Below are 71,006 nucleotides of genomic sequence, written 5' to 3'. Positions count from 1 at the left end.
GAGCATCTGGAGGATATGGCCAACCTATGTGTGGGTCACCTAGTCGTTTTAGTCAATCTGAGACTGTATCATTGAATGGTCAGCCCAGAGTTAGGTCATCTGGTGTGTTGGGTCAGTCTAGGGTTGAATCAATGAATGGTCAGCTTGGGGTGGGACTGTCTGATGGCTCTGTTCAATCTAGGGCAAGGTCATCAGGAGGAAATGTTCAACTTGGAGAAGGGACATCTGATCGTGAAATGCATTTTGGGGCTGGATCATCTATAAATTGTGGTCAGTTTGGGGCTGGGATATCTGTTGGCTATGGTCAGTCTGGAGCTAAGTCACATGACAGTCATGGTCAGTCTGAAGCTCGGTCAATCTGGAGGTTATGGTCATTTTGGGGCTGGAGTATCTTTTAGCTATGGCCACTCAGGAGCTAGGCCACCTAATGATTATGACAAGTCTGGGGCTGGGTTCTACGTAGGTCATGGCCAGCCTAGGCATGGCATCCCTGGCCCCTCTGGTCCACCTGGGGAAACACCATCTGGAGATCTTGGCCACATGGGATCCCCAGTGGATGATAAGCCTCCCCAACACAGGAGTCCAGTCAATGGCAACACACTGCCTCCCCTGGTTCATGATGGTCAAGGAGGGGGTATAGGAGCAGGAGCTGGAAACACAGTGAGTCAGCAATTGCCAACAACTGTCCTCAACAAAGACCTCCTGGCTCAGGAAGGGCTGCTTGGAGCCATCATTCTCAACAACTAGAATCTGGTTAGGGAGAGAGAGATACTACCTAAGATCCTCCTGGGCAGCAGGACCTTACCTATTGGAAAAGATCACCTGCCGGAGGCAGCAGGGTCTCTGGCTCTGGAAGGACTGCTCTGCAAGGGTTCTCTGGGGGACCTCTGTGGCCACAGGAGTCTTGTTGGCATCAACAGTGTTCTGAAGAGCACTCCTTTCGGGAAACTCAACAGCTGGTAAGTTTAAGTCCTTCATCAATAAAATAGTTTCCCAATGCATTGATCAACAAGGGTTCTAGGTGCTCATTATGTGTTGTGTTGGAGTCTGACTCACCTAATTGGAAGGCAGACAGTAAGAAGGCAGCGTCAGACGCCGCCTCCTCCTGCAAACTCTCAGCCCACTGCCCAGCATCCCCTCATTATGGCTTCACCCCTTGGATTTATGAAGGTTTGTCTAAGCTTCCATTAAATTACAAATAGCACTGAAAAGGGGTACAGCAGAAGCTCTTCCCAGCTAGTACTTTAGTTATTATTTAATACCCCAGTGGTTAAAAACAGCATCTTTGTATGCTAACACCGTAATTTCCAATGGATGTTTTGAATTTGACATCTTAATTTTCCTTTAACATCTTAATTAACTACAAAAGTGTTAGTTATCAGCTAATGCTTTTCTTGTCAGGATTTGGAAATGGGATTTAGAATGGAAATCTAGGTCAAGGATAGGAAGGCTCAAGATAGAAGAAAAGCCATGTTGAAGTTTGAGTAGTAAGTCGAGAAGACTGGGAAGTTCTGCTTTTCCACTTCACCTTGCTCTTCCCATTCTTCAGGCTCAAAATCACCAACTTTGATATCATCCAGGTGGCATGGAAGAAGGTCTATCCTTTACCCAACCTCCAACTAGAATTTCAGACCAGGTTGACTATCAAACTCCCAGGGTGAGTAACTTATTCATGGCAAGAGAAGCCAGGTGGAAGAGAATTCTTGGAGATAGTAGGCAGTTTTTTTAAATGTTTAATTTTTGTGGAAACATAATAGGCATATATACTTATGGGTTACATGAGATACTTTGATATGGGCATGCAATATGTAATAATCACATCATGGTAAATGGGGTATCTATCCCCTCACACATTTATCCTTGCTGTTATGAACAATCCAATTATACTCTTTTAGTTTTTTAAAGTACAATTAAATTGTTATTGACTATAATCACCCTGTTGTGCTATCAAATACTGGGTCATATTCATTCTTTCTAATGATTTTTGTACCCATTAATCATCCCCTCCCCACTCCTATCACCTCACTACCCTTCCCAGCCTCTGGTAACCACCCTCCTATCACCATGAGTTCAACTGGTTTAATTTTTAGCTGCACAAATAAGTGAGAACATGCAAAGTGTCTTTCTGTGCCTGGCTTATTATACTTAACATAATGATCTCCAGTTCCACCCAGGTTGTTGCAAATAACAGGATCTCATTATTTTTATGGCTGAATACTACTCCATTGTGTATATGTACCACATTTTCTTTATCCATTTGCCTGTTGATGGACACTTAAGTTGCTTTCGAATCTTGGCTATTGTGAATAGTGCTGCAACAAACATGGGAGTGCAGATATCCCTTCAATATACTGATTTCCTTTTTAGGAGTGTATATACTCAGAAGTGGGATTACTGGATCATAAGGTGGCTCTATTTTTAGTTTTCTGAGGACCCTCCAAACTGTGCTACATAGTGGTTGTACTAATTTATATTCCCACCAACAGTGTACAAGGGTTCCCTTTTCTCCACATCCTCGCCAGTATTTATTATTTCCTGTCTTGGATAAAAGCCATTCTAACTGGGGTGAGATGATATCTCATCGCAGTTTTGATCTGCATGTCTCCAATGATCCATGATATCAAGCACCTTTTCATATGCCTGTTTGGCATTTGTATGTTTTCTTTACAGAAATGTCTATTCAGATCTTTTGCTCATTTTCAAATTAGATTATTAGATGTTTTCCTATAGAGTTGTTTGAGCTCCTTATATATTCTTGTTATTACTCCCTTGTCAGATGGGTAGTTTGCAAATATTTTCTCCCATTCTGTGGGTTGTCTCTTCACTTTGTTGGTTGTTTCCTTTGTTGTGCAGAAGCTTTTAAACTTGATGTGATCTCATTTGTCCACTTTTGCTTTGGTTGCCTGTGCTTGTCAGGTATTACTCAAGAAAGTTTTGCCCAGACCAATGTCCTGGAGTTTCCCCAATGTTTCCTTTTAGTACTTTTATAGTTTGAAGTTTTATATTTGTCTTTAATCCATTTTTATTTGAGTTTCATAAATGGTGACAGATAGGGGCCTAGTTTCATTCTTCTGCATATGGATATCCAATTTTCCCAGCACCATTTATTGAAGAGACTGTCTTTTTCCCAGTATATGTTGTTGGCACCTTTGTTAAAAATTAGTTCAGTGTATGGATTTGTTTCTGAGTTCTCGATTCTATTCCATAGATCTATGTATCTGTTTTTATGCCGGTACCATGCTGTTTTGGTTATTGTAGTTTGCAGCATAATTTGAAGTCAGGTAATGGGATTCTTCCAGTTTTGTTCCTTTTACTGTGGATAGCTTTGGCTATGCTGGGTCTTTTGTGGTTCCAGATGAATTTCATAATTATTTTTCTATTTCTTTGAACCATGTTATTTGTATTTTGATAGGGATTGCATACAATCTGTAGATTGCTTTGGGTAGTATGGACATTTTAACAACATTGAGTCTTCCAATCCATGGACATGAAATATCTTTCAATTTTTTGGTGGCTTTTTAAATTTCTTTTGTCAGTGTTTTATAGTTTTCATTGTAGAAATCTTTCACTTCTTTGGTTAATTCCTAGGTATTTAATTTTATCTGTGGCTATTGTAAGTGGATTACTTTATTTTAATTTCTTTTTCATATTAACTGTTGGCATAAAGAAATATTACTGATTATTGTATGTTGATTTTGCATCCTGCAACTTTACTGAATTTGTTTATCGGTTCTAATAGTTTTGTGGTGGAGTCTTTAGGTTTTTCCAAATATAAGATCGTATCATCTGCAAGAAAGGACAATTTGACTTTTTCTTTCCAACTTGGATGCCCTTTATTTCTTTCTCTTGTCTGATATCTCTAGCTAGGACCTCAGTACTACGTTGAATAACAGTGGTGAAAGTGGGCATCTTTGGCTTATTGCAGATCTTAAAGGAAAAGTTTTCAGTTTTTCCCCATTCAGTATTATACCAACTGAGGATCTGTACATATGGCTTTTATCTTGCTGAGGTATGTTCCTTCTATACCCAGTTTTTTTTTTTTTTTAGGGTTTTTATCGTGAAGGAATATTGAATTCTATCAAATGCTTTTTCGGCATCATTTGAAATTATCATATAGTTTTTATCCTTCATTCTATTGATATGATGTATAATACTGATTGATTTGCATATGTTAAACTATCCTTGCATCCCTGGGATAAATCCCACTTGGTCATGATGAATGATCTTTTTGGTTTGCTAGTATTTTGTTGAGGATTTTTACATCAATATTTATCAGAGATATAGAGATATTGGCCTGTAGTTTTCTTTTTTTGATGTGTCTTTGTCTGGTTTTGGTATCAGAATAATACTGACCTCATAAGAATGACTTTGAAATATTCCCTCCTGCTCTATTTTTTGAAATAGTTTCAGTAAAATTGGTATTAGTTCTTCTTTAAATGTTTGGTAGCATTCAGCAGTGACGCCACTGGGTCTTAGGCTTTCTTTTACTGGCGATATTTTATTATGGCTTCAATCTCGTTACTTGTTATTGGTCTGTTTAGGTTTTGGATTTCTTCATGGTTCAATCTTGGTAGGTTGTGTGTATCCAGGAATGTATCCGTTTCCTCTAGGCTTTCCAGTGTATTGGTGTATAGTTGCTCATAGTAGCCAGTGATGATCCTTTGAATTTCTGAAGTATCAGTTGTAATATCTCATTTTTCATCTCTGATTTTATTTATTTGAGTCTTCTGTCTTTTTTCTTAGTTAGTCTGGTTAAAGTTTTGTTCATTTGATTTATCTTTTCAGAAAATCAACTTTTGTTTCATTGAACTTTTGTATTGTTTTCTTCATTTCAATTTCATTTATTTATGGTCTAATCTTTACTATTTCTTTTTTTCTGTTAACTTTCGGTTTGGTTTGCTCTTGCTTTTCTAGTTCTTTAAGATCCATCATTAGGTTATTTATTTGAAGTTTTTCTTCTTTTTTTGATGTAGGCACTTACAGCTATAAATTTTCCTCTTAGTACAACTTTCACTGTGTTCCATAGGTTTTAGTATGTGGTGTTTCTATTATCATTTGTTTCAATAAATTTCTCAGTTTCCTTCTTAATTTATTCATTGACCCACTGGTTACTCAGGAGCATATTGTTTAATTTCCATGTGTTTTTACAGTTTGCAAAATTCCTCATTATTGATTTCTCATTTATTTCATTGTAGTCAGAGAAGATGCTTGATATTATTTCAATTTTTGAAAATGTTTTAAGACTTGTTTTGTGACCTAACATATGGTCTACCCTTGAGAATGAGCTGTGTGTTGAGTAGAAGAATGTGTATTATTCAGCTGTTGGATGAAATTTCTATAAATATCAATTAAGTCCATTTGTTCTATAGTGCAGATTAAGTTCCATGTTTCTTTGTTGCATTTCTATCTGGAAGATCAGTCCAATGCCAAAAGAGGAGTGTTAAAGTCAATCTCTCAGCTTTATATATCTGGGTGCTCAAGTGCTCAGCAAACTTAGAACTCTACCTGGTGTTCCATTCTACTGCAGCTGAGCTTGCCCTCAAACCACGAGGCACAGCCCTTATGTTCTTACCTGCCCCTTCCACAGGCAGAGGAGCCTCTCTGGTGGCCACTACCACCACCAGCCACGTGAAAGCACACGCCTTCCCTTATAGTGCCCCGCATACAGTGAGTGTTGTGTGCTACCTTTTCTGTGCTCACAGCAAGAGATCCTGGACAGGATCTCTGTCAAATCACTTCCCATGCCATGTTGTAATTGTCTGCATATTGCCTGTGTGAGCTCTACAGGAGCAGAGACTGCCTTAGACTTATGCCTTAGACTTATGCCTTAGCCCATGGGAGTTCTGCCAGGCCACCATCCATGTTCACTTAAAGCCCAAGGGCACTCGAGTCAGCTTGTGGAGAATGCTGCCATGCCTGGGACTCATCCTTCAGGGCAATGGCCTCCCGTCTGGCCCAGTGCAGGTCCACAAATGTCTAAGAGCCCAGGTCTGGATTTGGGGACCCCAAGAGCCTATGTGGTGCTCTACCCCTCTGTAGCCGGGCTGGTACCTAAGGTGCAAGACGAAGTTCCCTTTATGTTTCCCTCTGCTTTTTTCAAGCAGAAGGAGTCTTTCACCATTGCCACTATAGCTGGGAGTGTACTGGGTCTCACCTGAAGCCAGCACATCTCAGAGTCTCACCCAAGGCCCTGACGTAGCACCTGGATATCACTGCTGGTTATTCAGGGCCTAAGGGCTGTTTATTCAGCAGGCGATGAATCCTCCCAGGACTGGCTCCTTCCCTTCAAAGTAGTGACTTCCCTTCTGGCCCAAGGTGTGTCTAGAAACGTGGTCCGGGAGCTAGGGCCTGAAATGCCAGCCTCACGACTCTGCCTGGTGCCCCATCCTATTGTGGCTGAGCTGATATCCAAGATGCAAGACAAAGTCTTCTTTACTTTTCAGAAGGCAGTTTTTTAACAACTGACAAAATGGCCTTTGGTTATTCTTAGCATTTGCTGACAATTCTTGGCAATATCTGCCTAAACAGCTTCTTAGAGATGGCTGTTAACAGAAAGTTAGGTGTGAGATTAATTTTTTTCTTTTTCTGCTATTTCTTTATGTCTTATTGTAACAAACTTGGGGAGAAAAATAAAATATGGCAGAAAAAAAATCCCTAATCTGGACAGGCACGGTGGCTTACGCCTGTAATCCCAGCACTTTGGGAGGCCAAAGCACGTGAATCACCTGAGGTCAGGAGTTTGAGACCAGTCTGGCCAATATGGTGAAACCCCCCCTCTACTAAAAATACAAAAAATTAGCCAGGCATGGTGGTGGGCACCTGTAATCCCAGCTACATGGGAGGCTGAGGCAGGAGAATTGCTTGAACCCAGGAGGCGATGGTTGCAGTGAGCCAAGATCGCACCATTGCCCTACAGCCTGAGCGACAGAGCGAGACTCTGTCTCAAACAAACAAACAAACAAAAAAAATCACTAATCTTGCAGCTTGGAGACAATGACTATTAACAGTTTCATTTGCTTCTTTCCAGACCTTTTCCAGCACTATTTTGAATGTCAATAAATATTCCATACATAGATGCACCACGATATATTTTTAACCATTCTATTGTTAGATACTTGGGTTGTTTTCAATTTTCACGCTTATAAATAACTTTGTGATTAATATCTTGAGGAATAAACCTTTGTTCATATCTCTGTTTACTTACTAATTCTCAGAAGGGTAATTTATAGCTTTTGATAAGGTTGAGAGTTTTGCTTTCCTGTCCTTTTTATGAGTCCCTGATGCTGGGCAAGGGGGAGAGAAAGGGACATTTCATGAGGGACAACTATATACCAAGTAGTTTACACCTGTGGAAGACGAAGATTTGCATTGTGTTACAAAGGAATCTGATAGAATCATTTAATCTCATCTGATAAATTTATTCTTCAAAGAGAAAGGCATACAGATATTTTCTTATCAAGAGAATTCAGCATCTGTTTACTGGTTACAATTTGATCAATGAGATTTCCACCAGCAAGTTCATTATGACAAGGTTGGTAAACAACCAGCTTCTTCTGGCAAACATGGGTTTACAACTTAAACGAACAATCGCAATTCCCTACAACAGCCTGTCTAATAAATGCAGTGTCTCCATCACAAATATGTTTGGATTAAGGGTATAGGTTGCAATGCTTGCAAAGTAACTTAAGAATTTTTTTTTTTTTTTTTTTTTGAAAAAGAGCACTGTGTCCCACTGACCAGGTTTGGATTCCTCCAGGAGCAGACACTGAAACAAGGGTTTGAATGCAAGCAGTTTATTTGGGAGGTCGTCCCAGGAAGCACAAGTAGGAGAGTGAGGATTAAATGAGACAGGGAAGAGGAAGCAGCTCATATGGTGTGATATCAAGCCAGTTACCATTATGACCACTGGAGCTTGGTCTCCTTGGGGAAGCCTGGTTCAGTGCATAGAACATGCCTCAGAATTACCCCTCCCAAGGGCAAGGGAGCTGGGGTATTTTTACACCAATTCCCATCAGTCTTTGGTTGAGGGCTGCTCCTGGGAACATTGATTCCATGGTACTTCCAGCCTATGCACAGGCAAGAAAAGCAGGTTTTGGAGGCTCCAATAGACAGATGCAAGTGGAAGCTGGACTCAAGTGGCAAAGGAAGGGAGTATGGGGAGGTATGAACAATGTTTTCCTGACCTTCTTAGCAACCCAGACAGAAATTCAATTTTATGATGACAAGCTAGAGAATAAATATAAATTTCACCTAAATCATTTACCCCACCTGAATAAAGCATTTATCCCACCTGAATAAAGTAAGAGAATCGTTGGTTCTCTTACACTATTATGTGAATCTCCAACTTACTCCCTTATCTTTTTTTTTTTTTTTTTTTTGAGACAGAGTCTCGCTCTGTCACCCAGGCTGGAGTGCAGTGGCGCAATCTCGGCTCACTGCAAGCTCCGCCTCCCGGGTTCACGCCATTCTCCTGCCTCAGCCTCTCCGAGTAGCTGGGACTACAGGCGCCCGCCACCACGCCCGGCTAATTTTTTGTATTTTTAGTAGAGACGGGGTTTCACCGTGGTCTCGATCTCCTGACCTCGTGATCCGCCCGCCTCGGCCTCCCAAAGTGCTGGGATTACAAGCGTGAGCCACCACGCCTGGCCTCCCCTTATCTTTTAACTAAAGGTAATAATTAGCTCTTAGGATGCACTCACAAAAGCATTTTGTCAAAAGTCTTTTTCTTAAAAGTTTCTCATTAAAATGCCATCACATCTACTGATTTGTGCTTCTGTTCTTTAAATTTGTTGAACATTGAATTAATGCATTTGAGGCTTATAAGAATATCCTATAATTGGCTGGGCACCATGGCTCACGCCTGTAATCCCAACACTTTGGGAGGCTAAAAAGGGCAGATCACTTGAGGTCAGGAGTTCAAGACCAGCCTGGCCAACATGGTCAAACCCTGTCTCTACTAAAAATATAAAAATGAGCCTGGCGTAATTGAAATGAGCTGCCTGTAATTCCAGCTACTTAGGATGGTGAGGCAGAAGAATCACTTGAACTCAGGAGGCGAAGATTACAGCGAGCTGAGATCATGCCACTGCACTCCAGCCTGGGTGATAGAACGAGACCCCCACTCAAGAAAAGAGAGAGAGAATGCTATGATAATTAAATATTTGAGGCTTATAATTTTGTCCCACACATGGCCATGCTATGAGATGTAGACTATAATTCCTTCCATTTTTGAGATGCGAAAAAAGGCTCAGAGAGGTGGAGTGACTTGCCCAAGGACACTATATAAGTGTTAGCTGTTATCATTGCTATATAGTTCATTGCTGAGTGGAGCTCAAACTGATTAAAACATTGGTTCTCAACTCAAGGCAAGTTTGCATGCCAAAGGACGTTGGCAGCATCTGGAGACATTTTTGGTTGTCACAACTAGGGGAGTGCTCCTGGCATCTAGTGGGTAGAAGCCAGGGATGCTGGTAAACATCCTACAGGGCACGGGACAGCCACCCATTACAGAGAATGATCTGGTCCAAAATGTCAATAGTGCCAACACTGAGAAACCCTGAATGAAATGGTTGATGTTGATGGTGGTAATGTGATGATATTTCTATCATGCAGAAAATGACAGAGCTTAGACTGGATTAGATTGATTTAGCCCCTTGATGGGGACCTCGAGGCCCATGGAGGGATGGGATTTATCTAGGGTCACACAGCCAGGTGGAGGCAGCTGGGCTGGAAGGGTGGCCCAAGGCGCCTCTCACCGAGATCTCTGCTCCTCTGTATTTCAGCAGTGCCCAGTGGTCCAGTTCTGGTTCTACATTATCAATCAACAGTTGAACGTTCTGAAAAGTGAGTTATGCCAATGGCTTGAGACCAAATCTGTTTAGACCATTGCATACCCCCTTCCCCCACTCCTGCTTTCTCCCCTTCATGGCTGCCAGAGAGATTTTTCTGGATCACACCTCTGATCAAAATCTTCTGCAGATGACCAGGAGCATCAAGGGCACACCCTCAAGGCTGGCAGTTGAGATAGATCTCTCTTGCAACTGCTCCCTCCAGCCTTAGTCTTGTCTTTCCTCTTGCTGCTCCAGCTGGTTGGCCTCAGCCACCCCCATACATGCCAGCCCCTTTTGAGACACAATGGCTTTGCTCTTGGAGAGTTTCTACACCCTCTTTCTGTGCCTGGAAAACTCTTTTACCACTTCAAGGTGTGACTCCAATGATTTGTCCTTCCAAAGCCTTTGCAGATCTCTCCAGGCAGAAGGAATCCCTCCTGAGGACTTCCGCAGGACTGTGCACACCCATCTAGTACTCATCATATAGCTTAGTAACTCTCTGTTTCTTGGCTGTGTCTTTATCTAGACCAGAAGCTTGTTAAGGGTGGAGACTTTGTTGTACTCTCTGTTGTATTTGTCTCATAGTCCTTGTTGGGCACAGAGTAGACCCACCATGTCAATTTCGTTGGCATAGGAACTGGAGATGAAAGGAAGGAATGTGGATGGACAGAAGTATGAATGAATGATAAAATAGAAAAATGAAAAGATGAATGGAAGAATGTATGGATAGAAGGGTGGATGAGTGATATTTAAATAGAAGGAAGTATGGATGTGAAATGATGGATGGAGAACAAAGGAAGGGAGGGAGAGAGGGAGGGAGAGAGGAAGAAAGGGAGGAAGAGAGAGAGGGAGGGACGGAGGGAGGGAGGAAAGAAGGAAGGAAGGCAGGAAGGAAGGAAGGCAGGAAGGCAGGAAGGCAGGAAGGAAGGAAGGAAGGAAGGCAACTTAGATGGATAAAAGATGAAGAATACACGGATGGATGGATGAGAGAAGCAAAGGGAGAAAGTTGGATAAAAGTATGGAAACAAAGAAGGAAAGAAGGAAGGTTGAATAGGAGGATGAATGGATTAAAGTGTACATAAATGGTGGATGGAGAGGTGAGTGAATGAATGAAGGAAAGATTTATTACTGGATGTGTGGGAAGATGAATGGTGGCTAGGTGGATGGATAAATAATAGATGGATTAATGAATGGGTGAAGGAAGAAAAAAGCTATAGAGATGGATGAATGAAAAAGAAGGAAGAAAAAAAGGAAAACTTGGTGGCTGGGGGGATGGATGGGAAGATGTGTAGAAAGATGCTGGTTAGGCAGGCAGTAAGGAGAGCTTCACTGCTGGACAAGGAAGAGAGATGGATTACAACATGCCAAGTTGAGAATGCTCCACTGTCTGAGCCAGAAGACAGTGGGCTTTATAGCTGCAATGTAACAGTTTGGGAATAATCTCCCTCTCCTGCATAAATCTGTGGATGACACAGAAAAAATGAATGAGCTTCATAAGTCTCCACCTCAGTTGACTTATCTCTTATGTTTCTCTTGTCTGCCCTTCCTGTCGCCCCCTGTCTCCCTCTGTCTCCATCAGATGTCTCCACTCGGATTATTTAGGGACCACCTCTCACCTCTCTCCCAAATAATCCTGTTGTCTCAGCAGTATCACCGCCTGGACTTTCAGGTAGGAGCAGCTGCTTCTCTCCTGAGGAATGTTCTGGGATTTGCCTCTGAGATTTTCTTCACATCTGAAACTAGCTCAATGGTGCCCCATCATTCACGTGAGTCTCCCAGGCAAATGTGCCCACAGCTGTCCCCTTAAAAGAGGGAGTATGTGCCATGGCTTCAGCGCCAGGCAGGCTCTGCTTCTGCTTGACTCTGCAACCCTGGGCAAATCCCTTTACCTTTCTAAGCCTCGGTTTCTGCCTCCATCAGGTGAGGATGATTAGCACTCCCCATATAAAGCTAATTCATCACTTGCAAGACACGCATTTTCCTTACATTGTAAATTTCTTAAATCGGAATGCATTGTATATTCAATGGCATTTCATCATTTAATTGGCAATTTAAAAATTTCTTAGTGGCACATTAAATAATGCATATCTTAATCAATGGTATTCTAGTGTGTGTGGAATATAATATGATGATTAGATGAGAACATGCCTGGTTATTTATCTAGCACAGACTAGGAGCTCAAACACTAGTGGTTTATTCCTCTTTGCCTTTTTTTTTTTTTTTTGGATTTATTTATTTTTGAGACGGAGTCTCAGGCTGGAGTGATGCAATCATGGCTCACTGCAACATCCACCTCCCAGGTTCAAGTGATTCTCCTGCCTGAGCCTCCCGAGTAGCTGGGATTACAGGCACATGCCACCACACCCGGCTAATTTTTGTATTTTTAGTAGAGACGGTGTTTCACCATGTTGGCCAGGCTGGTCTCGAACTCCTGACCTCAGGTGATCCGCCTGCTTCGGCCTCCCAAAGTGCTGGGATTACAGGCATGAGCCACCATGCCCAGCCTGCCCTTAGTTTAAAATGTTAAATTAAGTGAGTTACTTGGCATCACAATATGCGGGGGTTTTAGGTCCATGGTGGGCCTGCATCCCTTTCCTCTCAGCATCTCCCAAGCCTTAGCATAATCCTGCCTGCCCCTCTAACTCACAGGAATTCTTGAATTACAGAGAATGTGTTTTGTTCCACAAAGTAGAACTTTCAGGGATCTTGGGGCAGAGCCATCTCTGACTCTCCTTTCCTTGTCCATAATTCTTATATTGCAAGGTTGTTGTGAGGATTAAATGAGAGTCTAGCATACAATAGGTGCTCAACTAATGTGGGCTAGCTGGTTTTCTCCCCAGGACAAATACTTCCCGGGCTCTTTCATTAACTGGCTGCTTGAAACTAAGCTTTGTTTTCTCATATCCACCCCACTGTCCCCCAGTCCTGCCTCCCTCTTCAGGGCAGAACAGTCCTTCCTCAAACGTTGGTGTAAAACCGTAGGGCCTCAGAGCACCTACCTGACACAGAATTTGTGCCTTGATCAATAGCACTAAAGCAGGGTTTCTGAATAGTCAATTTTGTGGTAACCAGTGTTGCGGTGTGGTTCCTGAGATAGCCCACTCCACGGTGATTACTGTTACAATGCATTCTAGGGCCATCCTATTCCATAGTGATTCTTGTTATTGAGGGATCTCTGGAGTGTCCAAACCATAGTGGCCAGTGTTAGGTTCGTGGGATAGCCCACTCCACACTGATCAGTGTTAGGGTGGGTCTCCTGAACTGACCTACTGCGCAGTGAAGGGTTTTATCATGAGCTTCCTGTGATCATGCCCTCCAGGATGACTAACCTTCTGGTGAAATTGCTGAAATTTCCCACTCCATAATGATCAGTGCTGTGGGATTCCTGGGATAGCCTGCCCCACAGGGAAGACTATTATAGTGAAATTCCTAAAATATTACACTACTGTGGTCTGTTATTGAAATAACTGACTCTGCAAAGAAGGCATTACCATCGGGCTCAGGACTAGCCCCTTCCCTTGGTGTTAAAGTGAAACGTTATGGTTATTACGGTTTTGGTATTATGGCTACATTCCTGAGCTATACTACTTTTTAATGAAGAACACAGGGCTGGAATTCCTGGGATAGCCCACTGCTCCATTGTGAGAAGCTTTCCAGAACCGATTTCTGAGTCTGGAGGAATTTTTTTAAAAATCACTGTGCTTCCATTTCATTTCCCAAATCCCCTATGCTTACTGTTAGGGCAAGAACGGAGGGAGGTAGGCAAAGAAGGAGAGTTGTCCTGGACCAAACTTCTGGACTAACTGCCGTTATAGGGTGCCTTGTGCCACTTCTCAGTTTCTCACTGAGGCTGGGCCCCAGGCAGGAGGCAGGAGAAAAGATGGGACACTCCTCTCCCCCAGGCAGGTGGGGAAGCCTACTGTTCCCCTGGGGAGCCAGGGAAGGTCTTAAGCCCTCTTGCTGTTTCTCTGGGACTTCTCCAACATTATGGTGAAAGCCAGAAAAGGTTAGCAGAAACAGCCCTAAGCCGGCATCCTGAGACCTAGGTTTAAGAGCCAGTTCAGACACTAACTCTCTGGGAGAACTTATGCCAGCCCCACCCTCTCTCTGGGTCCCTCTCCTCTCATCTGTAAAGTGTGCCCAGTCTCCAAAGGCTTTTCCTTCAATAATGAGTGTTGGGAAGGTGGAAAGCAGGGCAAAACCTTGGCCACAACAAGTCTTTCTCATGGTGGCGTCTTCTAATGTCTTCTGTGCTGTCGGTTGCAGTGACCCCCAGTCTTCCTGTTTCTAGGATGAGCATGGGATCCTGCCAAGACATGGTAAGGATGTTCAAACACTAGAGCATCACTGTGGGACTCTCTGACCCCATCTAGGTGGCTGTGACCTTGATCTACCCACCAATGATTTCCTGCATCCAAACCACAAATAGTTCCTTCATTAGAGCTTACGTTTGGATATGCCCAAAGCTGATAAGCTGGGAAACTTCCCAAGGGAAGGTCATTCAGCATGGAGCTGATGGAGGTAGAAGAGCCTCTAAGAACCAGACTAAAGGAACGGTGCCTGACGGGGGAAGAGCAGACAGTGAATGTCCCTTCCACTTCAGATAGATGGTCGGATTTATAGCTTAGGGTTTGAGTATTCTTGAGAACCATCTGAAGCTGATGAGATGTTCCATCCAGCAGGACAATGACATTGCAGTAAGATGTATGAAGCCAGGTTGCAAACCTGACTCTAAGTCTTTTAGAACTAAAGGAAGTAGAGGCCAGGCATAGTGGCTCCTGTCTGTAATCACAGCACTTCAGGAGGCTGAGGCAGGAGGATTGCTTGAGCCCAAGAGTTTGAGGCCAGCCTGGACAACATGGTGACATCCTATCTCTACAGAAAATACAAAAATTAGCTGGGTGTGGTGGTGTGTGCCTGAAGTTCCAGCTACTTGGGAGGCTGAGGTGGGAGGATGGCCTGAGCCTGGGGAGGTCAAGGCTGCAGTGAGCCATGATTGCACCACTGCACTGCAGCTTGGGCGACAGAGCAAGACCCTGTCTCAAAAAAAAAAAAAAAAAAAAAAAAGACTTGAAGGAAATTGGTGCTAAATGTAAAGTTACCTGGAACCCTTGGATCCTCTGCATTTCCAATTAACCACATCTCTGCACTCTGCTTTCCTCTCCTGCATAAGCAAGTTGCTCTCAAGCCACTTTCTCAATGAGTAAGGTTCACTTCAGGATCTGCCAAGGGAAATAAAGAAAAGAATGCCAAGATTATACACATTTAGAATTCCAGAAGGTCAGAGTCTTGGCCTTAGAGGTCTTGGGAACTCCAAGACCTTGGCAATGGGTGGGAATGAGCAGAGGTGCTGGGCCTGCTGGGTCCACAGGATTGAAGCCCTGTGTCCTTTAATTGCATGAAACTCTCATGATGCAGTTGTGTGTTGGGAAGTGGGTGGCCCCTGTCATGGCTCTTTGGTGTGGCAGTGAAACGGACAGGCTTTAGGGTCAGGTAGACCTGAGTTCAAATTCCACCCTTCCAATGACTCGGAATCTCAGGTTCCTCTTCCACAAAATGGGAGTGAGAATGGCACCTATTTTCTAGGAAAATTGTGAGAAAATGCATGAAGAAAGCCTACACTCAGAGCCTGGGTGACAGAGTGAGACCTTGTCTCAAAAAAAGAAATTAAAAGAAAAAGAATGAAAGGAAATGAATGCTAAATGTAAAGTTACCTGGAACCATTGCATTTCCAGTTAACCACATCTCTGCACTCTACCTTTCTTCCAGAGAACCAGAGGGTGCTAAAGCAGCTCAACCTCAAACATCCCAATCCCTGTGGTACCAGTTGGGGAAACTGAGACCAGAAGGGCATGGAAGACTCAGCCAAGACACTCCTCTTGCCTGAGGCTCCGGTCACCTACCCCCTCCTGCAGCTCCTTCCCGCTGTCAGAGGACCTGGGTGTGAAGCTCAGCTCTGCATCCTTCCAGCTGTGCAGAAGTGGGCCAGGCAGCTCACCTCACTGGGCCTCAGTTTCCTCAACTTTTAAACCAATATGAGCACTGGCGGATTGTCTAAACACCACCAGGCAGAAGGAACAGGCAGCTTGAGCTAAGGTGTGGAGTGGGGAACCGCAAGGGGCTGTGAGAACCCACAGTCACACTCTCTGCCTCTCCCTGTTCCCTGTAGACAAGCACAGTCACAGAGGCTGGACACTGTGTGTCCTTCCGCATCTCTCCCCCGCTGCTGGCCACACACAGGGAGCAGCAGGAATGGCCTGGGCACTGGCAGGGCTCCCGGGCAGATGGATTGGGGTGAGGGCAGGCACAGTTCTCAGATTTTGCCACAAGGTGGAGATGTGACCCTGCTGCTCCGTGTTTCTCACACCTGTTAGAATTTAAGGATATTTGCATAATGCAACATTTTATTTTTATTTTTATTTTTTATGCCAAGCACTGTGCTGGGCATTTGGCTTTCAGGATCGCATGTGATTTTCACAGCCACCTCTCAAGGTCAGCAGTATCATTATCTCTATTTTAGAGATGAGGAGACTGAGGTTCAAAGTGGTGATGGGACTACATAGATGGACTGGGGAGTCAGAATTGGGCTCAAATCCCAGCTCTTCAGCCTGCCAGGACAATAACCTCTCTGTGCCTCAGGTTCCAAAGGGGAAAAATGGGGCCAATGATGGCAATAATGTTTTGAATAGACCTTAGCTCTTTGTGGATTGTTTATCCTACGCCCAGCCATGGATCATTTCATTCCACCCTTTACCCCCCCAAGAGGCAGCTGTTCATATATATTCATTTTGCAGATGAGGAAACTGAGGCCCAGTGAGGTTAGCTGCTGCCTGGCCCACTTCTGCACAGCTGGAAGGAGGCAGAGCTGGGCTTCACACCCAGATCCTCTGGCAGCGAGAGGAGCTGCAGGAGGTGGTGGGTGTCTGCGGCCTGGAGTGGGGAGACCCTACTATGTCTTGGCTGAGTCTCTCATGCCCTCTGGCCTCAGTTTCCCCACAGGTACCACAGGGATTGGGATGTTTGAAGTGGAACGCCTTCACAGTCCCCTGGTTCTCTGGAGGAAAATGCAGTGCAACAGCCAAAAAGGCATATCCGGGAGGCTCCTGGGGTTGCGGGATGGGCCCTGCAGCAAGAGGAGGGCCCTAAGCTCCTGGGTGTCTCCCCATGCCCCAGCCAAAGCCACCCAGAGCTCAGTCCACGCTGGGCCTCCCTAGTGTCACTTGGATGCATGGCTGATGACACATACGACCATGTTTGTTTTCTTAACATTTTTGTCAGGACCGTCTTTGTGAACAACCTGAGGGCCCTGCAGGCTGCGGGGAGAGTCACATGGAGCCCGAGGGTGGCACAAGGAAGGCAGAGAAGAAGCAAGTGGAGCCGGCCTTCAGGGTTCCTGAGTCTCCACAGGCCCAGGGCACCTGTTCTTGGTCCAGCAATAAATGCTCAGATGGATGGCGAGGACTTGGGTCACCACAGGATCCACTATGGGAGGCTCCTGGGAAATATCGCCATCACGACATTCATTCTTTCAGGCAGTAAACGTAGCCAGGTCCCATTTGATATGAATCCGACCTGCAAATCTGCAGCAGTGTCCTGCAACATATTAAGTTTTACATGGTGAACAGAAAGTTAAATAAAACATCCCCTCCCCCCACCTTTTCCATTGTTAAGAACACACACCTAACTTGCTCAAGTCCCTCCCTTCTCAGGAAGAATAAAGGTCCCTTCTGTAATTCCACACTCCCTCCACCAACCTCCTTCCCTCTCTCGTCCCCTTTGCAGCCAAAGTTCCTTAGAGCTGTGCTTCTCCACCTTGAACACACACATGGGCCACCTGGGCTCTTGTTAAGATGCAGGTTCTAGAGCAGTTGGTCTGAACTAGGGAGAGGCCAGCGGTCCATGGGCCACCCTTTGAGCAGCATGCTTATTTTGGGTACATCCGCCCCACCAGCCATCTTGTTTTCACTGGTCGCCCCACCAAACTCGGCCTTACCAGGTCCTCCGTGATCACCAGGTAGAGGAAGCCAATGGACCATAGATGAGGTCAGCCTCATCTTGACCATAGCACACATATCACTTCCTCCTCCACGAATCCAGTTCTTCCTTTGGCCTTACTCCCCTGGCTCTCCTCCTCCTCCTCTGACCATTCTACCTCTGCCTTCTTTGCAGATGTAATATTTTCAAATTGGCCAACCAGTGGCTTCCTTCACTTTGGCCACTCTGATTGGTTCAGTGCTCAGCATGTAACCCCAGCAGGACCAAGAGAATCAGTCCTAGAACTTTTGAAGAGATATTAGAAAAGACATACTCTCTTCTGCTAGACTATTGAGAGAATGTGGACCTGAAGCTGTTGGTGGCCATCTCTGCCACCTCTTTGAGGAAGTCAGTTTGAGGAGAAAGCCAAGCCAAGTCATGGAAAGAAACAGAAGCCTGGAGATTTCTTTTGAGCACCTAGATTCAGCCATGCCTGAAACCCATTGGCCTGCTAGTTACATGAGCCAATGACTCTCTTTCACATCTAAGTCAGTTTGGGTTATGTTTTCAATTACAAATATAACCCAAAGAATCCTGACAAATGCAACTGACAAACATTTCAGTTTATTGGCAAGCCGTAGTGGGAAGCCAAAGATGAACCCCAGAGAGAACTCGGCCTCCTGGAGTTGACAATGGAGGAGAGACAGCTGTGGGTGTGTAGGCAAGGAAGACACCTGTTCAAAAATGACAAGGCAGAACGTGAGAAAAGGTCAGCTGGGTGGCTCAATGAAGGCTTTATATAAGAGGTGCTTGCAGGATGGGGAGAATTTGCAGGGGGGTGACATCCTCAGACCTGGCCCTTGGCACTGGGAAGAGTTGATGCAAAGAAATTCTGAGAGGCCAGAGAGGAGGCTTTGGGAATTATCCAGCAGAAACAGAGAAGTCTGACAGAGGTGGTAAGCCAAGACCCCACAGACACAAGTCCTTCGAGGGTCCCAGAAGAAAAGACAAGGAGCTATGGTACTTCTCCCACGGTTTTGGTTTTTTTGTTTTTTTGAGAGGAGTCTCGCTCTGTCGCCTAGGCTGGAGTACAATGGTGAGATCTTGGTTTACTTCAACCTCTGCTTCCCGGGTTCAAGTGATTCCCCTACCTCAGTCTCCCGAGTAGCTGGGACTACAGGCACCTGCCACCATGCCCGGCTAATTTTTGTATTTTTAGTAGAGATGGGATTTCACCATGTTGGGCAGGCTGGTCTCGAACTCCTGACCTCAGGTGATCCACCCGCCTCGGCCTCCCAAAGTGCTGGAATTACAGGCGTGAGCCACTGTGCCCAGCCTCTCCGGTGGTTTTTATTCCCCCTTTTGATTGAGTGGCCACCACACAATGCTCCAGGATTCTGCATTCCCCCTTTTATTTAATGCCTCCCCAGTCCCTACTGGCCAGGATTAGCACCGATTTTAGAGAGCAGAAGACACTATCTCAGACAGCAGCCATGCCTTGCCTAACATCACACAGCTGGCCAGTGGCGGAGTCTGGAATGAGGCTCTGCCCTCTTTCCCACCCTTAATCCTGCCGCTGGGCACGGCACTTCTGAGTTCTCTTTCCTGAGCACTTATGATGTGCCTCACACTGGGCTAACTCTTGTCCAGGCTTAAGTCCCAGACCAGCTATGTCAGGCAGATGATCATGGTCACCATTTTGCAAATGAGGAAATGGAGGCCCAGAGAGGCAATGTCACTTTTCCAGAGTCGCACAGCCAGAAAGCAGCAGGGTTAGGACCCAAACTGAGGTCCTGCTGGTTACCCAAAGCCCCTGCAAGACAAATATACCCAGACTTAGCCATGTTTTGGAATCCTCTCATCATTTGTCTTCTATATGATCTGTCTCCGCCTACCTCACAGTGTCATAGCACTTCCTCTTTCAACTCCCAAAGTGCTCAGTTCGACCCCATTCAGTGCTTAAAGGAAGGACCTTCACCAGGGCTGGGCACTGTGCCAGGGACAGCAGCTCCCCATTTGCTTGGGGCCATCAATGCACAGAAAATTTGCAAGAACTGCACGTGCTTTATGGAAAGTAATTGTCAGTGTGCGTGTTGGCCTCTGCCCCTGCCAGTGGGGTCTGAGGGCGGACACATGCGGGGGTGCTCTGTGGGGCCCATAGCCCCACATAGGACAGAACCCAGGTGAGACGCTCCGTAAGTGTGTGATGAATGAATGAATGACAGGATGGGTGGGTGGAGGGAAGGAAGGACTCTTCTTGCTGATTTTGGGTCTCATCTCCTACATTCATCTATTCAGTCTGTGGATTAACTTGCTTTTTTCACTTTAATTAACTGTGGTATTTACTGGGATCCACCAAAAGCCAGGCCCCAGGCTGGCTGCTGAGGACACGCAGATGGCAGAATCATGATCCCCAACCTTAAGGAGCCCCAGTCCAGCGGAGGCGAAAGGGCTAACCTACATCCCTTCAACCAATAAGCTTTTATGAAGGGATTTCTCTCACACAGGCTTAGGGCTGGGGGTGCTAGCGCAATGGAGATGAATCGGAAGGACCCACACAGCCCCGGGGAGATTCTGACGATTAGAATATAAATGGCAGTGCTGTCGGGCACGGTGGCTCATGCCTGTAATCCCAGCACTTTGGGAGGCTAAGGTGGGCGGATTACTTGAAGTCAGGAGTTTGAGACCAGCCTGGCCAAAAGGTAAAACCCCATCTCTACTAAAAATTCAAAAATTAGCAGGGCGTGGTGGTGCACGCTTGTAATCCCAGCTACTCAGGTGGCTGAGGCAGGAGAATCACTTGAACCCGGGAGGTGGAGGTTGCAGTGAGCCGAGATGGACTTTGTTTAAAAAAATATATATATATATAGTATAAATGGCAGTGCACTGTGAGTAGCTCAGAGCATGGACTCCGGAGCCAGGCTTTCTGAGTTCAAGTCCCAGCTCTGCCACTTACTAGGTGTGTGACCTTAGGCAATACACCTTAACCTCTCTGTGCCTCAGTTTCCTTGTTTATAAAATGGGAATAAGACAGTCCCTGCCTCTGGTTGCTGGGAGGAGTAAATGGAGAGACTACGCCTTCTTGCCAGACATGGGCCAATCGAAGCAGCTCGCCTACTGCCCTGGAGTTGGCTTGTCTCTGGGACAAGGACTGAGCTTCAGACATCTTTGGCTCCATCACAGGGCTTGGGGTGCCCACTAAAGGGTTGTCAAAAGCATGAGTGGCTCCAGCAGAAAATAATTTGCACTTGTAAAGTGGATGAACAATAAATAAATGGACAGATGACTAAGTACAGAGCCAGGCCCACTTTAGCAGGGAGGAACTGGAAGATGAGACAGGGCACAGACAGATTGAGGGGCCAAATTCCAGGGAGTGAGGTGAGAACAGGGAGGGACCCAGAGAGCTCGCTCATGTCAAGACGCCCACCCACCTGGGGAAGACAGAAAGTCAGTGCCCATGAGGGGAACCAGACCCTGTGCTGGGTACTGGGACCTTGGAGATAGTGTGGTCTTGCCCTCAGAGAGTGGGACTGGTGGGACGTGGCTGGCCTTCCTCCCTCCCTTCTTCTCTTCCTCTTCTCCTCCCTCTCTTCTCTCTCCAGATCCCCACTCTCTCTTTCTTTGTTCCTTCTCTCTCTCCTTTCCTGCCTTTCTTCCCTCCCTCCTTCCCTCTCTTTCCTTCTTTCCCTCCCTCTCTCTTTCCTTCCTCTTTTTTCCTCCTTCTCTCTCTCTTCTTCCTTTCGTTCTACCTTTTTTCCTGCCACAAACATCATTTGACTCCTGCGGTAGACCAGACCCTGTGCCAGCTCTGGGGGAACGAAGGTGAAGGAAGACAAGGTGCCCAGACTTCAAAGGACCCAGGGGAGCACCCTGACCCAGTGAAAACTCCTTTAAATTTTCTCTGGGAGTGTTGGATAAAGCATTCAGGGAACATTCCATGGGACAGGAGGAAGAAGACTCCAGCCTGCAGTGGGGCAAGGCCCCCTCCATCAGTCAGTCCATAGGAAGTGGTTCTCCATATTCTAGGGGCAGGACGTGAGGGGGGTCTATTAGTGTCCAGATGTGGAATCCGAGACTTAGGGAAATACTTGAGAGCTGAAAGAATAAAATGTGTCACCTCCGAAATCAGAAGAAAACCCGGCAAAGTCAAAATTACTAAAAGTTGAATTAAAGGTCTTCAGACTGTAACATTGTGACAACGTTATTAATTGCTCTATTTAGCAGTCACAGGAAGGACAGTAATGTGTGAACATGTTTTGTTGCTTTGATCTTTCTCATTTGCCCAGAATTCCTGAGTAGGCAGTTCAAGTGTGAGAAACTAGGACCTACTAGAAATTGGATGGATGATTCGTACTTGACTGATTTCACAGGCAAAATGGTGACAAGCCTTTCAGCAATTTTACTAGCAAAATAAGGCAATTACCTTTGATGGGTGCGATGGGAGTGCACATCTGTGTGTTTGTTATCTGGAGAAAGGGTGGGGGCTGCTTCTGTCCACGGGGAGAAGGAAGGTCAGTGGGGCAGTCTGGTCAGCTGAGCACCCCCCAGCCTGGCTGGCCCCTTGTGCAACCCCAGCCCTGTCACTTGCTTTCTCTGGTCTCAGTAGGCTGCGTGACCTCTTAGGCTGTTTCTAGCCAGGGCACTGAGCCAGGTATGGAAAAAGATACCAGCTGGGAGGTTAAGGCTGGGCCAGTGGGACCAGGAAGCTGCCCCAGCTGGGGATTAGCAGTCACGCCGGGGGGTAGGATGTCCTAGTCTTGGCACAGCTAATCTTTAATGCCTCGCTGGGAATTTTCAATAAGAAATTCATCTCGCGACCCTCATGGCTGGGGCCTTTGTCCCTAAGAGGCAAACATCTTCCATGTGAGAAGACTTTGTGTAACCTGGAGAGGGAAGAAGAGGAGGAGGAGGAGCATACAGGAGGAGTTGTCACTGCTTCTCTTTCCAGAATGACTCAGACCAGCCAGCCTGAACCTCGGGTGACCTCTGAAGATCCCGACCTCCCCACCCACCAAGGACCATATATTATATATTATATAATATTAATCTTATGACAGATGCTCCTCATTTTATTTTATTTTTGTCTGTTTGTTTGAGACGGAGTTTCGCTCTTTTGCCCAGGCTAGAGTGAAGTGGCACAATCTTGGCTCACTGCAACATCCACCCCCTGGGTTCAAGTGATTCTCCTGCTTCAGCCTCCAGAGTAGCTGGGATTACAGGTGCCTGCCCCCACACCTGACTAGACTTTGTAATTTTAGTAGAGACAGGGTTTCACCATGTTGGCCAGGCTGGTCTCGAACTCCTGACCTCGGGTGATCTGCCCTCCTTGGCCCCCCAAAGTGCTGGGATTACAGGCATGAACCACCACACCTGGCCAGATGGTCCTCATTTTATAATGGATTGTGTCCCAATAAACCCATAGTAAAGTTGACATATTGAAGTCAAACCATCGTAACCCGGGACCATATGTGCACATATTCATCAGCATCATCTTCGCCATCTTTACTGTTGCTGTGCATCAAGGGCCTACCCTATGCTAAACCTTCATGGGTGTTACACTACTTTGACCTCACAGCATGCCCATGAGGTGGGCACTGTTCTTAGTCCCATTTCACAGGCAAAGAGCCTGAGGCTCAGCAAGGTGCAGTCTCTGGCCCAGGTCACATGGCCAGCAACCAGCAGAGAGCAAGTATTCAAGCCCAGGACAGCCCAAGCCCAGTGCCAGGCTCTGAGCACTGCCCTCAAAGCCCCTCACCATCGTTTTGATTTCCTAGGTCCTTGCCTGTCCACCATGCCTCTGAGATCCAGGAACAGGGTGTTTACCCATTTTACAGATGAGGCAACTGAGGCCTGGGCCAACACCAGGTCTCGAGGTCACTGCATCATGCTCAACACCCTGGGCTGTGTTCCTGGGCTGGGACAAACTGCCTTCACAAGATTTCAGCACTGCCCTTGGCTCTGTGCTTCACAACTGGAGGAAGAGCGGGGCTCAGACGTTTGCAGAACCCAGTGTCAGGCAGCCAGGGAAGGAGGTATGACAACCATTCAAGACCACAGGCAAGACCACAGCAGGGGTCTAATGGTCTGGGCTCTTGGGGCCTGGCCATCACCTTCTCCCTGCAGCCGCCCAACTCTGTGCTGTAACAGTGGAGCCATGGTCAGCGTAGGAACAGCCAGCTCCTGGAGCCACTGGTCTTGTCCCACCCTTTGCTTGGTTGCATCATTTTGAGGACAGGCCCCCCAGGTCCTTGCTGAATTGCAGAGCAGAACGGCAGAGACCCACGGTGACCCTGAGCTCTGTGCCAGTCCTTCCCAGCCTGAGGCCAAGTGGGCACCCACCCGAGTTTCCTGTGCTGTTCCGGGTTGACACAGGCCAAATGCAGCAGGCGTTACAACCAACCCAAACATCAGTGGCCGAAGCAAAAACAGGATATTCAGGCCCAGGGACTCTCCCTCTCTGCTAACTGACCCCAGCCTGATATGGGTGGAAGGGTCTTCCCTGGTGGCCCAAATGCCTGGTTCCTGTCCTTGCAAGTATGGACAAGCCACCTCCCTCTCTGAACTTCAGCTTTCTCAACTGGAAAATGGAGTTCTGAAAACCTGCCTTACAGAGTTTTCATAAAGACTAACAGAAAAATGCATCTAAAGTGCCCTTTAGGGACACCAAGCCCAGTGTCAGCACAAGCAGCTGCCAGGCATCTGCTGCCCCTGCTGGAAGCAGACCCCTGGGGGCAGGACGCTGTGCACTGGGATGCTGTCTGACTCCTTGTGGGCCACAATTCTAGACCCATCTCTGTCCCTGTCTTGCTGAATGACCCCAGGCTGGTGGCTTCCCCTCTCTGAGCCTCAGTTTCCAAATGATGACGGAGTTAGACTGGATGGTCATTATGGGTCCTCCTGCCAGGACATTCTCCAGTTCATTCATTCTCGGTCTTCTCCCCAAACCTCACCCACAAGCTACCCCCTTGGTAGCTGCAGGCTCCATGAGGACCTGGTCTTAGTCTTGGCAGAAAGCCCTCTCCATAGCCACCCATTTCAATTCAAGCATCCTAGGTGACCTTTGGGTTGGAAATCTCTCTCTCTGCTCATCCTGGAGAGGGGTTATTTTCCTTGGAGTGTCCTTGGATGATCCCAGAACCAAGGCTTGCTTCTGTGGGCAGCCTTCCATCCCATCTCCACCATATAAGAGCTGCCACCATTCAGCAGAATCCCAGCAGACTGTGCAGGGGGACAAGGATTTCATGAGCATCCTCCTCTAAACCTGTGAGTGGCGTGCTTTCCCCAGTGGCACCACACATGGTGGTCTTCAGAAGGCTTTGGTGGCAAGAGGCAGAGGGGTGGGATTGCTTGGCTTAGCTAATATTTTGAATATAGCAGAGATAATCAATATATCTCTAAATTTGCTCTAAATAGCAAGTTAGTGATGGGTACTCACTAAAGATTCCATTTCCCTCTGGGCAGTTCTTACTCCTGTTCTTCCCATGACTGTCTGGGTGTCAAGACAAATAGCAAATCAGAGCAAATTTAGAGCTCTATAGATTATATTAAAATAAGTGTCAAACTAATGAACAATGCAGGGTCATGAGGTGGTCTCCACTGATTTGTTCATACTTTTATTCAACAAATATTTATTCGTTTACTGTACTGTACTAGGTGCAGGCTTTTTACTGGCGCCTGAGGATTTGACAGTGAAATAAGTCACAGTCCTTCCCCTAAGGAGTTCACAGCCTGGTAGGAAAGGTGGTCAAATCATCAGGGAAGTGTTACCCAGGACCTTGATCAGGATAACGAAGGCAGCAAGGTGGGACTCCCCCAACCTAGAATCTGAGGAGGGGCCTACAGTAGGCTTCACAGAGGGCATGATGTAGGAATTGACATAAGTGGAAAAGAAAAGAAGAAGAAAAATATTTTAGGCAGAGAAGACAGCGTATGAAAAGGAACTTTGTGTCAAGAATATGGGCTTGGAGTCAAGCTCGACTTTTCAAATCCCAGCTCCTCTGCTCACTGGCTGTGTGTCTCCGGGCAAGTTGCTGTAGCTTTCTGACCTTGGCTGCCCATTTGTAAAACAGGAAATAACCATATCTATCTTAATGGAATGCTAAATGTTAAGAGTGATGGGAACTCACTGAAGAGTCCATTTGCCTCTGGGAAATTCTCACTCCTGTTCTTCCCATGACTGTCCAGGTGTCAAGACAAAAGATGCTTCAGCTTTGGAAACTTGTTCTCCTGTGCGGCGTGCTCACTGGGACCTCAGAGTCTCTTCTTGACAATCTTGGCAATGACCTAAGCAATATCGTGGATAAGCTGGAACCTGTTCTTCACAATGGACTTGAGACAGTTGACAATACTCTTAAAGGTAAATCAACAAGGGTGATGAACAGTGTCACCTAAATTAGCCTCCTAAACACTATGCCTGCATTACCAGAGGCTGCCACCAGGGGCTACTCTTTATGGGTGGTTTACGGAGAAAAGTGGCTATTCAATTCCTGATTCATTCGTTTATCTTTCTAGAAACAAGCAATGCCACAGTGAATATCCTTTTACATATTATATCCTGATAAACGTGCATACGATAAATTCCTACACGTGGGATTTCAAAAGTTCAAAAACTATGCTGCTGACAAATAATCTCCTATGTTAACACTTTCTCCAACAGTCTACGAGAGTGCCTTTTTTCCCACTCCTTTTCCAGCACTGGGTATGGACAACTTTAAATATTCTGCCTGTCTCACAGATGAAAAGCTATAACTTATTTCACTTTGCATTCCTCTAATTATGAAGGAGCCCTCTTCTTTTTTCATATATTTACTATGTACTTACATATTTTAGCTTGAGGATTTTGTCTATATTCTTAGCATATTTTTCTTTTGGGTTGTTTAATATTCTTTTATTGACTTGTGTTAATTCAGTGAAAATTAAGGAAATTATCCCTACCTAGCCTTGGTATCTGTAAAGCTACCTACCTTTATATTTATTTATACCTCCTTTTTATGCTAACCTATTAAAATAACTTGGCTTTCTTTTTGTTTTATGGAAACATTAGCAGCACATCAAAAACAGTTTTTGTAGGAGGAGGTAACTTCTGCAAATGGCTGCCTTTCAAACCTTGTCAAGGGCTTAGGTAACTTTCAAAGATGCAGAAAGGACTCACACTCTAATTTCACAGCTGAGAAAACTGAGGCCCAGAGACAGCAATGTCTAAACCAAAGTCACCTCGTGAGTTATACGATCAGATGTAGTTATATCACCAATTTTATTTAAAGTGTCATTCTCTGAATCATTATAACTAGGTAGATATCGTCCATTACAGAGCCAAGTTACGATATTATGATTACATCTCTTTTCTTATACAGTATAGTCTTTTGTTTTTCCTTAAGTTAGTAATTGCCCTGTTGTTTCTCATTTGAATTATTTTCTTCTCATATATACTTAATTATTTTCATGAGCATCATCCTGTATCTATCATGACATTTATTATTTTTTGAGACAAGGTCTCACTCTGTCACCCACGCTAGAGTACACTGCCAGCCTCAACCTCCTGGGCTCAACTGATCCTCCCACCTCAGCCTCCCCAGTAGCCGGGACTACAGGTGCACACCACCACACCTGGCTAAGTTTTACATTTTTTGTAGCGATGGAGTCTCACCATTTTGCCCAGGTTGGTCTCGAACTCCCAGGCTCAAGTGGTCCTCCTGCCTTGGCCTCCCGAAGTACTGGGATTACAGGCGTGAGCCACCACACCCAGTCATGACATTTATTCTCATCCCCCTGTTCTCCAGAGACCTATCATAAAGACACTTTGTCCTCCTCCTCCTATAAGAATTATTGCTTTCTTTTGGTGCAATTGCTTTTGGTGTCATGAAGTCTTTGCCCATGCCTATGTGAATGGTATTGCCTAGGTTTTTTATGGTTTTGGGTTTTACTTTTAAGTATTTAAACAATCTTGAGTTAATTTTTTAATAAGGTGTAAGGAAGGGATCCAGTTCCAGTTTTCTGCATATGGCTAGCCAGTTTTCCCAGCACCATTTATTAAATACAGAATCCTTTCCCCACTGCTTGTTTTTGTCAGGTTTGTTGAAGATCAGATGGTTGTAGACATGTGGTGTTATTTCTGAAGTCTCTGTTCTGTTCCATTGGTCTATATGTCTGTTTTGGTACCAGTACCATGCTGTTTTGCTTACTGTATCTTTGTAGTATAGTTTGAAGCCAGGTAGCATGATGCCTCCAGCTTTGTTCTTTTTGCTTAGGATTGTCTTGCTATATGTGCTCTTTTTTTGGTTCCATATGCAATTTAAAGTAGTTTTTTTTTTCTAATTCTGTGAAGAAAGTCAATGGTAGTTTGATGGGAATAGCAATGAATCTATGAATTACTTTGGGCAGTATGGCCATTTTCACCATATTGTTTTTTCCTATCCATGAGCATGGAAAATTGACAAATGAGATCTAATTAAACTGAAAAGCTTCTGCACAGCAAAAGAAACTAGTATTAGAGTGAACAGGCAACCTGCAGAATGGGAGAACATTTTTGCAATCTATCTATCTGACAAAGGCCTAATATCCAGAATCTACAAGGAACTTAAACAAATTTACAAGAAAAAAACAAACAACCCTATCAGAAAGTGTGCAAAGGATATGAACAGACACTTCTCAAAAGAAGACATTTATGTGGCCAACAAACATATGAAAAAAAGCTCATCATCACTGATCATTAGAGAAATGCAAATCAAAACCACAATGAGATACCATCTCACACCAGTAAGAATGGCAGTTATTAAAAAGTCAGGAAACAATAGATGTTGGCAAGGCTGTGGAGAAATGGGAACACTTTTGCCCTATTGGTGGGACCATAAATTAGTTCAACCATTGAGGAAGACAGTGTGGTGATTCCTCAAGGATCTAGAACCAGAAATACCATTTGACCCAGCAATCCCATTACTGGGTATATCCCCAAAGGAATACAAATCATTCTACTATAAAGACACATGTACACATATGTTTATTGCGGCACTATTTACAATAGCAAAGACATGGAACCAACCCAAATGCCCATCAATGACAGACTGGATAAAGAAAATGTGGTACATATACACCATGGAATACTATGCAGCCATAAAAAAGAATGAGATCATGTCCTCTGCAGGGACATGGATGAAGCCAGAAGCCATCATCCTCAGCAAACTAACACAGGAACAGAAAACCAAACACTGCAGGTTCTCATTCATAAATGGGAGTTTAATGATGAGAACACATGGACGCAGGGAGGGGAACAACACACTGGGGCCCTTTGGGGGCTTGGGAGCAAGGGGAGGGGGAGAATTAGGACAAATACCTAATGCATGTGGGGCTTAAAACCTAGATGACGGGTTGATAGGTGCAGCAAACTACCATGGCACATGTATACCTATGTAACAAACCTGCACGTTCTGCACGTGTATCCCGGAACTTAAAGTCAAAAAAATAATAGTAACAATTATTGCTTTGTGGGCCTGCTGCAAAGCTGTCATTCTGGGACTCTCATTTGCCAGTTTCATGGATTGGAGCCATTTTTTCTCCTTGAGTCTAGATTTTTCATTTCTTGAGTGTATTCTCTCATTCTTTCTGGTTTTTCAAACTCACGTGAGCATCTAACATAGCACAATAGACCCCTAAGTCACTCCTAGACACTGGTGTACAATCAATATCAATTGCCTGGCCAATTGGTTGATTGCACTGTTGATAAATAATCAGTATATATTATTAATAGTACAGAGGCAGCACGGAGGAAACAAGAGTTCCCTGGCTGTGTGGTTAGACACATTTCTTAACCATCTAGAGCCTTTATTTCCTTAGCTATAAAAAAGCAGGCAATGACAATATCTACTTCACTAAGTTGTTATAAAGATTAAATGAAATAACATAGGCAAACAGTCTTACCCGGTACCGGAGCACTGTAGCTACTTCGTAAGTGGTGCATGACACAAAATGGCGATTATTTTTGGCAGGCGTCCTTGAGAAACTGAAGGTCGACCTAGGGGTGCTTCAGAAATCCAGTGCTTGGCAACTGGCCAAGCAGAAGGCCCAGGAAGCTGAGAAATTGCTGAACAATGTCATTTCTAAGCTGCTTCCTACTAACACGGACATTTTTGGGTGAGTTGGTGCTTCAGGGTGGAGATCTTTGCTCTACGAAAAGGGAAAACATATCTTTGAGGAGGTAAGTTTAAGATGAAAGACAGATGGACAGGCCTCATTTCCCTCCCACAGAGCCAAGGTGGTCTGAGCGAGGCCAGACCCACCAGAGCTTGAGTAAATTAGAGGCAGGGCTACAGGGTCAATCTGGGCATCTTATGGGTTCGGGCTTCCGTGTTCTTTAATTTCAGGGTCAGGGTGAAGGTTATATTCATCCTTACCTCTACCTGTTTGCTGGTACACAAAGTCCCTTTCCAAGGAATAAAACTTTTCTTTTCCATATATAACTGGGGGTAAAAGCCCAGATCCCCTTAGGGGAAGGGAAACTGGAGTCTTTGCCACATAACCCCAGGCAGTGGATCCACTCATATACTTTTATTATTATTATTGTTATTATTATTATTTTTTGAGATGGAGTTTCACTCTTGTTGCCCAGGCTGGAGTGCAATGGCACAATCTTGGCTCACTACAGCCTCACCTCCCAGGTTCAAGCGATTCTCCTGCCTCAGCCTCCTGAGTAGCTGGGATTAGAGGCATGCACCACCACGCCCGGCTAATTTTGTATATTTAGTAGAGACGGGGTTTCCTCCATGTTGGTCAGGCTGGTCTCGAACTCCCGACCTCAGGAGATCTGCCTGCCTCGGCCTCCCAAAGTGCTGGGATTACAGGCGTGAGTCACTGTGCCCGGACCCACTCATGAACTTTTAAAGTCAGACAGTTCTGGCCTCAAAATCTGCCTCTGGCACTTACTCCCCTAGGAATCTGGGGGAAAATCACACGAGCCTGAGCCTCAGTGTGCTGTGCATAAAATGGAGAGAATCAAACCTCTGAAAAGGGCTATAGTGAAGACTAAAGAAGGCAAGGCTGACGAGACCCAAGCGCTCAGCTCGAGGCCGGCCCAGGGAAGTGCTTGGCAAGTGGCTATCATGAGGAGTGACGAGGGTGAATTGTGGGTTTCACACAGGTTGAAAATCAGAGACTCCCTCATCTTGGATGTCAAAGCTGAACCAATCGATGATGGCAAAGGCCTTAACCTGAGCTTCCCTGTCACCGCGAATGTCACTGTGGCCGGGTGAGTATGCACTAGAATCTGAGATTTGGGAAAGGCAGTGCAACCTGGCCGATGGATGCCCAACCTGGGAATTAGGCACCTCCTCCTGCTGCTGGGTGGCCTTGGGTCTCAGTTTCCCAATCTGTGAGTGAGAGAACCCTTCTGGGTCTAAGATCTCAACCCTTAAAATGTTCTAGAGAACTCTGGCCATAACCAAGTGTCTTTTAAAAACAATGCTCCATTGAATATAGATTTGAAATCATGACATTTATCTGGTTTTAAAATTTGACAAGTTGAGGAAACAAACATTTATCATTCTTTGGCAAAATTTCCTCCAGCATTATTTTGTCTGTCAAGATTCTCTCTAAGTTGCAGTGACCATTACAGAAAAATTCATACAATAATACACAGTGTATAATAAAGTGTGTGTGTGCAAAAGATAAGTTTAAACTCTTTTAAGTTTAGCTGGGAGTGGTGGCTTATACCTGTAATCCCAGCAATTTGAGAAACTGAGGTGGGAGGATTGCTTGAGCTCAGGAGTTCGTGACCAGCCAGGACAATATGACAAAACCCTGTCTCTACAAAAAATACAAAAATTAACCAGGTGTGGCGGCACACGCCTGTAGTCCCAGCTACTTGGGAGGCTGAGGCAAGAGGATTGCTTGAGCCAGAGAGGTCGAGGCTGCAGTGAGCCCTGATTGCATCACTGCATTCCAGCCTGGGCGACAGAGTGAGACCCTGTCTCACAAAAAATAAAAAATTTTAATTTTAAAGGAGATAGACAAGAAGTGAGCATATGTGAAAGCACTTCTGTAAACTACATGCACTAATGATGCCACCCATTATTTAGCTATGAGATCTTGGGATAGTTACTTAACCTCTCTGTACCAAGGTCTCCTCATTCAGAAAATAGGGATAGTAATAAATGAATCCCGGTAAAATACTTTTTTAAAGTACCTACACATAAATTGTTGTCAATAAATGTTAACTATTATTATTTTACCTATTAGTGTAATGCTGTATAAAAAATTCATATGAGCTAAACCCAGTGGCCAGGCGAAGAAGCCCCTAATATAAACATGTAAATCTCACAGAGGATATGGACCATGTTGACATTACCTGGGCCATGTTGACATTACACATAGACATTCTGACTCATGTCCACACAGGTGGAGGAACCCAACTGGGCAACAGGCAGGAACTTCTAGACTTTGTTCACTGTGCATCTAACTTCCTGCAGGCCCATCATTGGCCAGATTATCAACCTGAAAGCCTCCTTGGACCTCCTGACTGCAGTCAGAATTGAAACTGATCCCCAGACACACCAGCCTGTTGCCATCCTGGGAGAATGCGCCAGTGACCCAACCAGCATCTCACTTTCCTTGCTGGACAAGTAAGTCCCATTCATCTTAGCAGAGCTGGGCTCTCAGGGAACTTGAGGACCCCTAATTTCAGCTCTAGTCCTATACCTAAGAGGAGGCCTAGTGGTGAAAGTGTTCAGGCTCTGGAGTCATGTTGACCTTGGTTTAGACGTCAGCTCTGCCACTAACTTGTAACTTTATCACCAACTTGGCCCAAGCCTGTTTTCACATCTGTAAACTGGGGATGTTCATAATTACTACTCACAGGCTTCTGGGATGACAAGATGAGAAAATACAAATATTTAGCACAGCCTGGAACATGCTGCCTCGCTGCCTGCTGGTTCTCTCCATTACTGAGACTGGAGTGTTGAGCTCCCCACCATAATCATGGATTTGTTCATTTCGCCTTTCAACTCTGTCAGTTTCTGCTTCATACCCTTTGGAGCTCTGTTGTTAGGTGCATGCACATTAGGATTGCTATGACTTCTTGGAGAAGTGTCCCCTTTATTGTTATGTAATGTCCCTCAATAATAATAATGATAACGATAAAATTATATTTACCTTCTTGCCTCCAGTTGGGAGGGAGAGGGGAAAGTGCCTGCCACGGGCTCTAATTTCAGATTGTCCCCAAATCATCCTCCACCCAGTGGAAATTTCCTGAAAGGAGATCTTGAAAACTTAGTCCTCTCCATTTGACTCATTGATCCCTTTTAATCCATAAAATCTACATCTTAAGCTCTGTGCTTGAAAGGGCAGGTTTGACCCAGGCAAGAGGGTGGAAGGAGAGTGATGCTGGCCGATGGCTGGGAAAGGATGAACGACCCAGAAGCTGAGGGCTGGGGCTACTTGGCCTTGGCCAGGAACAAGGCTGGGTCCTCAGCTCTCAGCCCCAGTGGCCATGAGCAGAGGACACTCCACTCGCCCTGCACCGAGGGATGAGAACACAGGTTGCTCAAAGACACCTGAAAACTAAAGAAAGTTTCCATAGCCTGATGTGAGTTGCGAAGGCCAGGGTGTAAATTCAGAGGCCGGAGCCTGGCTGGGTGCTATCTTCCCAAGTAGCCTCAGGGACTCCATCCTGCTGCACTGGGTCTGTGCCCACATCTGTGAGATGGCACCACTCTGCAGCTTCAGATCCTCCCAGGGCCTTTCTTTGCACTTGTGGTTTAATCCCAAGTGCTCCCCATGGTCATGAAGGCGCTGTTTGATCTGGCCCCACCCTTGTATCCCTGCACCCTCCCCTTACTCACTGTGCCCAGATACAGTGGCCTTTGTGCTGTGTCTCAGATAGGCTCTTTCCCAGCTTAAGACCTTTGCATGGGGTGCTCTGGCTACGTAGAGCACCTTCTTCTCACTCCACTTTGATGGACTTTTGCATCCTTCAGGGCCTTCACAGGGCTCCTCCTATTCTCTCTCGTAAGAGTCTAACTCTTGCCTTTAAAGCACTTGTCACAAGTTCTCAATATATATTTAATTGTATGTTCACTTCTTTCATTCTTTCAGCCAAAAATGTATTGAGGCTGGGCATGGTGGCTCCACACTGGTAATCCCAGCACTTTGGGAGGCTGAGGTGGGCGGATCACTTGAGGTTAGGAGGAGTTCAAGACAGCTTGGCCAACATGGCAAAATCCTGTCTCTACTAAAAATGCAAAACTTAGCCGGGGGTGGTGGCGGGTGCCTGTAATCCCAGCTACTCGGGACGCTGAGGCACAAGCATTGCTTGAACCCAGGAGGCAGAGGTTGCAGTGAGCCGAAATCGTGCCACTGCACTCCAGTCTGGGTGACAGAGCAAGACATTGTCTCAAAAAAAAAAAAAAGTGTATTGAGCATCTGCTATGTGCCAGGCAGGCACCATTCTGGGCTGTGGAGAACTGATTGGTGATGACAGACAAGGTCCCTGTTCTTGCAGAGCTTACCTAAGGGAAAGCTAAGCTGCCCTGGATCTGTGTCCACATCTGTGAAATGACACCACTCTACAGCTCCAAATCCTCTCAGGGCTTTTCTTTGCACTTTGGATCCAGTCCAACCTAAATTCAGTCCATCAGTAAAGAACGCTCCGGGGAAATATGAGTCCTGCACAAAGCATTACCCTTAACTGGGCACTGTGATAGCAAAGCTCTCTCTTAGGTAAGTAGTCAGGGAGGGATGCCCTGAGGAGGTGGCAATTATACTAAGAGTTGAAGGTGGGAGGAGCCAACTTTGGCAAGATTTGTTTAGGTACCACATTAGGGTATGTTTGGACCCTTAATGCTTAGGTACCAGGTTAGGGGATGTTTGTACTTTGCTTATTCGGTATCCTCAGGGCCCAGCTATGTTCCTGGTGCATAGTTGGTGCTCTGTAAATATGGGTTGAATGAATGAACGAATAAGGTCTCTGTGCTGAGAATTTCATGAGGCACTGGGGTGAGCCGCTGGTCAGATGTGGGATTCTAAGTGATGATCCATGTGGATGGGAGGCTCTGTCTGTAGTTAGAAAGGTGTCTCCGTGTCCCTGGGGTTTATCTGACTCCACAGCATTCCCCCCCTCAACTTCTTGGCAGTTCCCCCATCTCTTGCCCACTTGACCAGACTTTAACAGTTCCCTGTGTTTTCCAGACACAGCCAAATCATCAACAATTTCTTGAATAGCGTGATCAACACGCTGAAAAGCAGTATATCCTCCTTGGTGCAGAAGGAGGTGAGTCTCCCACTCCTTGGGGCCCAGATCCAGGCCTGGTGGGGGCAGGTGGGGGAATTTGCAGGCCTGGCTGTATCCTCTGAGCCCTTTTCCTTCGGAGGTGAAAGCTTCTCCTGAGGAGGTCAGCTGGAGCTTCCTCCTCTACTAATCAGCCTGGTGGGTAGCAGGGGAGAACAGAGACCTGACATTAGCTGAAATTGCCAGGTTCCAAACTTGAGCCACTCACCATATCCACGCACTACCAATATGCTTTTGTAGCTAACATCTTCAACACAATTTTACTTAAATACGTTTCTTTAGAAGCATTTATTTTTGAAAATAAAACTTTATATCCCTATCAAAAATAGAAAATTAATATCACATATCATACAATCAATGGACTTATAAAATACTTTTAATTTTTTTTTCCATCTGTGCATCATCCAAAACCATAGGTACCATGTGCAGGATTACTAGGCCCAAAATTGCAGAGATTCTAAATCAGTCATTCTGGAAGGGGACCCAGGAATGTGGGTTTATAAAAGAAAAATCCTCCGGATGGCTCTGTGACCCCCTGAACTGGAGTTTAGTTCTATTCCAAAAGCGATCCTCCACCAGCTTCAGCCTCAGCTGGGCACTTGATTGGAATGCGGAATCTCAGGCCCCACCCCAGACCTGCTGAATTGCAATCTGTGGGGAACTGTGTACACACAAGCGCGTGAGATACTCTGCTCTACAACCTCAGGGCAAATGCCTCAGGGCACCATTTGACCCTTTAAAATTCCAGGGTTCCAAAGTTCAACATGAGGATGTTAACACTCTAGAATGTAGATTTTTGAGGTCCTAGAATTCTAGTGTTCTAAGGTGTTAGGATTCTAACACCCTAGGGTTTCCAGATTTAAGACTGCTGGGATCCCATTGTTCTAAAATCCTAAGGTTCGGGCCAGGTGAGGTGGCTCATGCCTGTAATCCCAGGTCTTTTGTAGGTCAAGGTGGGCAGATCACTTGAGGTCAGGAGTTCAAGACCAGCCTAGCCAACATGGTGAAACCCTGTCTCTACTAAAAATACAAAAATTAGCCAGGCATGGTGGCACGTGCCTGTAAACCCAGTTTCTTGAGAGGCTGAGGCAGGAGAATCACTTGAACCTGGGAGGTGGAGGTCGCAGTGAGCAGAGATTGTACCACTGTACTCCAGCCTGGGCAAGACAGTGAGATTCTGTCTCAAAAAAAAAAAAATAAATTAAAACAAAATAAAATCCTAAGGTTCAAAGGTTCTAAGATCCCTAGAAATGAGCTCCTCTGTGGGTGGCAAGCAATTTGTTCCCAGCTGAGAAGAATGATCTGTTCTTCCTCCTTCTCCTGATCCTCCTCTTCCTCCTCTCTCCGGCTGTCAGATATGCCCACTGATCCGCATCTTCATCCACTCCCTGAATGTGAATGTCATTCAGCAGGTCATCGGTAAGTCAATGGGGAAGTTGGGACCTTCTGAGGCAGGCATGGAGCTCTGTGCCCACCCCATAAGGAGTTCTGATCAGGGGACCCTGGAGAAGCAGAAGGATCCACTGTCCTAAGCAAATTGGGAGCCATGGCTTCCCCTCCACAGGCACCTGGGGGCTCCCTTTGGCTTTTGGGTCTACAGGCATGGCCGGGGTTGCTGGGGAGAAATGGAGTAAGTAAAGCTGTCAAGACCCTGGAGGTGACCCTTCTATGAAAATAGCCACAAGTCAGCCAGGCGCAGTGGCTCACACCTGTAATCCTAGCACTTTGGGAGGCTGAGGTGGGCAGACCACTTGAGTTCAGGAGTTTGAGACCAGCCTGGGTGACATGGTGAAACCCCATCTCTACCAAAAAATACAAAATTAGCCAGGCATGGTAGCATGCACCTGGAGTCCCAGCTACTCAGGAGGCTGAGGAGGGAGGATTGCTTGAGCCTAGGAGGCGGACATTGCAGTGAGCTGACATCATGCCACCGCACTCCAGCCTGGGTGACAGAGTGAGATCCCCATCTCAAAAAAAGAAAAAAAAAAAAGAAGGAGAAGAAGAAAGGAAATAGCCACAAGTCCAGTCCCTTAGGCAGTCACTTTGTGCTCTGTACACACTATTTCACTGGATCCTTCCAACAACCCTGTGGGGTGGGTACTGTCATTGTACCCACTTTACGGATGAACAAACTGAAGCTCAGAGAGGTGGAGCAACATCCCTGGGGTCCCACAACTGTCAGGTTACCAGCTGGAGAGCGGCATCTTTTGGAGTCTGGTCTCTATTCAATTTTCCAGTGGCAGAGACTAAGGCCTGCTATTGATTTTGTTTCTTCAGATAATCTTCAGCACGAAACCCAGCTGCAAACCCTCATCTGAAGAGGATGAATGAGGAGGACCACTGTGGGGCATGCTGGTGAGGAGCTAGGCTCTGTGCCCCAATGCACAGGGGCCTATGGTGAAGCAAAAGTCAAGCATGGCTTCCCTTCTTTTTGTGTTAGAAGACTGTGCCTTCATCTCAGTCATAGACTGAGCCCTGGCCTCCATCCCAGGCTAGGCCCTGATTCTGGTCACACTCTGAACACTGAGCCTTAATCACTGAACTCTGATTCTGGCCCCAGACTGAGCCTGGATCCTGGTCACAGACTGAGCTTTGATGCCAGTTATTGACTGAGCCTTAGTCTTGGTCACAGACTGAGCCCCAACCTTGGCCTCAAATGGATCCATGATTCTGATCACATATTGGGCCCTGAACCTGACTCCAGTAGTGGCCTCCAATCAATCTTTTCACATCTGCCATTGTTCTGAAGGAGGGTGAGGGGAATGAAGATGAGTCAATGCCAGGTGCCAATGAAAGACCCCAAACCACAGGTGCCAGTTTCTTCTTCCCAGGACTTAAACCACATGGGGTATTGTGGGAAAGAGCTGGGACACTGGAGCCAGGTCAACTTGGGTCCCATCAAGTGCCCAGTGGATGACTGACAGCTGGGTGTAAGGGCAGCCTAGCTGCAAATGTCCTAACGCCCTATGGTCTCATTCCAGATTGGTTCCCAGTGGCTTGCCCCGCCCCCTTATAGCATCTCCCTCCGGGAAGCTGCTGCCACCACCTAACCAGGGTGAAAGCCTGAGTCCCACCAGAAGGACCTTCCCAGATACCCCTTCTCCTCACAGTCAGAACAGCAGCCTCTACACATGTTCTCCTGCCCCTGGCAATAAAGGCCCATTTCTGCACCCTTCTGTGTGGCTTGTTGCACTCCCTCCATTTGGGATTTGTTGGTGGGAACTGGGGAGGGAGGTTGGGGGCTGCAACTAGGGTGGGAGAGACCTGGATCCAGAGCTAGAAGTCTCAGTGAGAATATCCAGCCCCATCTCCCGGTTCTATAAAGGGGGCCACTGAGACACAGAGAGGGCAACAAACTAGCCCAAGTCACACAGCCAGTCTGTGGCAATAGCAGACCCCTGATCTATCCATTCACACATTCAACAGGTAGGTAGTGAACACCTACTCTGTGCCAGACAGGCAATGGGAACTGGAAAGTCACATTCTGGGGACAGCCCCACCCAGCGCTTTCCTCCATTCCTCTCCAGGGGCCCTGAGGATTCTTGGAGAATCAGGGGACACCTAGCCTGACTGGAGTCAGGAGTATAAGGCAGAGTGATGCAGGGTCAGAGGCCTGTGGCCCCATCTCCACCTGCCCTGTTAGCCCTGCTGCCCTCTAGGGGTCCCACTGGAGCAGAGATGTCTTTTCCAGGTGGTGCTGAGAGTTCTCAGTCTGTAGCACCCTCACCCACCCCTCCCATCACCTGAGAGCCTGTGCACCCACCTGCCAGGCTGCCTGGAGGCCCAGCCTCCCTAGTGAGGTTGAGAACCCTGGGATGCTCACCTATCCTATGGAGAACAGCTTCCCCCTCCACCCAAGGCCCCTCCATCCGCACCCCAGAATGCAGCTCGGCCCATGCTGCACCAGGCTATGGCAGAGACGGTATCACGCTGCTCACGGCAACACGTCATGGGGGACTGCCTTTGTGCGTCTCGCGGGCTCCATTGATTCCTTACCACACCCATGCACCAGGAGAGCCATTATCACACTCATTTGACAGAGGAGGACTCTGAGGCTGACGGAGGCAAAGTGATTCCTCCGGGTCACACAGTGAGCAAGGGGCAGAGCCAGGCTTTGAATCCACAGCTGTAGGACCCCTGAATTTACTACAAATGAAGACACTGAGGCACAAAGAGGGCCCAGGCTCAGAGAGGTGACATCCTGGCTTCCAGGCACTTTGGCCGCTACTCTTGCCAGCCTCCAGCAGGCTCCACTTCCCTGGCCCAGGACAGATGAGGTGCTCTGGGTGCTGTTCTTCTCCCCCATGTGTAGACCCTCGGCTCTTCTTTTGCTCTAGAAGGGGGAGGACACTGCCCGTTCCCTACCACCGCATTGGCTTCAGCAGAGATGCAACATGGGCCACACACTAATGCACGCCATCGCCCCAGGATCCCAGCACCTCTCCTTTCCAGTAGGGAACCCAGCCCCAGAAACCTTTGCCGATTTTGCCAAGCAGCCATCTCATTACTCCGCACAACTCTAGGAGGCAGGGACGGCTCTTGTCCCCACGAAAAACTCAAACTCAGAGAGGCCAAGGCCACACAGAAGCCTGCACCCAGCTGCTAATTCACTGGAGGGCCTCCTCTCTGATGAAGGCAGCCTCACGGAGTCAGGTGACCTACAGGGTCCTTTGATTCCTTGAAGTGGCCTAGAGAGCCTTGGACCAGCAAGCTGAATCCTCTCCTGAGCCCCTCTGCTGAAGACCTCAGCTCTGGTTATGACTGTGAGTTGCTTGACACAGGGTGAAACTGAGGACTTAGGCAGATCTGAGCTCGAGTCAGTCCCTGCCACTTTCTAGCAGTGTGATCTTGGGCAAGTTACTTAACCTCAGCTTTCTCACCTGTCAAATGGAATTAATAGTAAAATCTCCCTCACTAGGCTTGTGAGGATAAAATGAAGAGTCAGTGAGTGGAAAGTGTTTAACCAGGGCCTCACATCAAGTAAGCACAGGATAAACGTTGGCCTCTACACACTGAAACTACTGTTATGACTGCCATACTCAGGTTTGTTGATTGACTGATAAAAACACTAATATGGTAGAAGAATCGTGGCCCAAGGAGATCTTGAGTTTCTACCTTGTCTCTCTGAGGGAGGACTGCTAACTAACTCCCAGTGTGCATTCTTCTCTCCCCAAGTTTTGGCTAGACACATGGACCCCAGCCAGAGACCACATCTCCCAGCCTCCCTTGCAGCTAACTGTGGCCATGTGACTAAGGTCTGGCCAATGGCATATAAGCAGAACTAATTATGCAAATTGCACTTTGTGCTTTAAAAGGAAGAGGATTCCCTCAACTTCCTCCTGGCATTCTCCCTCCTCTGCAGTTAGAAATGGGAGAAACTGGAGCAACTGCCCTGGACCCAGAGGTGGAAGCCCCTGTGTTGAGTACAGCACAGCTGCTCCAGCAGCCCCAGACCACTCAGCCCTGGGCTCTTACGGGAGAATGAACTTGCTTATTTAAACCACTATGTTGGGGTCTTTTTGCTAAGTCTGCTTTGTCTACATTGTACCTAACTCATTCTGCCAATCACATGCTGTGGGACCATTAGGCAGCCAACTCCCCCTCTCAGACCCCTGTTTCCATATCCCTGAAGGTTCTTCCTACTCTGACAGGACAGAAATTAATGTTTCTTCCGTAACCGAAGAGGGAAGGAAAGAATAGATATTTATTAAGTTTCTACTACATGCCAGGCACTGTATTAGACTGATGATGACTTTGCCTTCCAGGGAACGTTTGGTAATGTCTGGTATGAACCCCGAAAATTTGAGACAGGTCTCAGTTAATTTAGAAAGTTTATTTTACCAATGTTGAGGATGTGCGCCCATGACAGCCTCTGGAAGTCCTGACGACATGTGCCGAAGGTGATCGGGGCACAGCTTGGTTTTACCCATTTTAGGGATATATGAGATATCAATCAATATATGTAAAAAGTACATTGGTTCTGTCCAGAAACTGGGGACAACTCAAAGCAAGGAAGGGGCTTCCAGGTCACAGGTAGGTGAGACAAATGGTTCCATTCTTTCGAGTTTCTGATAAGCGTTTCCAAAGGAGGCAATCACAATATGCATCTATTTCAGTGAGCAGAGGGATAACTTCGAATAGAACGGGAGGCAGGTTTGCCCTGCGCAGTTTCCAGCTAGAATTTTCCTTTTAGCTTAGTGATTTGGGGGGCCCGAGATATTTTCCTTTCACACTGGCAGTATTTTTAGTTGTCACAAATGGATGAGGTGTGTGCTACTCCAGGAGAGCACATGAGTAGAGGCCCGGGGTCGTGCTAACCATTCTATAATACACAGGACAGCCCCTCACAACAGAAGCATCCAACCTAAAATGTCACTAGTGTTAAGAAACCCTAGGCCGGGCGCGGTGGCTCACGCCTGTAATCCCAGCACTTTGGGAGGCCGAGGCAGGTGGATCACGAGGTCAGGAGATCGAGACCATCCTGGCTAACATGGTGAAACCCCGTATCTACTAAAAATACAAAAAATAATTAGCCGGGCTTAGTGGCAGGCGCCTGTAGTCCCAGCTACTTGGGAGGCTGAGGCAGGAGAATGGCATGAGCCCAGGAGGCAGAGCTTGCAGTGAGCTGAGATCGCACCACTGCACTCCAGCCTGGGCGACAGAGCGAGACTCCGTCTCAAAAAAAAAAAAAATGACAGGACCCACTCACCCCACCCACTCCTCTAAGCCACTAGGGAAGGCAAACTAGGTCATGAAAAGTGCTGAAAGAGGCAGAGTTTTAGACTCAGTTAGCTTTACTTCCAGGAATCTGTCCAAAAAACCTAAGTCCAGATAGATTTAAGCACAAAGACATAGGGGTATTCATGATGGGAATTTAAAAAACAAAAAACCTGAAATAAAAAGCAAATAATTAAACCAAGTACAAGATTAGAGATGCTGACAACAGTTGTAATGGCGAGAGAGCGAGACTCCATCTCAAAAAAAAAAAAAAAGAAACCCTATAGTAGGCAACTGGCATTGACTGAGGACAGTGAGGGCCAGGACCCTGGGACGCAGCCTCAGGATTCCCCACACTTGCAGCTGGGGAGCCCGGGGCATGCAATTTGTGGGTGACCATGTCTGCGAAGGACTTTGCCATCTGTGTTTTCAGACCTGGGGAGAAAGAACCCCGTCCCCTATCCCTTCTCCACCATTTTAGATACCCCAGATGGACTCATTTTGGGGTTCCCACTGACTTCCCGGAAGGACACAAACCCTTCTCTGACCCCAGCCAGCTCGAGTGGCCACCTTTCTTTGCCACGGTGACCCTGCTCCCATGACCCTGCGGTGTCTAGAGCCCTCCAGGAATGGCAGGGAAGGGACGCGGGGCCAGCAGGGAGACCGCAGGGTCACTGAGGAGCTGTGCCCGAAGGCGGTGCGTGTCTGGCCAGGCCCTGCAGGAGCTCCCACAGGATGGTACTGGGGAAATATGTCCACGGAGCCAAAGAGAAATTACAAGAGGCACCAGAAGGAACTTCCTTGATTAGAGATAGCTCCCGTTCAGACGACCTACTAACAATATCTGTTAAAACATCAGCTGGACCAACTAATCTTCCAATCAAATACCAAGATGGTAAATTCAGATTGCACTCTGTCCTATGTGGCAAGTGTGGTTTCATCTGATTGACTGCTATGTTCAGATGTGCAAGGATGAGCAGATGGGAGGGAAGGCCCCAGAACAGCACTGCTCACCTTTACTAACCAAATCACTCTACCCATCAGCACTGATGAAGCAGGAAAATAGGGTCTGGAGGCAGGGAACATAAGGCCAATTCACACTTCAGCTATGACAGGAAATGTCCTCTCCATAGGGCCTACCCTGAGTAAATGACTTGGTAACTTTACTTCATCCCCTTCATTTACACAGGGCGTACTCCAAGTACAGGGTGTTTAAACTCACAAAAACTCTGTAACAGGGCCGTGAGCCGCTGTGTTTGGCCCTGCTCCCACACTGTGGAGTGCACTTTCTTTTCAATAAATCTCTTCATTCCTTTCTTGCTTTGTTTGTGCGTTTTGTCCAATTCTTTGTTCAAGACGCCAAGAACCTGGATACTCTCCACCGGAAACACCATCACTACAGCATCTCTGTGAACCCACTGCTAACAGGCAGTGATATCTGGGAACGGCCTTTACCAACAAGACTAAAAGTTAATTGGAAGACTATTAGTTCCAGGTATAAGTGGGTTTTTTTGTTTTGTTTTGTTTTGTTTTTGTTTTTTGAGACTAGAGTCTTGCTGTTTCCCAGACTGGAGTGCAGTGGTATGATCTCAGCTCTCTGCAACCTTCACCTCCCAGGTTCAAGCAGTTCTCCTGCCTCAGCCTCCCAAGTAGCTGGGATTATAGGCACCCACCACCATGCCCGGCTAATTTTTTGTATTTTTAGTAGAGACAGGGTTTTGCCATGTTGGCCAGACTGGTCTCGAACTCCTGACCTCAAGTGATCCACCCGCCTCGGCCTCCCAAAGTGCTGGGATTACAGGCCTGAGCCACAGCGCCTGGCCATGTTTCTCTTTTCCTAAACATGCCTCACATAGAGTATCTCCAAATGCAGCTATGTAAAAGAGAACCAAAACTTGAGTGACTGCTCTGAATAGCTATGCGGAATTATTTGTAAGAACTGCTAAAGTCAGTCTGATTTAAATGCGCAAAGAGGCAGCTAGGTATTTAAAGTTTCCCCAGGTATTTTCACCTAAGTGATACCTCCCTTCCTAAGGCTGACCAAGGCCAGTTAATCCTTTTAAATTAAAAATAAAATGTCCCATGTAAAGGCTGGAGGAGTGTTTTATCAGAATGCCTTGCCTTTCTGAGGTTCCTTTCTATTAGGTCGAAGGTCTATGCTCCAGGAGGAGAGAAAGACCTCCTCATAGGAATGCTGAAGGGATGGCAGGAGCTGAGCTGATCCCAGGCTTCACTGCAATTTTGTATGCCTGTTCGTCAGTCTCTTTTAGGGCATTCTATATATTACATTCTGATGTACCTAGGAGTTAAACAGTTGTTAAATAGATCATGCTTATGAGTATTTCTCTCTCATTTTCTACAATTAACCAAATAAACAAAAGAAAGCCCATGAAGCCCTGTATTTGTCTTTTTTTTTTTTTTTTTTTGAGATGGAGTCTTGCTCTGTCACCAGACTGGAGTGCAGGGGCACGATCTCCGCTCACTACAACCTCTGCCTCCCAGGTTCAAGTGATTCTCCTGCCTCAGCCTCCTGAGTAGCTGGGATTACAGGCACACACCACCACACCCAGCTAATTTTTATATTTTTAGAAGAGACGGGGTTTCACCAAGTTGTCCAGGATGGCCTCAATCTCATGACCTCATGATCCACCTGCCTTGACCTCCCAAAGTGCTGGGATTACAGGTGTAAGCCACCGCACCTGGCCTGTATTTGTCTTTTTACTACATGGATGAACTCTGTCATATGAATAAGTACTGTACTAATCCATTTTAATGGAGCCTTATTTTGGAAATATTTCAAACTGGTGCAAATGGAAAAGGCTTTTTTTCTTTTAAAGCTAAAGACAAGAATGTCAAGCTATACAGGTACAATTTGATCTCTGTTAATAAAAACCAATGTAGATATAGACATTTTGCCATTTGAAGTAGCTGTGTCCCAACCTGTTGCCATTGATTTTTTGGAAATGGCTTTAGAAATGTCCAAGTTGGGCTGGACGCAGTGGCTCATTCCTGTAATCCCAGCACTTTGGGAGGCCGAGGCAGGCAGATTACTTGAAGCCAGGAGTTCGAGACCAGCCTGGCCAACATGGTGAAACCCCGTCTCTACTAAATATACAAAAACTCACCGGGCTTGGTGGCCACATGCCTGTAATCCCAGCTACTTGGGAGGCTGAGGCAGGAGGATCACTTGAACCTGGGAGGCAGAGGTTGCAGTGAGCTGAGATCGCACCACTGCACTCCAGCCTGGGTGAGAGTGACACTGTGCCTCAAAAAAAAAAAAAAAAAGAAAAAAGAAAAAAAAGAAATTTCCAAGATGTCCTTGAATTATCCAACCATGGACATTGGCAGTTCTCCCTTCTATCATGTAGAATACTTAGACTTAATATTCTTCCAGATACAGGGGGATACTTGCTTGTTTTTCAAAGTGTTTATTTACTGCTGCTACTATGATTACAATGTATTAAATTTTAAAACCTGTGGGAGTGGTGAGGTGGGGAAGAAATCCTGTAGTGGACCTCATACACATTTATCTCATTGAATTCGGATTTTTTCTGAGTGATCCAGTGAATGAGTCTTTGGATAGGTGTGGCAACTCAGGGTCAGAGTGGTGAAGTGACTTGCCTGAGGCCACATGGCTGGTCAGAGGCAAAATTGCATTTAATCGGAAGTTCATCTCCTCCATAGCTTTCCCCACTAGCCAAAGATGAAGGATGTGAATTTTCCCTGCTGATTATAATTTGTGGCAATCCCACCTCCCACAGAAAATACACAAGGAGGTGCTCAAAATTGGGGGCTTCTTTTGGGCAGTAACTAACTCGGGTCGGTGCCAAGCCTTAGTCCGTGCTGTCTCAATCACCTAGGACACCTTTCCTTCTCCCTCACCTGCTGGTTAAATCCTCCTCAACCTTCCAGACTCACTGCTCAGGAGTCACCGCCCAGCTAAGTGGGGACTGCTCCTTAATGTTTCCAAAATTGAGACACTGCATTTCTTGACTTGCAGGTCTAACCAAGCTACCCTGTCACCAGCGTCAAATGCAGAGAGAACACTCAAAAATCATCAGCTTTCAAGAGCGTGGCTTCCACTTTTCTCATTCACCCCTCTGCCTATCTGCCTGAGGGCAGGTGCTTCACTCTTCAACAGCTCTAGTGCCTAGCAAAGGTGCAAGCAAATAACCCATGATGAATGAATGAATGAGCGAATAAATGAATGAACCTCTGCTTGACTGTACACGGACACCATCTCTGGGGCAGCTGAATGGGTGAGTAAGCAGGAAAATTCTAGCCAACCAGGATTAGGGGGTATAGGAGACCTGCATTATTTTCTGTTAACCAGAGACAGATAACGGAGGACAAAATTGATGGACTATGGACCAAACACATGGCTCCTAGGAGCATGACTCCAGGCTATGGAGGGGGTAAGGCCAAGATCATCAGGACCCACTGATGACTGATGTGGCCAGTGTGGGGTGGGGGGATTTCCCCTCTGTGAGCCTCCCTAGGACCAGCTCTGGCTTCTTTTTCACCAAGCCCAGAACGTAAAAGTGGGGATGTGGTGAGGGCTTCCTGGAGGTGGTGATGTCCGATGAAGGAGGTTTTGGGGAAGAGGGGGATGCTTTGGGAGGGAAAGGGACATCTACCATAAGGGGATATGTGGGAAGAATGAAGGCAAAACCTAAGTGGACATGAGGTTATCCAGAGAGTAAAGCACTCAACTCTAGTGCAGGCTCTTTTGAAGCCTTTATTCAGTTAAATCAATGCTGCTCATTCATGTGGATCTTTGCAATGTTTGCCTGATTTATACAGGATAACATTTCAGGATCCAAATTGTTAACTCTATGCCTTGGAACATTTTGTGACCCCAGGAACACATCACGAAATATTTACCAAACTGGATCTTTCTGTTTACACTACAATGATAGCGTGTACATGTTTCACTACATCTTTGCCAGCAGATGGAAACCTTTACAGTAAATATTTGCTCTGTGAATGGGAATAGAATAAATTTCATCACACTGGAAAAGCCAAAGTTCTCAAATTAGGGGAGTCAATTGTTACACCAACTCGACGGACTGTTTTCTGAGCATTTTTAAAAATGGAAAAATAGCTGTAGTTTCCAGCTGGGTGGAAATACAGATCTAAGAATTTGCTTAGCTGGAATCACAATGATGCAAAAAAGTGGAAGTGAGAAAAAACTGAAAAGGGATGCCAAAATTTGACAGAAGTTTATTTGTTAGACCCGACTCTTATTTCTGTGTTAGTGCATGCAAGAAAAAAAATGCATTTTCAAAAAAAATAGCAAGGTTGTTGAGTAACTAGCTGAGCCAAGCCTGTGCTGGGCAATTCAGAGGTGACCTAAGCAGTGCCTCTCCAACCTCAGCATGCAAGGAATGTGTTCCTGCTACACCTGTTGCAGGGGCTGGAGGGACTGAGAGGGGAAGAGGGCAAGACTTGTTCCCACCATCAAGAAAGTACAGCCTGTTCCTGCTGCAATAACAAAATATCTTAGACTGAGTAATTTATAAATAATAGAAATTTACGTCTCACAGTTCTGGAGGCTGGAAGTCCAAGATCAAAGTGCCAGCAGACTTGGTGTCTGCTAAAGGCTTTCTCTCTGCTTCGAAGATGACACTTTCTCACTGCAATCGCAAGAGAGAAAGGATGGAAGGGCAAAAAGGGACAAATGTTGTGTCCTCATATGGCAGAAGAGAAGTGGAGGGGCCAGGCAGCTATCTGAGGCCACCTTTATAAGGACACTGTCCTATTCATGAGTACAGAACCCTTATGACTTAATTGATTCCCAACAGGCCCCACCTCTTAATACCACTACTTTGGGGTTTAAGTTCCAACATATGAATTTTGGAGGGACACATGCATTCAAACCATGCACGTGTTTTAAGACATCTTTGCAATTAAGGCTTTAGTGGGGTCCCAACCTTTCAAAATGGTTGAGCACATCTGTTCTCAAGTCTTCAAGGAACACACATCTTCAGTGAGATAGAGAACAGTTACCCCTACCCTACAAGGAAACCACAGCTCTGCTCTAAAAGGAGGGAATTGTGATGTAGTGTGAAGGTTAAAAGCTTTTGTAGAAGGTAGAACTAGATTCAAATCCTGATTCTATTATACACTAGCTCTAGGACCTTGGGCAAGATTTGTCTTCTCTTGAGTCTTAGTTTTCTCATCTGTAAAATGAGGCGAATTAGTTCTTAGATGGTAAGGATGCATTTGTGAAAATTGCCTGTCAATGTGAGCTACTATTATTATAGATGGAGAGACAGAGACCATGAAAGGGCTTGGGAGCTGCCCAGCATCAAACAGCAAGAAATGGGCAGCGCCATGCTAGAACTCAAGGGTCTGGGACCACAGACCAGTAAACTGAAGCTAGGACACCCTCTGCCTCCCCACTCACAGAAGACCGAGCAGCTTCTTTCCTCAGAGTCACCAGGCCCATTTCGCTTATTGTACAGATGAGAAAAGCATCTCAGAGCGGGGCAGGGATGTGAATGTGACTCCTGCACACCATCTTCCCACTTGCAGCCCCTCTCGGTGCTCTCCACACTCTCTGCACCTCTCCATTTGATGGCATTCGTGATGTACAGATTCAAATATGTTGTTGACATTCCCCCGGGCCTTCCAGGCAGGAATGTTTGCTTTGGAGGTATTGGATAGACGTGGTAACATCAAGGGCTTTCCATCAGCTTCCTAGCTGTCCATCACCCAGTGCCACGTCTCCCCCAGCAATGGGATCACCTGCCATTTATAAAGTCTGCCCCCCTACAGAGTCATCGGGAATCAACCTACAGAGGCCAGAGTGTCTCGACAGCACACCAGAGAAATCCAGGTAAGCACAAGGCAATGGCACTCTCCAACCTGCCTCTTCATCAGATGCTGAACCAGACTAAAGCTTTTGATACATGTTACCAGTTATTACCAGTTGTGTTTGGTTCTAGCACAGAATATGAAAAATCGTGGCTTCAATCATGATGAGAAGCCCAGAGTTAGGCTGGCGGAGCCTGCCATCTCCTTCCTTGGCTACCCTTAAGATGTGTCTTTCATCTTCCTGCTAGTAAGATAACTGCTGGGCTCCAGTCGTCATGTCTTATAAGTAATCAGGAAAAAGCAGGAGAGGAAAACAAAAGCATACAATTTGCAACGGGTCAGCCACTCTAGATGAAGCCCCGACCTACAATTTCCATTTATATCTCATTGATCTTGCCTGGTTGCAAAGAAGGTTGGGAAAGATAATTTCTTTGTTAAGCACATTTCTTCCTTCAAAAATAAAAGGATTCTGTAAATAAAGAGGGAAGAATGGGCATGTGCCCTCGGCTCTCCAAGCTTCCGTTTCCTGCTCTGTAAAGGAAGCATGTCAATAACTGTCTCATAGGATTGGGATGTTGTAGGAATTGGGGCACTCCTCCAACATCCAGCAGGAAAGATGCTTCCTGGCCACCCTCCCCTCCTTCAGACTGTCTGTGAGTCTTCCAAGGGTACTCACTGTCAGAACCAGGGAGGGATAAAAAGGAACTTTAATTTGCAAATCCAAAATTAACTTCTATTCAGTGGCACTAGGCTAAACAATTTTCAAAATGCTTGCTGAATTCTCCTAGTAACCTTTTTGAGTGAGATGCAGATTAAAGTATAAAAAACTAAAAGATAGGAGAGCCAGGTGCTAGCCACTAACTACAGCTGGCCTTAGGAAAACTTAACCCTGATCCGAGCCTCAGTGTCCTATCTGTAAAATGGGTATTGGGCCAGGTGCGATGGCTCATGCCTGTAATCCCAGCACTTTGGGAGGCTGAGATGGGAGGATCACGAGGTCAGGAGTTTGAGATCAGCCTGGCCAATATGGTGAAACCTGTATCTACTAAAAATAAAAAAATTAGCCGGGCATGATGATGTGCACCTGTAGTCCCAGCTACTTGGGAGGTTGAGGCAAGAGAATCGCTTGAACCCAGGAGGCAGAGGTTGCAGTGAACCGAGATCCTGCCACTGACTCCAGCCTGGGTGACAGAGCAAGACTCCATCTCAAAAAAAAAAAAAAAAAAAAAAAAATGAGTGTTGGGTGGGTAGGAATGAGTCCAAATGACTCCTTTGCTTCCCCCCTATCTCCTTTAGCTCCATAGAGAACCTCTCAGAGTGACCCTGAAGCTGACTCTACTTACCTGGTATCCCACAGGTACTGCCCCAAGATGCTGAAGGTCTTGGGCCTCCTTATCCTCTGTTGGTTTCTTGCCCTGTTGTCTGCTCAATATTTGAATATTTGACTTGACTTGCCTGTGGGTTTATTATATTGTATATTTTAATTTCTTGGCCTTTAGCCCCTTGGTCATTTTTTAAGCATGCATGCCTTGTAAATTGCTATTGGATGCTGAACATGATGGTGAAATGACATTATCTTTTTTCCAGAAACGAAGATGGCAGAAAGATAGAGCAGAAATGGATCATGACCCTGCCTAGGCTTAGCTTTGTGTTTTATTAGGTAGAACTATTTTGGTCTTGTTCTTACTTTTAGAGGGAGACTATTTCTAGGGTGTGGCCCTTTCTCCTAGAGCACAGTGTTTTATGTCTTCACTGAGAGCTTAAGATGTGTACCAAGTTTCCTCCCATCAAAGGGGCCCCACCTCCAACTAGTGCTTCCTTCCCCAGCATCACACAGTGGATGTGCTGAGGTCTCTGTTCAGCTTTTTAACTTTCAGCTGCTATTTTCTGCCACATGGCTGAGAGTTCCACACTGCAAGGGTGCAGCTTAAAAAGCTGAGATTTCAAGGCTCCTTCCCTGGGGAACTTTCTCTTTGGGATTTTGCCCCTCAAGTCCCCGGCACTCTGGTGGCCCCAAATTCCAACTTCTGTCTCCTCATCCCTGTAAGACTAGCTCTTTTTGCTTGGACCCTGGTTGACATGTTGGAAAATGAACTCAGGCAAAAGCTGGGGTGAATATGGAGCCCGCCTTGAATGATGCCTCTTTCTCAAGAATTACAAGGTTTCAAATTGTGCCCATGTAGTTGCTCATGGATGTCGTCCTTTGTTTTTACAGATTTCCATCTCTTATAGTTGACTTTAGTTGGGAGTATTAGTCTGATGCAAGATACTCTGTCGTGATCAAAACCAGAACTCTGTAGATGGAACTTGAACTTAGATTTCACAGGGACTGTGCAACCCCTCATTTGGGGTTCAGGGATAGGGTGAGAAGGATGAACACAGAGAATGTTTCCATACTTATAAAAACAGGCTGGGTGTGGTGACTCACGCCTGTAATCCCAGTACTTTAGGAGGCTGATGCGGGCAGATTACCTGAGTTTAGGAGTTCACGACAAGCCTGGGCAACACTGTGAAACCCCGTCTCTACTAAAATTAAAAAAAAAAAAATTAGCTGGGTGTTGTGGCTTGCGCAGAGGTTGCAGTGAGCTGAGATTGCGCCACTGCACTCCAGCCTCGGTGACAGAGCGAAACTCCATCTCAAAAACAAAACAAAACAGAACAAAACACCACACACACACAAACAAACAAACACACAAAACAAACAAAACACACAAACAAACAAACAAAAAGAACTTCAGGGTTGGTTGTTATTCCTAGAAAATGCTTCACGGGTTATAATGTGGCAGGTAAATGCAGAAAAACACCTAAGGATATTCCTGCCGGTGTCATCTGGGGTAAAAACATGAAAATAGCCCAAAAGTGGAGACATTCCATGAACATCGGTCAATACATACCTTAGAAAATTCTGCAGACAAGGAGGTAGACAGTCCTGATGTGCTGCTACTTGAACAAATGCTTCTGTAGAAGCATGACAGGCCAATCCTTGTTTCTCATCATGTTACATGAATGCACAGCTATGGAAAGAAAAACTTCCGAAAAAAGATACAACAGAAGTTATCTCTGTGAACTGATTTTTATTTACTTTTTTCTCTTTGTACATATCTTTATTTTCTAATTTTTCTACTTGCCTAAAAACAGATCACCCAAATTAAAATGTTAAACCTGGCCCGGTGCAGTGGCTCATGCCTGTAATCCTAGCACTTTGGGAGGCCAAGTCGATGGATCACCTGAGGTCAGGAGTTCAAAACCAGCCTGGCCAACATGGTGAAACCCTGTCTGTACCACAAATACAAAAAAATTAGCCAAGCGTGGTGGTGGGTGCCTGTGATTCCAGTGACTTGGGAGGCTGAGGCAGGAGAATTTCTTGATCCCAAGAGGCAGAGGTTGCAGTGAGCAGAGATCACACCACACCACACTCCAGCCTGGGCAACAGAGTGAAACTCTGTCTCAAAAATAAATAAATAAATAAAATAAAATAAAATGCTAAACCAAATGGGTTATGAATTTGCATGAGAATAGTGACCTGGGACCGGGCTGAGAGTCTCTTTGGAATCTGTCAAGTGTCTAAGGAGAGAATCGGTCCCTACCAGCCTCTGCCTGTTAGTCTCAGGTCCCAGTGGGACCATTTGCACTGACATTTGGTTGAAGTCCCAGGAAGCCACACGAACATCTGCATGCACCTCCTTTCCAGGAGGTGTGGAGGGTGTGTCAAGATCCCGAGGGCCACTCCTAGCCCAGGGAGTGCGCCATTCAAGCGGGCACAGTAAATGGGCCTGCAGTGTCCACATACTCCAGCCCTGGTCCCTCAGCCTGGGCCCTTCTTGTCCATGCTGCGGAGCCTACTCTCTCCCACCAGCTCAGTGAGGTAAGCCCTTGAAAATGTCAAGTGAAAATCATGATCATAATGACGCATCAGCACAGCGGTGACCATTGTGAAGCACTTACAATGTACAAGGTGCTGTGCTAAGTGCTTACAACAAGAGCAAGAGGAAGGTATGAGTTTGGATCCTCTGCATTTTCCAGATGAGGAAAGCCTAAGGTATCCAGCAAGTAGGTGGCAGAGCTGGGATCCCATCCCAGGTCTGTCTGTCTCTGAAGCCAGGGCATATCACCACCACCATTTTGCTGTAAAATGAGGATAGTGTGTCCTGCATAACATCATGTGGTGAAGCAACTTGCGCTAAATCCCACAATCCCACAGCTGCTAACAGGTGGGGGACTTCAGAGACCATTGTCATAACTTTAACATTATGCAGCCTCTCGCAGCAGCCATGAGCAGCCCTGCTGGAGAAGGCAGTGTCCCTGCAGGAAAAACCGTTATGTCCAGCTTTGGGGCATAAATACAGGTTGTGTGGCCTTGGGCAAGTGACTTCATCTCTTGGACCCTCCCTTTCTTGCTCTAAACTATGAGGAAAAGCAGGTCCCTCCCTGAGCCTCAGTAGACCCATCTGTAAAATGGACATAGGTGAATGGGTCCACATGAGTTCTGTGGCCACTTCAGATCTAAGCTCTGGGAAGACCCTCTGAGAAAGTGTCCTTGCAAATGACCTCTTTGCCCTGATCCTCCACAGAGACCTGACCCAAGATGCTGAATGTCTCCAGCCTCTTTGTTCTCCTCTGTGGGCTGCTTGCCTCATCCTCTGCACAGGAGGTCCTGGCTGGAGTTTCTTCCCAGCTCCTTAATGGTGAGACTGTCCTGCTTTGGGTCATGCAGAACCCTGAGCCAATGCCAGTTAAGTTCTCATTAGCAAAGTGCCTGGGACACAATTAACACTATTAATTGTTAGCTGTCCTGACTGCAACATCGTTTAATCCTCATTTTCCGAGAGCCCCCTCTTTCCTGTCTCCTTGCTGTGCTTTATCTATCAAGACCCACCATCAAAGGAACCAGCTCTACATGGACTGGTCCTTGTCCCAGCCTTTGTACCTGCTGTTCCCTCTGCCTGGAACACTCTTTCCCTACCTGTCAACATGGCTGCCTCCCTTCCTTCAGGTCTCTGCTCAAATGCCACATTTGCAGAAAGCCCTTCCTTGACCTCCTGCATAAATGAATCCCTCACCCTGCCTTTTATTTTTTTGTCATAGGATGGACTGATATTCAGCAGCATGGTCATCGTGGTTAAAACATTGAAATTTTGGGGTATACTATTTGGGAAATATTTCCTGCTTAGAGACTCTCCAGGTGCCCGCCATTGCCCTAACCATCCCAGCTTCACCCCCAGAACTCTAGCTTCCCCATGAACGAAACAACTATGAAATTAACACCTGGCACAGCCCGGGGAGCCCAGGACCTGGATCCAGAGCTATGGCCAGTGCCGCTGCTGAGCTCATTGTTAAATACTTTGAAACCAACTCCTTCACAGCACTTGTTTGCACCTGAATCCTGCCTGTCCCTTTATTCTCTACTTTTTCATCTGTCTCTCCTCAGTCCCATAAGAATGCCGGCTCCATCAGAGTGGTGCCCAGGGTGGTGAACAGACTGGGTGCATGGCCTGGGTGCATAGTAGGCCCCTGTGAATACTTGCTGGATGATTATGTCTGGAACTTGGCCCAGAGCCCAGCAAGCCAGAAATAGCTGAACAAGTCAGAGCCACATAGGGGACATGCTCGGAGGTCAAGGTTGTATCTGAGGATCTTTGGCATCTAAATGTCTACTTGGGTTTGGGGGTGGGGCATTCTTTACAGATTTGACTCAAGGACTCCTCAGGGCAGACTTTCTTCCCAGCCTGCAGACAACTGGCCTCCAGAAATCATTGAGTAGTGCCTTTGACGGTGTATCAGGCCTCCTGGACATCTTGGGGCCTCCACTCACCAATGAGATCAACACTGTTAGGTGAGTGGCCTCTGATCACCAACCACCCACGATCCAGGTTGTCCTGGTTTGTTGGATTGTTAGAGCTCTCCCCACATTTCCTGACCTCACAGAGGCCCCTCCCTTGCAAAAAGCCTTTCCAACTCTGATGGCCTGAGATCCCCTGGTTGGGAGAAACTCCCACGGTGGGAAGCTAGGGGAGGGGCTAAAGACACAGGGATTCAGTCCCCTTGTCTGGGAAGAGGATGGCTGCTCACCAGCTGTGACAGCATCACCAATCTCCCCCTTTCTCTGAGCCTCAACATCTGCCCTGTTCAATGGGAAAAAATAGCTTCTACCCGCAAGGGGCTGTTGTGAACATTAAGTGAAATAATATGTGTAAAATGTTTGCACATCTTCCTCTCCTCAGTAAGCATCCAATCACAGGTAATAAACAACAACAACAAGAATGTGGTAATCCTAACACTAGATGATGCTGGGCTTTAGGGTTAGACTGGCCACCAGAATATAGAAAACCTGGGTCCCTTGTCTCACAAGCATCTTAAACTCAACATGTCGAAAACTCAACTGCTGACTCCCACCTTCATCCCTGCCCCAACCTATGCCTCCCCCTGCCCAGCCCATCTTACCTAATGACAACTCCATCCATCCAGTTGCTCTGGCCAAAAAGTGTGATGTCCTGCCTGGCTCCTCTGTCACCTTTGTACCTGCTTCCAGCCTGTTGCCAAACCCTGCCTGTCACTTCTGCCTTTAAATCATACCCAGGCATCTCAGCACTTTTTTTTTCCACCTCTGATGATCTGAGCCACCATCATCTCCCCGCTTGACTTACAGCCCCAGATTATCCTGCTTCCACCCACCAGCCCTCATCTCCTCTGTTCTGTTCTGCCAGTATCCAGAAAAATCTTTCTAAGAAGTGGAGCCGACCCTGTAACTCCCTTGTCCAAACCCTCCAATGTCTTCTCTTCACCCTCAGAACCAAGCCCAAAGTTCTTACCACTGGCCCTCAAGGCTCCACGCAATCTGGCCCTGGCTACCTCGCTCACCTCTTCTACTAGTCTCACCTCACTCTCTGCCTGCTAACCACACGAAGCCTGTTGCTGTTCCTCAAACACACCAGCCACATTTCAGCCTGAGGGATTTTGCACTTGCTGTGTTTTCTTTATTTTTGCTATTATTATTGTTTTGAGATAGGGTCTTGCTCTGTCTCCCAGGCTGGAGTTCAGTGAGTGGTGTGACCACAGCTCACTGCAGCCTCAACCTCCTGGGCTCAAGCCATCCTCCTGCCTCAGCCTCCCGAGTAGCTGGGACCATAGACACGTGCCACCATGCCCAGCTAATTTTTTGTTTGGTTAGTTGATTTTTTGTTTTGCTTTGTTTCGTTTTCAAGACAAGGTCTTTCTCTGTCACCCAGGCTGGAGTGCAGTGGCACAATCATGGCTCACTGCAGCCTTGAGTTCTCAGGCTTAATTGATCCTCCTGCCTTGGCCTCCCAAAGTGCTGGGATTACAGGCGTGAGCCACTGCACCTAGCCTTGCTCTGTCTTAAGCCTGTCCTTTCCTTCTCCTGGCTATCTGCATGACTCATTCTTACTTCATTCGTGACTCTGCCCAAACGTCACCTCCTATGATAAACCTTCCCTGACTACCCTGTCTGAAATTCCACTCTTCCCGATATTACCTTCCATCTTCCTGATCCTGTAGGGCCTTTTTTTTCACTGTGCCTATCACTTTCTATATGTATTTATGTACTGGATTTATTCTCCTATACATACATACCTGCTGCAAGCATCTGCTATATATGGCTTTCAGTCTTATTCACTCAGTGATTTCAGCCTGCTTGGTACTGGGCAAAGTGCTGAACGTGAGTATTCTGAGATACATCAAGGTAAGAGCTTCTTTTTGCTCAGGGATATATTCCCCGTGCTGATAACACATAGTAACTTTGCAATAAACTACCTGGTTAATGAATGAGTAACCATCTTTGCATATATTCAGCTTCTTCTCTGCAAGGGACCTGCCATTGCACAAAGTGAGGTCCACCTGCAGCAGGAGCCACAGCCTCCCTGTGTTGTGCTGTTTCTCCACCCAGGATACAGGTGAAAAATCCTCAACTCCTCCAAGTCTCCATCGAGAGCACCCCTCAAAGAAAGGAGGCCACTGTACGAGTACCATTCACGTCTGAGTTGATTGTGCAGTAAGTCACAGCTACGGGTCTCGCAGGCTGCATCGGCTTTTGCACAGGAGTCGGGGGATGTGGGCAGAGCCCTAACCAAAGGGCTCAGCAACAGACTCACTGTGCGGTTAGAGCAAAACATCCACCCTCTCTGGGCCTGAGTCACCCCATGTGTAGAATGAGAGGCCTGCAGAATACTTGAGTGCTCCAAGCTTGGGGCCTCTCTGGGGAAAGCAGAAGAGTTGAGCAGATTTCCTCTCCCTGCCTCATCCAGACAGCCCCCACCTTCGTTTATTTGGACTTCATGAGTCTACTTAGTTCTGATTGAATGTAACTGAAGACAAGAACACAGAATCACCTCTGGACCCCAATTCCGTGGCACTATTGCCTAGAGATCACCCCAGGGGCTGCATCTGACCCACTGATATATTTGTCTGGTTTGCATGGTGCATCTGCAGAGGCCAGGCATTCTCCAGTTCACCACAGCCTTTACCGCTCCCTGTGAAACTAATTGCCTGTCTACTTCATTCATTTCCATTTCAAGCCTGGCCATCAAGGCAATGGAGTTTGAGACCTCTAGAAAAGGACTTTCCAAGGTCAGATGCAGTTTCCCAGTTTTGATAAGATGTCATACTTAGAATCAACATTTTCCTTCCTAACTGTCCTCAGAGCCAGAGGTAGCAAGTATTAGTTAGACTCCCTGAGTGCAGAACCCTCTGACTTAGCCACTGGCTGGATGCGTGACTTGGAGAAAGCCATTCCCATTCTCCGGGACTGAATGGCCTCTTTTGAAAAATGAGAAAATGACCTTAACAGGGTGGTTTTGCATAACCCTAGTTCTAGAAATAAATGAGGATATGGTAAGCTCTGAGCTTCTCTCCCACCTGCCTTACCTCTTCCCTCCTACAGGCTCCTGACCATGAAGCCCTTCACAGCTAATATGCAGTCGGATATAAAAGTCCAGATTCGTTTGGAGAAGAATGTAGGTGACAGATATGAGCTTGCCTTTGGGAACTGCAGGCTCTTGCCTGAGGCAATTTGGATCCAAACTGGAGTCCAGTGAGTTCTCAATCTGTCTTTCTCTGTGTCCAGCTGGTTATGATGACGTCCCCAGTGAGGTTTCACCTGAAAGATGTCACCAGAAAAAGAATACCCTACAAAATTAGGCTTTTGTGTGTATGGTGATATGTGTATAATAAATAGGACTTTCTGTGTCTTTAAAATTTTGTTTTTTACAAAAGTAATAATTCTATCGACATGAAAAGAGACTTACCAAACAGTACTAAGCAAAAAAAAAAAAAAAAAGAAGGATTGCTTGGCCATTTGTTGATAGGTTATTTCTAAACTTTTTGGGCCTAACCAGGTGGCTCATGCCTGTAATCTCAGTACTTTGGGAGGCCAAGGCAGGTGGATAGCTTGAGCCCAGGAGTTCAAGACCAGCCTGGGCAACATGGCAAAACCCTGTCCATACAAAAAATACAAAAATTAGCCAGGTGTGGTGGTGGGCACCTATAGTCTCAGCTACTGGGGAGGCTGAGGTGGGAGGATCACTTGAGCCCAGGAGGTTGAGGCTGCAGTGAGCCATAAGCATGCCACTGCACTCCAGCCGGGGCAACAAGCAAGACCCTATCTCAAAATAATTAGTTAATTAAAAAGATAGATATTTTGCTAACATAAATAACCCAGAACATTTTGATACAGGAAACTTTCCAAAATAGAATTATTTTCTTATTGTAGATTTTTATGATTATTCCAAAAGTATACACAGTTCTACAACTTCTAAGTTTTATGGCACTGCCAAACCACTCACCAAATGCCTTACCAATGGAACTGAACCAAGTGGCATGTCTGTAGCTGACACTGGGCAGTTCTGTCCCATATACGATCAATCCCAATTATTCTCTTTTTCACAACATTTATTCTTTTATACATCCATACCTTCCCCAAGCATCTGCTATAGATGGCTCTCAGTCTTACTCACTCATTTATTTCAGCCTGCTTGGTGCTGGGAAAGTGCTGAATATGATTATTCTGAGGTATGTTAAGACAAGATCTTCTTTTCACTAGGAGGAAAATCCCACGAATGCTATTATTTTCATTACTTTTACTACCAGTAGAGAAGGATTTCATCATTTCTTAGTCTCTGATATTTCCTCTTCAGAGAAACTGTCTTCAGAGGTTTTGCCCTTTTATTAACTAGAGTTTTAGTGTTTACTTCGAAGTTTATAATCTCTTTTTAAAAATCTTCTTTTTAAATATTTTTTTTGAAACGGGGTTTCACTCAGTTGCCCAAGCTGAAGTGCAATGGTGGTGCAATCTCGGCTCACTGCAAGCTCCGCCTTCCCAGCTCAGGCGATCCTCCCGTCTAGGCTTCCTGAATAGCTGAGATTACAAGCGCAAGCCACCATGCCTGGCTAATTTTTGTGTTTTTTGTAGAGACAGAGTTTCACCACGTCTCCCAGGCTGGTCTCAAACTCTTGCACCCAACTGATCTACCTGCCTCAGCCTCTCAAAGTGCTGGGATTGCAGTCATGAGCCAACACACCTAGCTCTTTTTAAAGTTTTTTTTTTAATTAAGGCTGATATCCACATTTAGCTGAATCCAGTAGTCATCACCAGTCCATTTTCTATCCTGTCTTCTTCTTATTTTGATTCATCTCAGTTGCTCACTGTTTCAGGAAAGATCTGGGTGTGGAATGCTTTCTGCACCCTTGCACACCTGGTCCTGTCCTCCTGACATGCTCAGACATAAGTGAGAACCAGGCCAGATTCACAGCCCATCTCCCCTTCTGAAAACTCTGCAAATACCTCTCTCTCCCATGATATACTAAAGAAAACATGTCCCTCTTTTGTGAGGAATTTGAGACCTCAGGTTGGAAGCAGTAGGTCATAGCTGATTTCTATGCAAACTCTTTAAGAAATAAAGACATAAACCCTTGACTGACAATAAGAGAGATTTACCCTCACATGTTAAGGATTAGGGACTGAGTCAGGAACATAGAACACAAGGACACCTTTATGCTATCCCCTGCTTCTTTCTCCTTTCTCCCAATTAAAGAACGATGTTACACTGTTCCTTCCATGAAAGCATTGGCCCTCTGGCAGAGGAGATAAGTTCTACTGTAGCATCAGGTAATCAGAGAAATGGGAAAGTGAGAAGGAAGGAGAGAACATAGAATTGGCTAGGATGGTCAAGAAGAGCTTTCTGGAGGAAACCAGTTGGCTGGGCCTAACAAAGTGACAGAATTTGAAGAAGCATCTCCAGAGGGAGATGCAAAATAGTCACAGAAAATATAATGGTGAATAACAACGATAAGGGCAAGGTGATTTAAATTGGAAGATTAATTTTAAAGAGCCCTAGAGTGTGGATTAGAGCAGTAGGACACGGCTGGGTGATGGAATGCCATGGAAACAAGGAGTAGACTTGAAGAAGTTCACAGGCATTGAGCAAAGAAGTGATGGGGATAAAGGAGAGTCTGAGAGAAGTTAATCTGTTCTGCATATTTTCTGCCTCTTCATTTAGACTTGCCCCAGCAGCAAAATTTGTTGTGGCAAACATAGAGAGAAACCTGAAAAACATAGTAGCCCATGATCTGGGACGAAAAGTAAGTATGCAAACCCAGATTACTTCTGTTTTTGAGCTGAGACTCAGAGCATGGGGGGGTTGGATCTTCTTAATGAAGTGGGAAGAAATCTTCCAGGAAGGAGAGTTAGGGACAGATGGAGTGGCATCTATTAAGTTTCCATTCTGCAATCAGGCACTGGTGAAGTATTTTATAAACATTATTTAATTATTCAGGTCAAAATGAGCATCCATGTGACCAGAAGTGAGTAGATAAATCTCCCCAAAACTCAGTTTCCTTATCTGTAAGATGGAGGTAAGCAATCACAAAATTAACATTCACTAAGCATGCAAACACTGTGCTAAGTATCTGAAATGAATTTTCTTATCTCATCCTCCAAACAATCTCATACTCCAGGTAACAATATCGTCTTCGTTTTCCAGATTTAAGTTCCAGAGAAGGCCAATGACTTACTCAAGTCATAGAGCTACCAAGTGGCTGAGCTGGCTTGTGACCCTAGGGCAGTCTGCCCCCAAAACCCATCTACTTGGTTGTCCCCAGAATGCGTTGGCTTAGGAGAACTTGCCTTGCTCACTCCCATTTAGGCGTTATTAGTGGAGCCCTCCTCCTGACTTTTGCCTATTTCCTTGTCTTTCAGGTGTGTCCTGTGATTAATAAATGGCTCTACAACCTGGACCAGCATGTGGTTAAAGAATTGATTAGTAAGTGCTGGAGGTGGGAAGGGACAGGAACCCTCCAGAAGAAAACTCAGAACCCTCCCTCACCCTTTGTATTTCATTTCCCCTTACCTCACTCTGGCACTTCTCCTAGACCAAAATTCTCTTTCCTGCTGAAGTAGAATGGTCCCTAATAATAACAACCTTAATAATAAACTCAGCTGACATTTACTGAGGGAGCCCAGTGTGCCAACATGAAGCACTGTGCCTGCACTAGCAATTGAACGTGCACCTTTAGCTAAGGACTTGCTGGTTTCAATTCTATTCTTGTCCCCAAAGCCTAGAGCAGCTGAGATATGAATGGAAACTTCTCCAGGGGAGAAAATCTGCCCAATTCTCCCTTTGTCCTCCTCTAAAATTATATGATGTTAAATGATGGGCAGAAAATTGGTCTGTTTTCAGCCCAGACAAACACTGCCTCCTTTCAGTAGTCCCTACCTCAAGCATCCAAAGTTTTCATATCTGCCAGAACTCAAAGCAAAAAATGCAATATTGAATCTCAGCAGCTCAGGCCCCCAGCAGGACTCCAAACTTCCTCCACCAAAAAAAAAAAAAAAATGCTGAATTGAAAGGTATATGCCTTCATTCACTGAATATTCACTAGTCCTGCCAAGTGCTAGATGCCAGAGTTTCTAAAATTCCTCAAGTGGCTCTCCCAGCAAGCAATTTTCTGACCTCTGCTTATTCCATTAACTGGGAAGTCACTACTTTTTTTTTTTTTTTTTTTTTTGAGATGGAATCCAGCCCAGGCTGGAGTGCAGTGGTGCGATCTCAGCTCACTGCAAACTCTGCCTCCAGAGTTCAAGCGATTCTCCTGCCTCAGCCTCCCAAGTAGCTGGGATTACAGGCAGGCATCACCACCCCTAGCTAATTTTTGTATTTTTAGTAGAGATGGGGTTTCATTGTGTTGGCCAGGCTGGTCTTGAACTCCTGACTTCAAGTGATCCACCCGCCTCAGCCTCCTAAAGTGCTGGGATTACAGGTGTGAGCCACTACCAGTGAGCCCGGCCAGAACTCACTACTTATGAGGTAGGAAGCTTCAGGCAACTAATCTGGATGAGCCTAAAAACTCCCAAAGCTTGTGTTTCCAGGCCCACTTGAATGAATGGGACAGCTCAACCAACACCTTCGCTCTACTATGGGCCATCGCTTCAGAGAGACGGCCAGGTGAATGGAGACTCTGGCTGTAGTAATGGCACCTTTCTCCACTGTCTCATTCCAGTGTAGGAGCTCTTATGTGATTAGCTTGGGAAGAAGTGGTTGTTCCTAATCTGTAGATAAGGAAACCAAGATCCAATAACTTTAAGCAATTTGCCTAAGATTACTTAGTAAAAAATAATAACAATAAAAGCTAAATGCATATTAAATGCTTTTACTATGTGCCAGGCTCTTTGCAGACTTTATATATGTTAATTTGAACAGTCTACACGATTCGTGAACTAGGTATTATCACTATCTGCATTTTAAAGATGAGGAAACAGAAACAAAGGAAGATCAAAATGTTTGCCCATATTTCCATGGAAGAAAATGTCAGAGCCGGAGTAAACCTACATCCTCCAGCTATAGAGCCCACACTGGTAGTCACTGTACTGCATGGATAAAGAACTGTCAGTTAAATCATACAAGACAGCCAGTGGCAAATAAGAGCTTCCAGTCTCAGCCTTCTGTCTCCACACCTTGGGCTCATTTCTCATCCCTATTCTGCTCCCAGTGCTGTTCCAAGGGGGAAACTTCCCTGGCCTCTCTGATCCTCCTCCATCCCCACTGTCTGAGGTATCTCTTTTGCATTCTAGGTCTGGTCCTGCTGCAGGAAAAGTACCAAGTCACCATCTAAATATCCCCAAAGTGAAGAAGCTATGTTTGTAGCAATCCGGTGAGAAACCAAAGCATGTTTCCATTGCTTAGTGATGACCTTTGGCCTTTAGGGTCATTATAAGTGTGTTACTCATTCATTTGTTAAATTTTAGTCAAGCCTCTACTATATGCTAGACTCTATTCCACATGTTAGGAATACAGCAGTGAACAAGATGGACAAGGAATCTGATTTCCTAGAGCTTGTATTCTAGTTGGGAATACTAACAGTGAACAAGGAAATAAATATATAGTCAACTAAATTCCAGAGGATGGTGGGTATTCAGAAGAAAACAAAGCAGGAGGATGTGGGCAAAAGTAACTGGGGTGGGGGCAGAGAGAGAGTCATCAAATTAATATAGTCAGACAGAGGCTCTTTGGGGAACAGACATTTCAGCTGAGCCCTGAATGCTAAGGCAGAAGGAGTTGTGCCGAGGCCCAGGAGAAAAGTATCACAAGCAAGAGGATGAACATGTGCAAAGTCCCTGAGGCAGGAATGAGTGAACTTGCCTTTCTGAAGCAAAGAAAGGAGGCCGACATGGGCTGGAGTGTGTAGGGAACTCAGTTGTAGGAGACATCTTTACAAGAGTGATATTTGGCAGAGAAAAGGAAGGGATTTTCTATAAAAGGAGATGTCATTATTCATTCATTTATCGTGTATGTATTTGCAACTCTTTGGTGCTGAATACACTCTGCTCAGATGTCACCATCTCAAGTCTCTCAAAAGTGGCACATCCACCACTCTCTTCCCTGCTTTACTTTTCTTCATACCACTCATTATTATCTGACTTCCTACTATATTATTTGTATCTTTTCTCTCCACCTCTTAAAAGAATTTAGACCTCATGAAGTCAGGGACTTCATCTATTCCCTGTTTTATCCCAAGTTCCAGGATTACAAAAATGAATCACACTTGGCCCCGACCTCAAGAGCTCCCAGCCTAGCAGGAGATAAAACAAATAAATCGGCAATTTCATGTGCATTGAGGTGCTCAGTTGAGGTTCTATGGAAGTAGAGAGGCAAGATCCAGTAGCCAGGGGACTTCTAGGAGTCTGCAGAAGAGGCGAGATTTAAACTGGGTATTGAAAAATGATGAAGACTCACTTTGTGAGAAAAGACATTATAAGCAAAAGATACAGCATGTGCAAGTACACAGAAGCAGGAAAGGGTCTGATGCTCTGGGCAATGGGGAGAAGCTCTGGGCAATGGGGAGAAGCTCTGGGTGACTGCCCATAGGAGTCATGGGGGACAGAGGTATCCTCCCCTGAGGTGTAAGGATAAGCATGTAATAAGCTATGCTGTACACATGCTTTGTGAGAACAAGGTCACATGTGATGAATCGGGCTGTAAGAAGGTACAGTCCATGACAGGGGACGTAAAAAATTAAGTGCCCAACACCATAATGGAATCTACATCCTTGAGTTAATTAGCTTAGTTATGTAATACTCTAAACCAATGTTATCCAATAGAAATATAACAAGAGACACACAAGTAATTTTGAATTTTCTGGCAAGGCCATCTTTAAAAGGAAAAAGAAACAGATTATATTAACCTTACTAGTTTATATTTACCCACCATATCCAAAATATTATCATTTTAACATGGAATCAATATAAAAGTAATAAAATATTTTACATTCTATTTTTGCAGTAAGTCTTTGGTCTGATGTGTATTTTATACTTACAGCACATTTCAATGTGGAGTAGCTGCATTTCAAATGCTGATATCCATGCGTGACTTGTGGCTACCATATTGGACAATGCAGGTCTCTCTAAGTAAATTGGCTGGCAGTTGCAAAACGTTGAAAGGTCTAGGGCATCTCATGTATTCCTGCCAATATATCTAGGCTGCCACTTAGCACAGAAGTCCCAAATCTGTGACCCCCGCTCCATATTATATTCAGCTCACAGACATGTTTTGTTTAGCCTATAAAGTGTTTTATACATGTGACTGAGTTGCCAATGTTAAAAGTAAGAAATGTCTTTTGATTAGCTAGGGCACCTGGTGATATTTTGTATTATTGCGTTGTGAAGTAGGCCAAGGCGACGAGGAAGAGCCACCTTAATTGATGAGAGGAAGTCCAGGGAAACAATGAGAAAACGTTATCCAGGGAGAGGCAGTGGATGGGTGTCCCGACAGGAATAGACTTCAGCACCACGGACAGCAGTCGTGCCAGTGCGGAGTGGGAGGGCAGACGTGGGAAAGGCTGTCAGTTCTGACCGGAAGAAAGGGTATGAAATTTACTAATACCTGGATTATCTCACACAGAATCAGCTTCTGCATCTTAGTCTCCTCCCTGGAATGTCCTCCACACTCCAGGACACCACCTGCGTAGATCGTGTTGATTATTCAGCTGATGCCTGGAATTGCATGACCCACCCTGGACCAAAAGATCCCCTGCTTCTCCGGATACGGAGGTTATTTCCCTGTAAATCCTCACCAGAACCCATGTGCTGATTCCCTGTAATCTTCCCACAATAAATTTTTAGCAGCTCTGAACTGCAAACTGTCCAGCTTCCACAGCGCCATGTGGATGGGGGCAATGTAGCCAGAGATGGTGGTGAGTCTGGTCATGATAACAAAAGTCTGGAAAGCAGGGGAGGATACTTGGGTTGATTTATCCATTATCTCATAAACATCTGAAAACTCTGGCATGATGTTTCCCAAAGGCTAATTAAAATTTTAAAAAGATTTCCTGTCTTGTCTGGGACGTTTTCTGAACTAATTTTGTGACCTTGGGTGGCTCCATCCTCTTGGCCACAGTCTCCTCACTGTGCAGTGGGAATGTTGATCTCATCTTCCCAGCGCCCTCAGGCAGGAACAGCCTACAAAGTTGTGATTTATGGGAGAAACCTTATCCTGGCCCTGGTAACTCCATTTTTCTTCCCTGTATCACCAAACTTCCCAAAACACATGCTGCTATTCACTGCCTCTCCTTCCTCACCTTCGACCCTTGCTCATTTTTTTTTTTAAGATGGAGTTTTGCTCTGTCGTCCAGGCTGGAGTGCAGTGGTGTGATCTCGGATCACTGCAACCTCCGCCTTCCGGGTTCAAGAAATTCTCCTGCCTCAGCCTCCTGAGTAGCTCAGACTACAGGCATGTGCCACCATGCCCAGCAAATCTTCCTATTTTTTAGTAAAGATGGGGTTTCACCATGTTGGCCAGGCTGGTCTTGAACTCCTGGACTCAAGTGATCCACCTGCCTCAGCCTCCCAAAATGCTGGGATTACAGACGTGAGCCACTGCAACCGGCCATCATTTTTTTTTTAAATATGGCTTCCTTCTCCAAAGTATTATTCTAATTTAATTCTCATGATAAACCTAGGAAGTAACTGTTGTTTTCTCTTGAATAGGTGAGAAAACTGAGGCTCAAAGAGGTGCAGTGATGTGTGCAAGCTGCACCTCTAATAATGAGAGAGTCAGGACTGAAACCTACGTCTGCCTTAGAATGAAAGTTTGGGTCCTCACTGGGCCTGTGGGCACACTGTTTGTGTCCATATTCATGTTCCTGACCCCGCCCCCACCACTCTCCCTTTGTCTCACTTGCTCCGGTCACACTGGCTTTCTTGTGCTGCCTCCCCAGCTTGTTCCAACCTCAGGGCTGAACACTGGACTGGATTTTTATCTGTCCTGTTCACTGCTTGGCACATGGAGGGGCTCAGTGAAACCTGCCAACTCCCTGATAAATGCTTGCTCCTGGGAGCTGCCACACACTGCACAATAGCATGGAGAATGTCGCCCTCAGAGTCACACAATCCCTCTCCCAAAGACAGTTCCCCAATTCCCAGAGGATCCAGGTGAAGAAATTTAGTGCTGCAGCTATCTCCAGTAACCATGAGAATTTAGGATCAGCTAAAGCAAAATGAGCAAATATTGGGTGACACATGTTTGAGAAAATTAATAAAAGGGGGATTGGGAAATGGAAGAAGACAGAAAGCAAGTTTGGTCCCTTTGAGAAAGGCAGCAGGAAGCAGAAGAGAAGCCAAGTTGCTTGAAGAATAAAATTAATGATCAAACAGGTTGAATGTGCATTTTTAAAAGAAGGACCCATGCCCGTTTCCTCTTCCTACTGGCTGACATTTAAGGGCAGGTGAGGCTGTGCCTAGCTGGTTATCCTTAATGACCTGCCTTCCTCCTTTCCTCCTGAGAACACTCCTGCTAGGTAAGCCTCGGGGCTTGACAGGTTGGTTCCTGCCCCCTTGTGGTCCAGAGTGTTCATGGTTATGGCGAGACCTGCAGTCTTCAGTCCATCTGGTGGATCAACTCTCTGAAAATGTTGGTATTTGCCATGTGTGTCCCACAGAATCTTAGTGGCCTCTGTAGTATATAAGAGGAAATGCAGCTGGACAGAACAGGCTTGCAGACCCCCGCAGGGGAAGGTCAAGGGCTGTAAGTGAATTTATCCAGAAACAAGGTAGAGCCTATTAGAGCCAGGTGGCCCAAGTTCAAATCCTAGCTCCACATTTACCAGCTGTGTATCCTTAGACAAGTGACTCCAGAGTCAGGGCTCAACATCTATCTGCCATTATTATTCTTCCTGCCTCTCCTTGCAATGCTTGTGGCTGGGGGAATGGGGGCTGAGGATCATGTTGGGCAGCAGAATGGGGTGTGGGATGAAGCAGTTGGTGGGGAATGAGCAACAGCTCCTCTGAGCTCCCTCCTGCAGGCCAAGCTACCTGGCTCCCATCCGAGCCCCACCCCTCCCCAGCTGGGTGGATTTGGGGACTTTACTTAACATTTCTGTGCCTCTGCAAAGGGTGGCCAATAATAACAGTACCTACTGCAAAGGGTTGTGTTGAGAATTCAATAAGTCATTACAGGTAAAGCACTTAGCTTGCCCCGGAGCTCAGTCAGCACTCAATAACTGTTAGCTAGTATCACTGTTATTATTTCAGCTAAGTGATCTTCACACACTGTGTGCATCAGAATTGTCCAGAAGCTTATTCCCAGGATCCCCCTCAGAGAGCCTGACTCAATTCATCAGAGGTGACCTAAGAATCTGCATTTTTACAAGTCCTGTCTCTCCCTCCAAAATTCAGTGATGCTGCCCTGGAAATTCCAGCTTTTCCATTTTCCCTTTGCCCTCTCCAGGCCGCCCTCAGAACCCAGACAAGGTCAACTCTTCCTTTGTCAAACCCAATATGCCATTCAGAAACGGTCCCCACTCTCTCTTCCCCTGCCATTTTAAGGAAATTCGCCTTTGGATTACAGCCCCTAGTTCTGTGTAGTTGTTAAGCATATTTATGTTAAACAATATACACACACAAGCATATATACATATATATATATATGTAAAGAATGGAACGAATGAATGATTAGATGAATAATGAATTCCATTCCTTAGAAGAGTAACTCTCAAAGTATGGACTGCATCCCCTGCATCATCTCCCTAGGGTGTTCATTCCAAAGGCAGCTCCCAGCACCTCCCCCCAGCCCCTACTAAATCAGATTCAGGAACCTGCATTTAATGCTTCTGCCTCCTCTGCTGTTCCCTGGAGTTTGGGGACCTCTGCCTTTTGCTAGGGACCTGGAATTTCCTTAGAGCCCCAAGGAGGGGAAGTGGCCACCCCAATTGGCCATTGGAGATCACAGGTGTGCATAAGCCTGCTTGGCCCAGAGTTCTGCCAAGGGAGGTTCCTGCCTCCTTGTCCCACTGGACAGCCTCTTCCTGCAGCCAGGGATGTGAGACAGGCCCTCTCCCTGGGCACGTGGGTACAGACTTCTCACCCCATAGACAGCCACTACTGTCTTCCTTTCTTCCTCCAACCTGCCGAGCCCTTTCCCACCCGAGGGCCTTTGCCCTCATGGTTCCCTCTGCCTGGCTCCCCTTCCCCATTTTTATACTAAAGCCTGGCTCCATCTCCTCCTCTCCTCCTGGGCTCTGCTCCAATGTCACCTGAGACCTTCCCTAACCCTGGTCTAATGTGGCCTCCTTGCTATTTCCAATCTCACACTAAGCTTTTTCCCCATAATACAATTTATGGTTATTTGGTTTCTTGTTTATTTCACCTTGTTTTGATTCCCTCGCCAGATGATAAGCTGCTGGCGAATAGGGTGACTGTTATTCCCTGGAGTCAAGCACAGTGCTTGGCACAGAGTTGGCCCACAGTAAATAATGATTGGGTGGATGGATAAATGAATTTTTTTCAAAGTCAAACTCCTTGAAAGCCAATTTCCCAGGAGAGCAAGGGTTTTACCATTGAACCCATGGGCATGCCTTAAGAGGTCCATGGCAATCCTGGTACTGGGTGCAACATTTTTTAGCTTGGTGCGTTTTTTTTCCTAAAAGACAAACCAAAGCTTCCAGTGCATTTTCAAAATGTCCCCCAAGAAAGTAAAGAAGCTTGTTTTAAGGAAAGCTATTTGGAATAGTGAAGGAGGCTGCTAATGTGTGAGGCTCAGTGGTGTTCCACAGCTCCAGTGTCTAAGGAAAACAGCATCTGAGGCAGTTCTGGGGAAGGCAAGAGAGCCCGCTGGGATGCCAGCTCAGCCTCTTCCTGGCTGGGAGCTTAGGCAGCCGCTGGGTTTCTCTGGGTCCCCGTCTCCTCACCTTTGTGGCATGAGGATGGAATGGGATAGACCACAGAGCGGGCTTCACACAGGGAAGGGTCCCAACAGAGAAACGCCAGCCCCACCAGCCTCCAGGTAGCTGCTCACTAAGGAGCAGTCCTCAATCCACCACCATCCTCCCTGAGAGCACCAGCGTGGGGTGCCCAGCCAACCCGAGCTTTTTCCCTTGAATGTCAGCTGAAGAAACTCCACCTCCTCAGGGAGGTCTTTTCCCTGACATCCCTTTTCCCCCATTGGCCAGGTATCCCCTCCCTGTGCCCTCCCACGGTACCTCCCACCTCCTTCACCGCTGGGCCATACTTCATAATCCTATGCTCAGTTGCAGGGATAATTGAAGACTGTGTGTCTCCCCACTGGTATGTGAACTCCATGAGGACAAGGACTCTGCCTGACCACTCTCTGTGGGATCCCCAGAGCCCACGGCTCCTGGCACTCAGTGTTCAATGATTTTAGTGGTTTTATTCGTTGAATGAATGACAGCAAAGCCCACCATCTGAACAGCCATGTGCAAGCTCACTCCAGGACCTTCACACCCTCACTGCCGTCTCAGCCTCTCTATCATTCCTGCCTGTCTTCTGGAGTTGCATTTTATTCATGAAAGTACTTGATAGAGGTGGCTCCTGCATTCATTGTGCATGAGTCCCAGGAGCCATCTCAGGACTCTCATGCTCCATGTCACTGACTCCATCAGCTTCCTTGGTTTACAGGTGAGGAAGGCTCAGAGGGGTAAGGACAAGGAGGAGGATCATCATAATAACATGGTTTTGGAGGACTGGCCCAAGCATGACTCACTTTAATCCTCACTGTAGCTCTGAGGTCTGCACTGTGATCCTTTTACAGACCTGGGAGCTGAGTCTGCCAAGAGACAGAGTCAGGAGTTGAACCCCGGTCTGTGTGACCCCAGAGCACACGCTCTGGACTGCATGTGATCCTGCACCGAGTTGGCTTCAAATCCAGTCCCCAGCCCCTGAGCAGGGCCCTCTCATCCTTCCAGATCTGCCCTCTTTTGTCATGCATCAAGCTCTGAAAATCTATACCCTCCACGCTGTCCTTTCATTAGGCTCTGTGGCCTTGAGAATCACAGCCTGTGATAAGGTAGGACCAGCAGCCCCCGCCCCATGTTAAGATGTCCAAAGAGCCAAGGACAACAGATTTGTTCCTCCCGACAATGCCCACTCTTCTCTGTTTTCTTGACAATAAATAACACAATTCCAACCACTTACATAAAACCAGGAAGGCTAGAAAAATACATTTTGAAGTAAGTGATATTCTACAAACATTCCCAAGGGGAGCATGAACTCTGAGAAAGGACCTCAAACAGGGAAAGCCAACACCCTGAACCAAGGCTTTCTCAGTACAATCTCTTACAAAACCAGAGTGAATTGCCCAAGAATAGCCCCAAGGCTTCTGTGAAATTTGCAAAGGATGTTCCCATCCCTCATCCACATAGGACCCTCTACATCCCCCGTAGTATGGGGAAACAACACAGGGACAGTGACAAATGCCTTTGTATCAGAGCTCACAGCAATGGCATGGTGGGGCCCAGACCCCCGAGACTTGTGCTGCTGCAGTGGAGTGGGCAAGAGAGAGCTGCAGGCAGTGCGGTCCAACAGAATGCAGGGACCCTCCTGGGCCTGGGAGGTGTTGTGTGGAATGTGGCTTTTGCTCTGTGTGCAGTAGGAAGTG

General features: G+C 46.1%; 2 protein-coding genes across 3 annotated transcripts; both read left to right on the top strand.

The window, feature by feature from the left end:
• The first annotated feature begins 18,627 nt into the window (after positions 1-18,627).
• BPIFA2 (BPI fold containing family A member 2) lies at positions 18,628-38,246 on the top strand. 2 transcript variants are annotated; one of them, XM_032142244.2, is made up of 9 exons: positions 18,628-18,760; positions 25,989-26,160; positions 29,786-29,930; positions 30,934-31,041; positions 32,261-32,413; positions 34,977-35,058; positions 36,432-36,495; positions 37,354-37,431; positions 38,058-38,246. In XM_032142244.2, the coding sequence occupies exons 2-8, from the start codon at positions 26,004-26,006 to the stop codon at positions 37,392-37,394; spliced, it is 750 nt and encodes a 249-aa protein (XP_031998135.1). In that variant the 5' UTR covers positions 18,628-18,760; positions 25,989-26,003; the 3' UTR covers positions 37,395-37,431; positions 38,058-38,246. The 2 variants fall into 2 exon arrangements, with proteins under 2 accessions (XP_031998135.1, XP_031998134.1); XM_032142243.2 differs by lacking the exon at positions 18,628-18,760 and adding an exon at positions 25,017-25,067.
• A 10,351-nt stretch (positions 38,247-48,597) lies between these two features.
• On the top strand, positions 48,598-65,440 carry LOC116460914 (putative BPIFA4P protein). The gene is made up of 9 exons (XM_032142245.1): positions 48,598-48,634; positions 53,184-53,297; positions 54,298-54,445; positions 56,516-56,620; positions 57,509-57,658; positions 60,123-60,204; positions 60,821-60,884; positions 62,693-62,772; positions 65,019-65,440. The coding sequence occupies exons 2-8, from the start codon at positions 53,198-53,200 to the stop codon at positions 62,731-62,733; spliced, it is 690 nt and encodes a 229-aa protein (XP_031998136.1). The 5' UTR covers positions 48,598-48,634; positions 53,184-53,197; the 3' UTR covers positions 62,734-62,772; positions 65,019-65,440.
• The last annotated feature ends 5,566 nt before the right edge of the window (positions 65,441-71,006 follow it).

Source organism: Hylobates moloch, unplaced genomic scaffold (genome assembly GCF_009828535.3).
Source record: "Hylobates moloch isolate HMO894 unplaced genomic scaffold, HMol_V3 SCAFFOLD_21, whole genome shotgun sequence".
In the NCBI taxonomy this organism is placed as follows: domain Eukaryota; kingdom Metazoa; phylum Chordata; class Mammalia; order Primates; family Hylobatidae; genus Hylobates; species Hylobates moloch.
This window is presented reverse-complemented; position numbering and strand designations above follow the sequence as displayed.

Coding starts and splice junctions, on each gene's coding strand:
- LOC116460914 (XM_032142245.1), top strand. CDS start 53,198: ATGCTGAATGTCTCCAGCCTCTTTGTTCTCCTCTGTGGGCTGCTTGCC. Junction 60,205..60,820: donor CCCATGATCTGGGACGAAAA/GTAAGTATGCAA, acceptor CTTGTCTTTCAG/GTGTGTCCTGTGATTAATAA. Junction 60,885..62,692: donor TGTGGTTAAAGAATTGATTA/GTAAGTGCTGGA, acceptor TTTGCATTCTAG/GTCTGGTCCTGCTGCAGGAA.
- BPIFA2 (XM_032142244.2), top strand. CDS start 26,004: ATGCTTCAGCTTTGGAAACTTGTTCTCCTGTGCGGCGTGCTCACTGGG. Junction 26,161..29,785: donor AGTTGACAATACTCTTAAAG/GTAAATCAACAA, acceptor TATTTTTGGCAG/GCGTCCTTGAGAAACTGAAG. Junction 31,042..32,260: donor GCGAATGTCACTGTGGCCGG/GTGAGTATGCAC, acceptor AACTTCCTGCAG/GCCCATCATTGGCCAGATTA.